Here is a 53323-nt window from a genome sequence, read left to right as displayed (position 1 = left end):
GGAGCCACGCCCCTCCTCCCCCCCGCCCACAGCTGGTGCGATCTCATTGGCTGGCGCCCGGCCCGGGCTGCTGCTATTGGCTGGTGCCGGTGTCCCCAGGGGGCAGCGGCCCGCCCCGTCCCAGTGACACCCAGTACCGGTCCCAGCGCCCCCCAGTGCCTCCCAGTGCCTCCCAGTGCCTCCCAGTCCCTCCCAGTACCGGTCCCAGCGCCCCCCAGTGCCTCCCAGTGCCTCCCAGTACCAGTCCCAGTGCCCCCCAGTGCCTCCCAGTGCCTCCCAGTCCCTCTCAGTACCGGTCCCAGCGCCCCCCAGTGCCTCCCAGTGCCTCCCAGTGCCTCCCAGTGCCTCCCAGTACCGGTCCCAGCGCCCCCCAGTGCCTCCCAGTGACACCCAGTCCCAGTCCCAGTGCCCCCCGGTGCCCTCCAGTGCCTCCCAGTGCCTCCCAGCGCCCCCCAGTGCCCCCCAGTGACACCCAGTGACACCCAGTACTGGTCCCAGTGCCTCCCAGTGCCACCCTAGGTTGCTTCCAGTGCCTCGCAGTCCCTCCCAGTGCCTCCCAGTGCCACTCTGGGCTGCTTCCAGTGCCTCCCAGTGCCCCCTAGTGCCACACAGTGCCAGCCTGTACTGGTCCCAGTGCCTCCCAGTGCCTCCCAGTGCCAGCCGACACTGGTCCCAGTGCCTCCCAGTCCTGGTGTCACCCCAGTGTCACCCCCATCCTGTCCCAGTGCTGTCCCAGTGCCTCCCAGTGCCGTCCCAGTCCCACCCCAGTCCTGGTCTCAGTGCCGTCCCAGTACACCAGTGCCGTCCCAGTCCCACCCCAGTCCTGTCCCAGTCCTGGTCTCAGTGCCGTCCCAGTACACCAGTGCCGTCCCAGTCCCATCCCAGTCCTGTCCCAGTCCCACCTCAGTCCCATCCCAGTCCCGTCCCAGTCCCACCCCAGTCCTGTCCCAGTACACCAGTCCCATCCCAGTGCCGTCCCAGTCCTGTCCAAGTCCTGTCCCAGTACACCAGTCCCACCCCAGTCCCATCCCAGTCCCACCTCAGTCCCGTCCCAGTCCAACAGTGCTGTCCCAGTCCCGTCCCAGTCCCACCCCAGTCCCGTCCCAGTACAACAGTGCCATCCCAGTACCACCCCAGTCCTGTCCAGGTCCTGTCCCAGCACACCAGTGCTTTCCCAGTCCCATCCCAGTACACCAGTCCCACCCCAGTCCCACCCCAATCCCATCCCAGTACACCAATGCTGTCCTAGTGCTGTCCCAGTCCCACTCCAGTCCGTCCCAGTACACCAGTGCCATCCCAGTGCTGTCCCAGTCCCACCCCAGTCCCATCCCAGTACACCAATGCCATCCCAGTCCCATCCCAGTCCCGTCCCAGTGCCACCCCAGTCCTGTCCCAGTCCTGTCCCAGTCCCGTTCCCAGTCCTGTCCCAGTACACCAGTGCCGTCCCAGTCCCACCCCAGTCCCATCCCAGTACACCAGTCCTGTCCCAGTGCCATCCCAGTACACCAGTCCCATCCCAGTCCCACCCCAGTCCCATCCCAGTACACCAGTCCTGTCCCAGTCCCATCCCAGTCCCATCCCAGTCCCGTCCCAGTACACCAGTGCCACCCCAGTGCGACCCCAGTTCCACCCCAGTCCTGTCCCAGTCCCATCCCAGTACACCAGTCCTGTCCCAGTCCCATCCCAGTCCCGTCCCAGTACACCAGTGCTGTCCCAGTGCTGTCCCAGTCCCATCCCAGTCCCGTCCCAGTACACCAGTCCCACCCCAGTCCCACCCCAGTCCCATCCCAGTACACCAGTGCCGTCCCAGTGCGACCCCAGTTCCACCCCAGTCCTGTCCCAGTCCCATCCCAGTCCCGTCCCAGTCCCATCCCAGTCCCGTCCCAGTACACCAGTGCTGTCCCAGTCCCGTCCCAGTCCCGTCCCAGTCCCGTCCCAGTCCCTCCTGTCCCCGCTGTGGGCGGACCCCTCTCACGGAGGGGGGCGTGGCTCACCCTCGAGGGGGGCGTGGCTCCATGAGAGCGTGACTCCACCCACGGGGCGTAGCTCCCATCCACCGCGGGGCGTGGCTCCACCCACCGCGGGGCGTGTCCCCCCGCCGCTCCCCCCCCCACACCCCGCTCCGCCCCGCCCTCCGGCGCGCGGAGGGGGGGGCGGAGCCGCGGGTGGGCGGTGCCGGTGGGCGTGGCCCGGGGCGGGCGGGGCGCGCGGCGCTGGGTCCTTTGTTTGAGCGGAGGCCGGAGCCAGCGGAGCCGCCAGCGCCGGGGCCGGGGCCGGGCCGGGACCCGCCGCCCCCCCGGGACCCGCCGTGCCCCCGCAGGTACCGGGGAATGGGGCGGGGGGCGAGGAGGCGAGGGCTGGGGGCGGAGGGGGGGGAAGCGGGGAGGGGGGCGGCTGTGGTGAAATTGGGGGGGGGGGGGGAATGGCGGGGGGAGCTGAGGTGAAATGGGGGGGGGGTGAGTCCGCTGAGGTGAATTGGGGGGGGGGGGGGAATGGCGGGGGGGGAAACCTGAGGTAAAGTGGGGGGGGGAAGCCTGGGGAGGGGGGAACTGAGGTGAATTGGGGGGGGAATGGCCGGGGGGGAAACCTGAGGTAAAGTGGGGGGGGAATGGCCGGGGGGGGGAAACCTGAGGTAAAGTGGGGGGGGAATGGCCGGGGGGGAAACCTGAGGTAAAGTGGGGGGGGGAAGCCTGGGGAGGGGGGAACTGAGGTGAATTGGGGGGGGAATGGCGGGGGGGGGGAAACCTGAGGTAAAGTGGGGGGGGGAATGGCCGGGGGGGGAAACCTGAGGTAAAGTGGGGGGGGAAGCCTGGGGAGGGGGGAACTGAGGTGAATTGGGGGGGGAATGGCGGGGGGGAAACCTGAGGTAAAGTGGGGGGGCTGAGCCCCCTGAGGGGATTTGGGGGGGGGGGGAATGGCCGGGGGGGGGGAACTGAGGTAAAAGGGGGGTCCTGAGCCCCCTGAGGTGTTTTTTTTGGGGGGGGGGGTGAGGGGAATTAAGGGGGGGCCCTGGCCCTGTTGGGGTAAATGGGGGCCCTGGGCTGGGGTGAATTGGGGGGGCTTGGGTTGAGGTAAAGGGGGGGGGGGCTGAGGTAAAAGGGGGGTCCTGACCCCCCCGAGGGGATTTGGGGGGGGGGGCTGAGGTAAAATGGGGGGGCTGAGCCCCCTGAGGGGATTTGGGGGGGGCAAAGCTGAGGTAAATGGGGGGGGGGGGGTCTTGGGCTGAGGGGTTTTGGGGGGCCCTGGGCTGAGGTAAATGGGGGGCTCTGGCCCCCCCCCAAGGTGAATTGGGGGGGCCCTGGGCTGGGGGTGATGGGGGGGGCAAAGCTGAGGCAAAAGAGGGGGCCCTGCCCCCCCCCGAGGGGATTTGGGGGGGGGTGTCCTGGTTTGGGGTGATTTGGGGGTCAAAACTGAGGTAAATGGGGGGCCCTGCCCCCCTGTGGGGATTTGGGGGGCCTGGCTGGGGGTCGGGGGGTGCAGACAGGGCTCCCCCCCCTCTGGGGGGGGTTCATGGGGGGGGTGTCGCACATTTGGGGTTTTAAGCCCCCCCCTCCCCATTTTCCACCCCAAATTAGGGGGGCTCTTAAAGGGCCAGGCACCTGCTGTGACACCCCCCCCCGTGCCTCGGTTTCCCCTCGTGGGGAGGTGACCCCCCCATTTTTTTGGGGGGGGGGGCAGCCAATCAGGATCCCCTGTGGAGGCCCCCCCCCCCCCGCCCCCCCCCCCTTTCCATGGGGGGGGCACAGACAGGGTTTGGGGGGGCTGCGGGGTGCGGGGGGGGGGGATTGGGGGGGGTCAGGAGGTCAAAGTTGGGGGGGTTGGGTATGGGGGGGCTGGGGGGAATTGGGGGGGCTGGGGGGTTTAGGGGTGTCGGGGGGGCCTGGGGGTGTTGGGGGGATTTGGGGGTGTCAGGGGGTGTCTGAGGAGGATTTGGGGTTGTCGGGGGGCCTGGGGGTGTTGCAGTGTCAGGGGGGAGGATTTGGGGGTGTCGGGGGATTTGGGGGTGTCAAGGGGGAGGATTTGGGGGTGTGAGGGGGTATTTGGGGGTGTCGGGGGTGTGAGGGGGGATTTGGGGGTGTCTGGGGGGAGGATTTGGGGGTGTTGGGGTGTCAGAGGGGACGATTTGGGGGTGTCAGAGGGTGTCTGAGGAGGATTTGGGGGTGTCGGGGGGCCTGGGGGTGTGAGGGGGTATTTGGGGGTGACTGGGGGGAGGATTTGGGGGTGTTGGGGTGTCAGAGGGGAGGATTTGGGGGTGTCAGGGGGGATTTGGAGGTGTGAGGGGGTATTTGGGGGTGTCAGAGGTGTGAGGGGGTATTTGGGGGTGTCTGGGGGGGGATTTGGGGGTGTCGGTGGGGGCTGTGATTTCGGGGTACATCAGGGTCCGGTTTGGGGGGTTCCCTCCCGAGTGGGTGACACTGGGAAAGGGGGGCTCTGGCCCCGCACCCCCCACCCCCGGGTGCAGCGAGTTTGCAAGGGCTCAGCCCCCCTTTACCCCCCCCCCCCCCCGGGGCTGTTTCATCACCGGTTCTTGCGTCAGCGCCGGGGTCCCCCCACCCCCAGCCCCATCCCCCCCCCCGCCAGGGCCGACCCGGGTGCCCTGGGCTGGGCTGGGTGCGGCGCCCTGATAAGGCGGGTGCGGGAGCACTGGGAGGGCAGGGACTGGCCATACTGGGAGTACTGGGGGTTGGGAGAGGCGGGTGAAGGCTTCCCTGGGAGCCCAGAGGGCCGTCTAAGAGGTATACTGGGAGCTGGGGGTGGTAGGTAAGGGCTATACTGGGAGTACTGGGAGCTGGGGGTGGTAGGTAAGGGCTATACTGGGAGTACTGGGAGCTGGGGGTGCCAGGTAAGGGCTGTACTGGGAGCTGGGGGTGCCAGGTAAGGGCAATACTGGGAATACTGGGAGCTGGGGGTGGTAGGTAAGGGCTATACTGGGAGTACTGGGAGCTGGGGGTGCCATGTGAGAGCTGTACTGGGAGCTGGGGATGGTAGGTAAGGGCTATACTGGGAGTACTGGGAGCTGGAGGTGCCAGGTAAGGGCTATACTGGGAATACTGGGAGCTGGGGGTGGTAGGTAAGGGCTATACTGGGAGTACTGGGAGCTGGGGGTGGTAGGTAAGGGCTATACTGGGAGTACTGGGAGCTGGGGGTGGTAGGTAAGGGCTATACTGGGAGTACTGGGAGCTGGGGGTGCCATGTGAGAGCTGTACTGGGAGCTGGGGATGGTAGGTAAGGGCTATACTGGGAGTACTGGGAGCTGGGGGTGCCATGTGAGAGCTGTACTGGGAATACTGGGAGCTGGGGGTGGTAGGTAAGGGCTATACTGGGAGTACTGGGAGCTGGGGGTGGTAGGTAAGGGCTATACTGGGAGCTGGGGGTGCCATGTGAGAGCTGTACTGGGAGCTGGGGGTGGTAGGTAAGGGCTATACTGGGAGTACTGGGAGCTGGGGGTGCCATGTGAGAGCTGTACCGGGAATACTGGGAGCTGGGGGTGGTAGGTAAGGGCTATACTGGGAGTACTGGGAGCTGGGGGTGGTAGGTAAGGGCTATACTGGGAGTACTGGGAGCTGGGGGTGCCATGTGAGAGCTGTACTGGGAATACTGGGAACTGGGGGTGCCAGGTAAGGGCTATACTGGGAATACACTGCACTCCTGCCTCCCAGTAAGAGCTGTACTGGGAGCCAGGAATGTTATCTAAGAGGTATACTGGGAGTACTGGGAGCTGGGGGTGCCGTGTAAGGGCCGTACTGGGAAAACTGGGAACTGGGGGTGCCAGGTAAGAGCTGTACTGGGAGTACTGGGAGCCCAGAGTGCCATCGTAGAGGTATACTGGGAGTACTGGGAGCCAGGGGTGCCACGTAAGGGCTATACTGGGAGCCAGGAGTGCAGTGTAAGGGCTATACTGGGAGTACTGGGAGCTGGGGGTGCAGTATGAGAGCCGTACTGGGAGTGCCGTGTAAGAGGTGTACTGGGAGCTGGGGGTGCCAGATGAGACCTATACTGGGAGTAGGGAAGGCAGTGTAAGAGCCATATTGGGAGTACTGGGAGCTGGCAATGCTACGTAAGGACTATACTGGGAGCCATGGGTGCCATCTATGAGAGCTATACTGGGAGTACTGGGGCCTGGCATTGCCATGTAAGGGCTATACTGGGCGGCAGAAGTGCAGTGTAAGGGCTATACTGGGAGTACTGGGAGCTGGGGGTGCCATGTAGGAGCTGTACTGGGAGTGCTGGGAGCACAGAGTGCTGTCTAAGAGGTATACTGGGAGTACTGGTAGCGGGCATCACCCTGTAAAGGCTGTACTGGGAGCCAGGAGTGCCATCTAAGAGCTATACTGGGAGTACTGGGAGCCAGGAGTGCCATCTAAGAGCTGTACTGGGAGTACTGGGAGCTGGGGGTGCCATCTAAGAGCTGTACTGGGAGTACTGGGAGCTGGGGGTGCCACATAAGGGCTATACTGGGAGGCGGGAGTGCTGTGTAGCAGGTGTACTGGGAGTACTGGGAGCCCAGGGTGCCGTGTAGGAGCTATACTGGGAGTTAGAAGTCGTAACTAATGGTCTTACTGGGAACTGGGAGTGACCGCTGTGGGGGATACTGGGAGCACTGGGAGTAGGAGCAGAAGGTATCGCGTATACTGGGAGCGCTGTGTAAAGGCTATACTGGTCGTACTGGGAATGCCGGGTCTTACTGGGAGCCAGGAATGACAGTTACTGGTGTTACTGGGAGCTGGAAATGACAGCTGCTGGGTATGCTGGGAGTTGGGAGTGTCGTGTACTGGGCATACTGGGAACTGGGAGTGCTGTCTAAGGGCTATACTGGGAGTACTGGGAGCAGGGAACCGGCGGGTAATGGTGTTACTGGAGCTATGCATGACAGATACTGGGTAGACTGGGAGTGACAGGTGTTGGTATACTGGGAACACTGGGGCCTAGAAATGATGGGTAACGGTCTTACTGGGAGCTACTGGGTATACTGGGAAATGGGAGCCAGAGTGGAGAGGGAGTACTGGGAGCAGAGAGGGACAGGTATTGGGAGAACTGGGTGTACTGGGAGCGAGGGGTCATGAGTATACTGGGAGGACTGGGAGGGACAGCTGTTGGCTGCACTGGGAGCTGGGAACAGCAGGTACTGGTCATACTGGGGGTACTGGGAGCGCGTGTGACAGATACTGGGGGTACTGGGAGCAGAAGCGACAGCTCACGGTTATACTGGGAGCTGGGAATGGCAGGTACTGGTCATACTGGGAGTGTGAGTGACAGCTAACGGTTGTACTGGGAGCTAGGGGTGCCGGTACTGGTCATACTGGGGGTACTGGGAGTGTGAGTGACAGGTACTGGGAATGGAAGTGGCACATGATGGCCATACTGGGAGTGCCAGTACTGGTCATACTGGGAGTACTGGGGATGGAAGTGACTGACAATGGCTGTACTGGGAGCTGGGACTGGCAGGTCTTGGTCGTACTGGGAATACTGGGAGTGTGTGTGACAAGTACTGGGAGCACTGGGAATGGAAGTGGCAGGTAATGGCCGTACTGGGAGCTGGGACTGACAGCTACTGGTCATACTGGGAGCACTGGGAATGGAAGTGGCAGGTAATGGCCATACTGGGAGCTGGGAAGGGCAGGCGCTGGTCATACTGGGGATACTGGGAGCATGAGTGACAGCTGTACTGGCCATACTGGGGGCACTGGGAGCAGCACCCTCAGTTCCTACTGGGCTCCTGCTTTACTGGTCCCAGTAGGGGACTGGGAGGGGAGGGAGGGGGTCCCCAGTGCCTCCCAGTGCCTCCCAGTAACCGTGCGTGTGTCCCCCCCCAGATCCAGGCCATGGCTGGCGCGTAGCCCCTCCCCCGCACCGGCGCCGGACCCGCTGACACGTGAGTGCCCCGCCCCCTCGCGCCCCGCCCCCTCGCGCCCCGCCCCCTCCCACGTCCTTGCGCCCGTGCACGCGTGTCGGGGCGCACACGCGTGGAACAACAGGCGCTACAGCGCGCGCGCGCGGGGTCCCTGCGCCCCCGTCCCCATGTCAGGGTGTGCACGCGTGTTACAACGCGCACGGGTGTAGTTGTGCGCACGTGTCAGGGTGTGCACGCGTGTTACAACGCGCACAGGCGTGCCTGTGTGCACGTGTCAGGGTGTACACGTGTGTCATAACACGCACGGGTGTACCTGTGCGCACATGTCAGGGTGTACATGCGTGTAAACAGGCGCTACACCACGCACACGGGGGTACTTGCGCCCGCCTGCCCATGTCAGGGTGCACACGCCTGTAACAACAGGCGTTACACCACGCACGCGGGGGTACTTGCGCCCGTGTACCCATGTCAGGCAGTACACGTGTGTTATAACACGCACGGGTGTACCTGTGCGCACCTGTCAGGGTGTACATGTGTGTAAACAGGCATTACAACACGCACACGGGGGTAGTCGTGCCCGGCTGCACATGTCAGGGTGTACACGCGTGTAAACAGGCATTACAACACACACAAAGGTGTACTTGCGCCCATGCGCACATGTCAGGGTGTACACGTGTGGTACAACATGCACAGGCGCACCTGCACGCACGTGTCGGGGTGTACACGTGTGTAAACAGGCGTTACACCACGCACATGGGTGTAGTTGCGCCCCTGTCCCCATGTCAGGGTGTACGCGTGTGTTACAGCATGCACAGGCGTACCTGCTCGCACGTGTCAGGGTGTACACGTGTGTAAACAGGCGTTACAACACACACGGGGGTACTCGTGCCCATGCGCGCATGTCAGGGTGTACACGTGTGGTACAACACGTACGGGTGTGCCTGCGTGCACATGTCAGGCTGTACATGTGTGTAAACAGGCGCTACACCACGCACACGGGGGTACTCGTGCCCATGCGCACATGTCAGGTTGTACACGCGTGTAAACAGGCGTTACACCGCGCACACGGGGGTACTTGTCCCCATGTCAGGGTGTACACGCGTGTAACAGGCACATGGGTGTACTTGTGCACACATCAGGGTGTACACGCGTGTAAACAGGTGCTACACCACGCGCACGGGGGTACTTGTGCCCGTCTGCACATGTCAGGGTGTACACACGTGTAACAACAGGCACACCGGGGTACTTGTGCCCATGTCCCCGGGTCAGGCTGCACATGTGTGTTACAACATGCACGGGTGTATCTGTGCGCACATGTCAGGGTGTACATGCGTGTAACAACAGGCGTTACAGCACACACACGGGGGTACTCGTGCCCGTGCACACGTGTCAGTGTGTAAACGTGTGTAACAACAGGCGTTACAGCACGCACACGGGGGTACTCGTGCCTGTCTGCACGTGTCAGGGTGTGCACACGTGGAACAACAGGCGTTACACCACAAACACGGGGGTACTTGCACCCGTGTACCCATGTCAGGCTGTACACGTGTGTCATAACACAGATGGGTGTACCTGTGTGCACATGTCCGGCTGTACACATGTGCAAACAGGCGTTAGAACATGTATACGGGTGTACTTGTGCCCATGTGCACATGTCAGGGTGTACGCGTGTGTTACAACCGGCATTACAACACACACACGGGTGTACTTGTATCCACGTTAGGCTGTAGACGTGTGTTACAACAGGCACACGGGGGTGCTTGTGCATGTGTTGGGGTGTACACGCGTGTAAACAGGCATTACACACGTGTGGGTGCCGGTGTTACACACGGATGACAGCGTTACAGACACAGTACACGCACGTTACACACGCAAGAGCATCACACACACGTGTTACACCCATATGACACCATGACACGTGTGTTACGTAGGGCTGTTGCACACGCGTTACACAGGGCGCCGTTCTACACACGGCGTTACACACGTAAGCGTGTTACACACGTGTCACACGCGGGACAGCGTCACACACGTGTTGCAGGCACAGGACAGCGTCACACACGTGTCACACACGCGTTACAGATGGCAGCACACACGTGCGACACGCAGAGGACACACGCGTGTTACACCCGTATGACAGTGTTACACCCGAGTTACACCCGGAGGACATGGTTACACATGGGTTACACGTGTGTTGCACCCATATGACAGTGTTACGCACGTGTTACATGCAGAGGGCCCGGTTACACACGTGTGTTACACCCCTGTGGCAGTGTTGCACACGTGTTACACACGTGTTACACCAGTACGATAGTGTCACGCTCATGTCACAGCCATCTGACAGCGTTACACACGTGTTACACTTGTATAACAGTGTTACACCTGTGTTACACGCAGAGGACATGGTTACAAACATGTTACACCCATGTGATAGCGTTACACCCGTGTCACACGCAGAGGACACCGTTACGCACGCGTGTCACAGCCGTCTGACAGCGTTACACCCATGTCACATGCAGAGGACACGGTCATACACGTGTCACACCCATCTGACAACGTTACACGCATGTCACACACAGGGAACACGGTTACACACGGTCACAGCTGTCTGACAGCGTTACACGTGTGTTACACGCAGAGGACATGGTTACATGCGTGTGTTACACCTGAATGACAACGTGACACCCGCCTTACACGCAGAGGACACCATTCCACGCCTGTCACACCTGACAGTGTTACACCTCTGCGTGTGCAGAGGACACGGTTACACACGTGTCACACCCCAAGGACATGGTCACACGCATGTCACACGCGTGTGACACCCGTCTGACAGCGTTACACCCACGTCACACGCAGAGGACACCGTTACACGCCTGTCACACCCATCTGACAGCATTACACATGTGTCACGCACAGAGGACACAGTCACACGCGTGTCACAGCCATCTGACAGTGTTACACCCGCGTCACACGCAGAGGACAGAGTTACACACGTGTGTTACACCCGTATGACAGTGTTACACCTGCGTCACACGCAGAGGACAGAGTTACACACGTGTGTTACACCCGAATGACAGTGTTACACCTGCGTTACACGCAGAGGACGCGGTTACACGCGTGTCACACCCGTCTGACAGCATTACATGCGTGTCACGCGCAGAGGACGCGGTTACACGCGTGTCACAGCCGTCTGACAGCGTTACACCCGCATCACACACAGAGGACATGGTCACACGCTTGTTACACATGTGTTACACCCGTATGACAGCGTTAGACGTGTGTCACACGCCGAGGACACCGTTACACGTGTGTCACAGCCGTCTGACAGCGTTACATGCGTGTCACACCCGTATGACAGCGTTACACACGTGTCACACGCCGAGGACATGGTCACACGCTTGTTACACATGTGTTACACCCGTATGACAGCGTTACACGCGTGTCACACGCAGAGGACATGGTTACACGCGTGTCACACCGGTCTGACAGCGTGACACGCGTGTCACACGCCGAGGAGCCGGTCACACGCGTGTCCCGGCCGGCCGCCGCGCCGCAGCGTGTTCCACGCGTTCCCCCACGCGGTGCCCGTGCGCCGCCTCCGCGCCTGTGCCCGCCCCCCCCCCCCTCGCCCCGCGTCACCCTGACGGCGTCACCCGCGCCGTCACCCCCCCGCCCGGGGGTGGCTCCTCTGCGTCACCGGAACCAATGAGTCAACGGCCTGGCCCGCCCCACGGCTGCCCCACGGCCGCCCCACGGCTGCCCCACGGCTGCCCCATGGCCTGACCCACGGCTGCCCCACAGCCGCCCCATGGCTGCCCCACGGCCTGACCCACAGCCACCCCACGGCCGCCCCACGGCTGCCCCATGGCCTGACCCACAGCCGCCCCACGGCCTGACCCATGGCTGCCCCACAGCCGCCCCACGGCTGCCCCACGGGTGCCCGGTGAGCAAAGGCACTGCCCCACAGCGGCACCCCCTGCCCCACAGCCGCCCCACGGCAGCACCCACCGCCCCACAGCAGCACCTACTGCCCCACAGCTGCCCCATGGCTGCCCCACAGCCACCCCACGGCAGCACCCACTGCCCCACGGCTGCCCCACAGCAGCACCCACCGCCCCATGGCTGCCCCCATAGCAGCACCCCCTGCCCCACGGCCACCCCACGGCAGCACCCACCGCCCCATGGCCGCCCCACAGCAGCACCCCCTGCCCCACAGCCGCCCCACAGCAGCACCCACCACCCCACGGCTGCCCCACGGCAGCACCCACTGCCCCATAGCAGCACCCCCTGCCCCACAGCCGCCCCACAGCAGCACCCCCTGCCCCACGGCAGCACCCCCCGCCCCACGGCCGCCCCACGGCAGCACCCACTGCCCCATAGCAGCACCCCCTGCCCCACGGCCGCCCCACGGCAGCACCCACTGCCCCATAGCAGCACCCCCTGCCCCACGGCCGCCCCACGGCAGCACCCACTGCCCCATAGCAGCACCCCCCGCCCCACGGCCGCCCCACGCTCCCCGCACCTCAGTTTCCCCCCGTGGGGGCCGATGGGGCGGGGCGGGGGGGGGGGGCGTCACGCGCCCGGGCGTCGCCGTGCGTGAGGTCACGCGGGGTCACACGCGTGTTGGGTCGCCGGTCCCGTGTCGCCCCGGGGGGGGGGTTGTACCTGTCCCCCCCCGCGTCACCCGTCCTCGCGTCACCCTGCGTGTCCCCGCGTCCCTGTGTCCCCCCGTGTCCCCCTGTCACCCCGTGTCACCCCGTGTCCCCCCGTGTCACCCCGTGTCCCCGTGTCCCCCTGTGTCCCCATGTCCCCGTGTCCCCCCGTGTCCCCCCGTCACCCCGTGTCCCCCCGTGTCACCCCGTGTCCCCCTGTGTCCCCATGTCCCCATGTCCCCCCGTGTCACCCCGTGTCCCCGTGTCCCCCCGTGTCCCTGCGTGTCCCCGTGTCCCCCCGTGCCCTCATGTGCCCTCACCGTGTCCCCACGCGTGTCCGTGTCCCCTTGTGTCCCCATGTGTCCCCGTGCCTCCCGTGTGCGTCCATGTCCCTCTGTCCCCGTGTCCCCCCGTGTCCCTGCGTGTCCCCTGTCCCCGTGTCCCCGTGTCACCCCGTGTCCCCGTGTGCGTCCATGTCCCTCTGTCCCCGTGTCCCCCCGTGTCCCCACGTGTCCCCGCGTGTCCCCTGTCCCCGTGTCCCCCTGTGTCCCTCTGTGTCTCCATGTCCCCCCGTGTCCTTGCGTGTCCCTGTGTCCTCCCGTGTCCCCATGTGTCCCCGTGCCTCCCGTGTGTGTCCATGTCCCTCTGTCCCCGCGTCCCTGCGTCCCCCCGTGTCCCCCCGTCCCCATGTCCCCCCTGTGTCCCCGTGTCCCCCCATGTCCCCGTGTGCCCTCCCTCTCTGCTCGTGCCCCCGTGTCCCCGTGTCCCCACGCCTGTCCCATGTCCCCCCGTGTCCCCACGTCCCTGCGTGTCCCCCCGTGACCCCACACGCCCTCCCTGTGTCCCCACGCGTGTCCCCGTGTCCCCCCGTGTTGCCCCCCATCCCCCCCATGTCCCCTGCCCCCCCCCCCCCCCCCCCCCCCCCCGCGTCCCCACCCCGGGATTCCCCCCCGCCCCGCGCCGACACCGCGCGACGTCACGGGCGTCCGGCTGATGTCACCGTCACCTCGCCGGGAAGGAAAGAGGGGACACACACACACACACACACACACACAACCCACGCGGGGCCACCGCGGCGGTGACTCACCCCGTGTCACCCGGCCGCCACGCGGTGACGGGGACACCGGCAGAGCCGGCGCACGCGGCAGCCACGGCGCACGCTGCCCGACGCGGCCGAGGGTAAGGGGCCCCCGTGGCGCCCGCACCGCCGGGCCGGGGGTCACACGTGGGGGGGTCACGCGGGCGGGGGTCACGCGTGAGGGGGTCTCACGGGTGGGGGTCACGCGGGCGGGGCCGTCGTGGGTGGGGGTTGTGGGGCAGGGGGGGTTGCGTGTGTGACGGCGGTGGTGCGTGGCCGTGGGTCACACGTGTGCAGTTGTGGGGCGCGTAGAGCTGTTGTAGGGTCACGTGTGTGCAGTTGTGGGGCACACAATGCGGTTGTAGGTCACGCGTGTGCGGTTGTGGGGCGCGTAGAGCGGTTGTAGGTCACGCGTGTGCGGTTGTGGGGCACACAATGCGGTTGTAGGTCACGCGTGTGCGGTTGTGGGGCGCGTAGAGCGGTTGTAGGTCACGCGTGTGCGGTTGTGGGGCGCGTAGAGCGGTTGTAGGTCACGCGTGTGCAGTTGTGGGGTGCGTAGAGCGGTTGTAGGTCACACATGTGCGGTTGTGGGGCACACAGTGCGGTTGTAGGTCACGCGTGTGCGGTTGTGGGGCACACTGCGCTTGTGGGTCACGCGTGTCCGGTTGTAGGTCACGCGTGTGTTGTTGCGGGTTGCGTAGTGTGGTTGTAGGTCACGCGTGTGCAGTTGTGGGGCACAGTGCAGTTGTGGGTCACGCGTGCGTGGCTGTAGGTCACGCGTGCGCGGTTGTGGGGCACACTGCGCTTGTGGGTCACGCGTGTCCGGTTGTAGGTCACGCGTGTGTTGTTGCGGGTCGCGTAGTGTGGCTGTAGGTCACGCGTGTGCAGTTGTGGGGCACAGTGCAGTTGTGGGTCACGCGTGTGCGGCTGTAGGTCACGCGTGCGCGGTTGTGGGGCACACTGCAGTTGTGGGTCACGCGTGTCCAGTTGTAGGTCACGCGTGTGCGGCTGTAGGTCACGCGTGTGCCACGGCGTCGGGGGCTGCGGCGCCGTGTCAGGGCGGTTCTGCGCGGCCGTGGGTCGCGCCCGTCACCGTCACACGTGTCACCGTCACGCGTGTCGGGGTCGCGACCACGCGCGCTGCGGTGCGCGTGTAACCCTCGCGGGGGCGGGGCCGGGGCGACACGCGTGATGATGTCACGCGAGGGGTTGGTGTGTCGCCATGACCGGGGGGGGCCGCGGCCGGGTGTGATGTCACACGCGCATGGCGCGCGTCACGGTGACGTGGGTCGGGTGTTGTTTCCCTGCAGCGGGGCGGGGGTGTGGGGCGGCCGTGGGGCGGCCATGATGACGCCCCCCCCTTCCCGTCAGCCGGCGCCTTCCCGCTCGCCGTGGGCGCTGGGGGGTTTCCCTCGGCCGCCCCCGCCCCACGGCTGCCCCACGGCCGCCCCACGGCTGCCCCACGGCTGCCCCACGGCCGCCCTTGTCGTCCCCCCCCCCCCCTCCCGTCATGGGGTGGCCCCAAAATTCCCCCGTGGGGGCGGCCGCGACCCACACGCCCCTGCCCCATAGCGGGGCCTCCTGCCCCACAGCTGCCCCCTAAGTGCCCCCCATCTGCCCCCCAAGTGCCCCCCTCAGGGCCTCCTGCCCCACATCTGCCCCCCAGCTGCCCCACACCTGCCCCCCAAGTGCCTCCTGCCCCCCAAGTGATCCCCAGCTGCCCCCCCCAGGGCCTCCTGCCCCACATCTGCCCCCCAACTGCCCCACATCTGCCCCCTGGGGCCTCCTGCCCCCCAACTGTCCCCCATCTGCCCCACATCTGCCCCACACCTGCCCCCTAACTGCCCCACCGGCGCCTCCTGCCCCCCAACTATCCCCCATCTGCCCCCCAAGTGCCTCCTGCCCCCCAACTGATCCCTAGCTGCCCCCCCCAGGGCCTCCTGCCCCACATCTGCCCCCCAGCTGCCCCACACCTGCCCCCCAATTGCCCCTCTGGGGCCTCCTGCCCCCCAAGTGCCCCCCAAGTGCCCCCCTCTGCCCCCCAACTGCTCCCCCGGGGTCTCCTGCCCCACACCTGCCCCACACCTGCCCCCCAAGTGCCCCCCAAGTGCCCCCCAAGTGCCTCCTGCCCCCCAAGTGCCCCCCAAGTGCCCCCTCTGCCCCCCAGCGGTTCCTCCCCCCCCCGCCCCAAAGGGGGCGGGGCCCCGCCTCCCCCCCTCCTCATTGGCCAGCACCGGCCTGAGCCCCTCCTTCCCATTGGTCCCCCGGCAGGCCGAGCTAGAAGACGGATGGGAAAGATGATTGGCTGCCAGGCGAGGGGCGCCCTGTGATTGGCCGGATTCCTGGAGAGCGTCGCCGGATAGGTGAGGGGGCGGGGCCTGGGCGAGGGGGGAGGGGTCTGTGCCCCGCCCCAAGCCCTGCCCACGTGGTGCGCGTCATCCGGATGCCCCGCCCACTTCCGCCCCACGTCGTTCCTGCTTCCCCCTCCCCTCCCCCCACTGCTGCCCCCCCCCCGCCCCATAACCATGCCCTGCCCCATGGCTGCCCCACGGCTGCCCCATAACTGCCCCCCTGTGCCCCATAGCTGCCCCATAACTGCTCCTCTGCCCCATAGCTGCCCCATAACTGCCCCCCTGTGCCCCATAGCTGCCCCATAGCTGCCCCCCTCTGCCCCCTAACTGCCCCTCTGCCCCCTAGCTGCCCCCTGTGCCCCATAGCTGCCCCATAACTGCCCCTCTGCCCCCTAGCTGCCCCATAACTGCTCCTCTGCCCCATAGCTGCCCCCCAGTGCCCCATAGCTGCCCCATAGCTGCCCCCCTGTGCCCCCTAACTCCCCCTCTCCCCCCTAGCTGCCCCCTGTGCCCCATAGCTCCCCCGTACCTGCCCCTCTGCCCCATAGCTGCCCCATAACTGCCCCTCTGCCCCCTAGCTGCCCCTATCTGCCCCATAACTGCCCCCCTGTGCCCCATAGCTGCCCCATAACTGCCCCTCTGCCCCCTAGCTGCCCCCTAGCTGCCCCATAGCTGCCCCCCAGTGCCCCATAACTGCCCTGTGACTGCCCCACTGCCCCATAACTGCCCCCTAGTGCCCCCTAACTGCTCCATAATGGCCCCCCTGTGCCCCACAGCTGCCCCAGTGCCCCGAAACCGCCCCATAGGTGCCCCATAGCTGCCCCGGTGCCCCATAACCGCCCCATAGCTGCCCCACAGCTGCCCCAGTGCCCCCTAGCTGCCCCCTAACCACTCCTCCGTGCCCCACAGCCGCCCCCGCTGCCCCCCAACCGCCCCCCTCCCCCCACTGATGAGCCCTGCCCCTCCCCCAGGTGTATGCGGCAGTGAGGGAGGGGCCGCCCCAGCCCAGCAGCCGCCCCCCCCCCCCCCCCCGGGGGCTGCCCCTCCCCCGCCCCCCGCGGGGGGGCCCGGGGGGACCCAGGCCTCGGGCGCCCCAGGAGGGGTGAGTGGGGGAGGGGCGAGGGGGGAGGGGCGGGGGGGCTGGGGGGCATCTATGGGGCAGGTGGGGGGTATCTATGGGGCGGGGGGTTATCTATGGGGCAGGGGGTATCTATGGGGCAGGGGGGTATCTATGGGGTAGGGGTTATCTATGGGGCAGGCAGGGGGTATCTATGGGGCGGGGGGGTATGTATGGGGCAGGGGTTATCTATGGGGCAGGTGGGGGGTATCTATGGGGCGGGGGGTATCTATGGGGCAGGCAGGGGGTATCTATGGGGCGGGGGGTATCTATGGGGCAGGGGGTATCTATGGGGTGGGCAGGGGGTATCTATGGGGCGGGGGGTATGTATGGGGCAGGGGGTATCTATGGGGCAGGTGGGGGGTATCTATGGGGCAGGGGTTATCTATGGGGCAGGCGGGGGGTATCTATGGGGCGGGGGGTATCTATGGGGCAGAGGGTATCTATGGGGCGGGGGGTATCTATGGGGTGGGGAGTATCTATGGGGCAGGGGGTGTCCGTGGGGCGGGGGTGTCTATGGGGCAGGGGTTATCTATGGGGGAGGCGGGGGGGGATCTATGGGGCGGGCGGTGTCCGTGGGGCAGGGGTGTCTATGGGGCAGGGGTTATCTATGGGGCAGGCGGGGGGGTATCTATGGGGCGGGGGGTGTCCGTGGGGCGGGGCCGTGGGGCTGACGTGCCGTGGGGCAGGCTGGATGCATCGCGCCGTGGAGCCGCTGGGGGGCCGGGCCGGACGGGACCCCTTCGCCGTGGGGAGCCTGGGCTGCGGCGGGGCCTGGGCCGCCTGCCCCCCCCGCCCCTGGCTGCCCGCCACCAGGTACCCGCACCCACCCTGCCCCACACCCTGCCCCACACCCTGCCCCACACCGCCCCACGGGAGCCACCCTGCCCCACACCACTCCATGGGACCCACACTGCCCCACACCCTGCCCCACACTGCCCCACACCCTGCCCCACACCGCCCCACGGGAGCCACCCTGCCCCACACCGCCCCACGGGAGCCACCCGGCCCCACACCACTCCATGGGACCCACACTGCCGCACACCCTGCCCCACACCGCCCCATGGGACCCACACCGCCCCACACCCTGCCCCACACCCTGCCCCACACCGCCCCACGGGACCCACCCGGCCCCACACCACCCCATGGGACCCACACCGCCCCACACCCTGCCCCACACCGCCCCACGGGACCCACACTGCCGCACACCCTGCCCCACACCGCCCCATGGGACCCACACTGCCCCACACCCTGCCCGACACAGCCCCATGGGACCCACACCGCCCCACACCCTGCCCCACACCGCCCCACGGGACCCACACCGCCCCACGGGACCCACACTGCCCCACACCCTGCCCCACACAGCCCCATGGGACCCACACCGCCCCACACCCTGCCCCACACCCTGCCCCACGGGGACCCACAGGGACCCATGGCCCCCCCTCCCCCATGGGGTCCCCCCCGCCCCCCCCCGCCCCATGCCCCGCCCTCCCCCCCCCGGGGGCTCCCCCCACCCCCCGGGGGGGTCCCCCCACCCCCCATCCCCCCACCTCGCCCCTCCCCCCAGGTGCTCCTCCAGCCTCGGGCAGGCGCCGCTGCCCCCCACCTCGTGCCCCCCCCCCGGCGGCAATGGCGCCCCCCCCCACAAGGCCTACTGCCCCCCGGGGTAAGCCCTGCCCCCCGTCCATCCGTCTGTCCCCTGTCCGTCTGTCCCCACGTCCCCCCTGTCCCCATGTCCCCCCCATGTCCCCCCCCCCCCCAGCAGCCAGAGCCCATCCGGGGGGGGGGGGGGGCACCCATGGGGCTGGGCCCCCCTCCCCCCTCCCCCCCTCCCCCCCATCCCCATCCCCCATCCCCACCCCCCGATGTCCCCATGTCCCCCCCGTCCCCCATCCCCCCTGCCCCCCCATCCCCCCCATCCCCCCATGTCCCCCACCCCCCATCCCCCCCTGTCCCCCACCCCCCAATGTCCCCGATGTCCCCAGGGTGCCCCCCGCCCCCCCCCGCTGGAGCCCCTGCCGGGCTGGGGGGAGGGGCACCCATGGGGCTGGGCCCCCCCGTCCCCCCTCCCCCCCTCCCCCCACCCCTCCCCGTCCCCCACCCCCCCGATGTCCCCGATGTCCCCAGGGTGCCCCCCCGCCCCCCCCGCTGGAGCCCCTGCCGGGCTGGGGGGAGGGGCACCCATGGGGCTGGGCCCCCCCCCGTCCCCCTCCCCCCACCCCCCACCCCCCGATGTCCCCAATGTCCCCGATGTCCCCAGGGTGCCCCCCCGCCCCCCCCCGCTGGAGCCCCTGCCGGGCTGCGTGCGGGCGCTGCCGCCGCCGGGCTGGGAGGGGCCGGGGCCGATGGCCGAAGCCCCCCCGGAGCCGCAGGAGCCCCCCAGCTGCTACCACAGCCCCGCCCGCGGCCACCGCGGCCACCGAGGGGACGGCGGCGGCCACCGAGGGGACGGCGGCCACCGAGGGGACGTGGCCGCCCGCATCGGGCGCCTGCAGCAGGTGGGGACGCGGCGGGGGGACGCGGGGACGGGGGTGGCCCTGGGGTTGTGTGGTGGCACCCACGGGGACGGCGGTGCTGGCACCGGGTGACGGCACCGGGTGACAGCGGGGACGTCAGGGTGACACAGGGTGACACAGGGGACAGGGCCGGGGGTGGCCCTGGGGTGATGCCGCCATGGCGGTGGCACCTCCGGGGACGATGGTGCTGGCACTGGGTGACAGCGGGGACGTCAGGGTGACACAGGGTGACACAGGGGACAGGGCCGGGGGTGGCCCTGGGGTGATGCCGCCATGGCGGTGGCACCTCCGGGGACGATGGTGCTGGCACCGGGTGACAGCAGCGGGTGACAGCGGGGACGTCAGGGTGACACAGGGTGACACAGGGGACAGGGCCGGGGGTGGCCCTGGGGTGATGCCGCCATGGCGGTGGCACCTCCGGGGACGATGGTGCTGGCACTGGGTGACAGCAGCGGTTGGGGACAGTGGGGACAGCGGGGACAGGGGTGGCCCTGGGGTTGTTGGTGGCACCTCCGGGGACGGCGGTGCTGGCACGGGGTGACAGCAGTGGTTGGGGACAGTGGGGATGTCGGGGTGACACAGGGACACGGGGACGGAGGGGGACGCGTTGGTGCCAGCGCTGTCCCCTGCGTGGGTGACGTCCCCGGGGTGGCACTGTCCGCTCCACGGTGACGTCCCGCGGTGGGTGACACCCGGTGGTGGCACTGTCCCCATGGTGGGGGACACGGGGCAGTGGCACTGTCCCCATGGCGGGTGACGTCCCCGCAGCGGGTGACACCGGGGGTGGCACTGTCCCTGTGGCGGGTGACACTGTGGGTGACACTGTGGGTGGCTCTGTCCCCACAGTGGGTGACACTGGGGTGACACGGGGGTGACCTGGGGGTGACACCACCGCTGTGTCCCCATGGACCTGGGGGTGACATGGGGGTGACTGGGGGTGACAGGCACCACCACTGTGTCCCCACAGTGGGTGACCTGGGGGTGACAGGGGGTGACATGGGGGTGACCGGGGGTGACAGGGGTGACGCGGGGTGACTGGAGGTGACTGGGACGTGACAGGGGTGACGCGGGGGTGACGTGGGGGTGATGCGGGTGACAGAGGCCACCGCTGTGTCCCCACGGCGGGTGACCTGGGGGTGACTGGGGGGTGACCGGGGGTGACCAGGGGTGATGTGAGGGTGACGGGGTGACGTGGGGGTGACGCGGGTGACAGAGGCCACCGCGGTGTCCCCATGGCGGGTGACCTGGGGGTGACTGGGGGGTGACTGGGGGGTGATGGGGGTGGCGCGGGGGTGACGTGGGTGACAGAGGCCACCGCGGTTTCCCCATGGCGGGTGACCTGGGGGTGACTGGGGTGTGACCGGGGGTGACCAGGGGTGATGTGAGGGTGACGGGGTGACACGGGGGTGACGCAGGTGACAGAGGCCACCGCGGTGTCCCCATGGCGGGTGACCCGGGGGTGACTGGGGGGTGACTGGGGGTGACCAGGGGTGATGTGAGGGTGACGGGGTGACGCGGGGGTGATGCGGGTGACAGAGGCCACCGCGGTGTCCCCACGGCGGGTGACCTGGGGGTGACTGGGGGGTGACGGGGGGGTGATGGGGGTGACGCGGGTGACAGAGGCCACCGCGGTGTCCCCACGGCGGGTGACCTGGGGGTGACGGGGTGGTGACGGGGGTGACGGGGGTGGCGGGGGGTGACGCGGGTGACAGAGGCCACCGCTGTCCCCCCAGCCCCAGCTCTGGAGCTTCCCCCGGGCCCCGCCTCCCCCCCGCGCCCGGGCCCTGCCCCCCTCCAGCCGGTCTGGAGCCTGCTGCACCCCGAGGTGAGGGGGGAGGGGCGGGGGGTGGGGGGGGGGCATGGGGGGACATGGGGGGGATGGGGGACGGGGGGGACATGGGGGGGGGGGGGGATGGGGGGACATGGGGGGGGGGGTGGGGGACGGGGGGGACATGGGGGGATGGGGGGATGGGGGGGATGGGAGGGGCGGGGGATGGGGGGGATGAGGGACATGGGGACACGGGGACGGGGGGACGGGGGGGACATGGGGGCGGGGGCACTGGGGACACTGGGGAGACTGGAATGGGGTACTGGGGAGACTGGGAATGGGGTACTGGGACACTGGGAGCTCTGGGAATGGGGACACTGGGAGCACTGGGAATGGGGTACTGGGAGCACTGGGGCACTGGGGACACTGGGAGCACTGGGAATGGGGTACTGGGAGCACTGGGGCACTGGGGACACTGGGAGCACTGGGAATGGGGTACTGGGAGCACTGGGGCACTGGGGACACTGGGAGCACTGGGAATGGGGATACTGGGGACACTGGGAACGGGGACACTGGGGCACTGGGAATGGGGGCACTGGGGCACTGGGAAGGGGGTACTGGGGACACTGGGAATGGGGGCACTGGGGACACTGGGAATGGGGATACTGGGAGCACTGGGAATGGGGATACTGCGGGCACTGGGGAAACTGGGAATGGGGGTACTGGGGACACTGGGAATGGGGGTACTGGGGGCACTGGGAAAACTGGGAATAGGGATACTGGGAGCACTGGGGAAATTGGAGAAACTGGGAATGGGGATACTGGGGCACTGCAGATGGGGATACTGGAGGTACTGGGAATGGGGATACTGGGTGCACTGGGGAAACCAGGAATAGGGGTCCTGTGGAAACTGGGAGCAGGGATACTGGGGAAACTGGAGAAACTGGGAACGAGAATACTGGGAACACTGGGGAGACTGGGAACGGGGATCCTGGGGGCACTGGGGGGACTGGGAATGGGGATCCTGGGGGCACTGGGAGCACTGGGAATGGGGATACTGGGGGCAATGGAGATGGGGATACTGGAGGTACTGGGCATGGGGATACTGGGGGCACTGGGGAAACTGGGAATGGGGATACTGGGGGCACTGGGGGCACTGGGAATAGGGGTCCTGTGGAAACTGGGAGTAGGGATACTGGGCAAACTGGGAATGGGGATCCTGGGGGCACTGGGAATGGGGGGGCTGTGTGAGGGGGGTCCCCCGTGACCCCCGTGCCCCTCCCCCCAGAAGCGGCCCTTCCCGGCCAAGCGGGGGGCCCAGCTGAAGCGGGGGCCCCTCCCCCGACCCCCGTGGTGCAGCCGGTGCCCCCCGCCCATCCCCCCCCGCCCCCCACCGACCTGCCCAGCCCCCGCAAGCGCCGGAGGAGCTGCAGCCCCGAGCAGGTGGGGGGGGGGCACTGGGAAGCACTGGGGAGCACTGGGGAGGACCCTGAGGGGCACTGGGGGGAACTGGGGGGCACTGGGGGTCACTGGGGAGCACTGGGGGGCCTTGGGGGGCCCTGGGGGGAAGTGAGGGGGCACTGGGGCTCACTGGGGGGAACTGGGGGTCACTGGGGAGCACTGGGGGGGCATTGGGGGTCACTGGGGGGAACTGGGGAGCACTGGGGGGCCTTGGGGGGCCCTGGGGGAAGTGAGGGGGCACTGGGGCTCACTGGGGGGAACTGGGGGTCACTGGGGAGCACTGGGGGGGCATTGGGGGTCACTGGGGGGAACTGGGGAGCACTGGGGGGCCTTGGGGGGCCCTGGGGGAAGTGGGGGGGCACTGGGGGGCACTGGGGCTCACTGGGGGTCACTGGGGAGCACTGGGGGGGCCTTGGGGGACACTGGGGGGAACTGGGGTGCAGTAGGGGAGGCACTGGGGGCACTTGGGGGGTCTGGGGGGCATTGGGGGTCACTGGGGGAACTGGGGGTCCTGGGGGGCACTGGGGGGTCACTGGGAGGCACTGGGAGGCACTGGGGGCCCTGGGGGCAGCCGGTCCTGAGCGTCCCTGTCCCCAGGGGGGTGGCGGGGCCCAGCCCCCCCCCGGGCCCCCCCGTTCCCGCTGCCGCAGGGGCTGTGGCCCCCCCTCCCCGGCGACGCCTGGGGGCCCCCCCCCGCCTGGGGGCCCCCCGGAGAGAGAGGTGGGCACCCCCTCCCCCCCCGCCTCCCCCCGTGTCCCCCCCCCGTGTCCCCAACCCCCCCAATGTCCCTGTCCCCCCCATGTCCCCCCCGTGTCCCTGCCACCCCCCCGTGTCCCTGTGTCCCCCCCGTTCTCCCCCCATGTCCCAGCGCCGCAATGTCCCTGTCCCCCCCCCGTGTCCCCCCCATGTCCCCATCCCCCCAACGTCCCTGTGTCCCCCCATCCCCGCCACGTCCCCCATGTCCCCATCCCCCCACGTCCCCCCAATGTCCCCGTGTCCCCCCCATGTTCCCCCCCGATGTCCCTGTGTCCCACCCCACCCCCCACGTCCTCCCCCCATGTCCCCCCCCAATGTCCCCATGTCCCCATCCCCCCGTGTCCCCCCTTGTCCCCCATCCCCCCACATCCCCCCAATGTCCCCATGTCCCCCCCATGTCCCCACCCCCTGATGTCCCTGTGTCCACCCCCACCCCCCACGTCCTCCCCCCATGTCCCCCCCCATGTCCCCCCGTGTCCCCCCCGTGTCCCCCCATGTGCCCCCCAATGTCCCCATGTCCCCACCCCCATGTCCCCCCCATGTCCCCTCATGTGTCCCCCCCATGTCCCCCCCATGTCCCCTCATGTGTCCCCCCATGTCCCCCCCATGTCCCCCCATGTCCCCTCATGTCCCCCCCATGTCCCCTCATGTGTCCCCCCCCATGTCCCCCCCATGTCCCCTCATGTCCCCCCCGTGTCCCCTCATGTCTCCCCCCATGTCCCCCCCATGTCCCCTCATGTCCCCCCCGTGTCCCCCCATGTCCCCCCCATGTCCCCCCCATGTCCCCCCCATGTCCCCTCATGTCCCCCCGTGTCCCCCCCATGTCCCCCCCCCCATGTCCCCCCGCCCCCCTCCCCCCACTGACACCATCTCCCCCCCCCCGCAGGAGCAGCGGAGCCTGGCGCCCCCCCTTCCCCCCGCCCCCTCCCCCCGCCTTCGGGGCGCCCCCCCTCCCCCGCCCCCCCCCCCCCCGGCGCCCCCCGGCCCCGGCCCCCTCGCAAGTGCCCTTAGGGAGAGCGGGGCCCCCCGCCCCCCACCAGCACCCACCGCCTGCGTGCCTTGCGCCCCCCGGGCGCCCCCCGCCACCAGCACCCCCCCGGGCCGGGGGGGCCGCGGCCCCCGCAGCGTGAGTGGGGGCGGGGGGGGGTGGGGGGGGCACGGGGGGATGGGGGGGGATGGGGGACATGGGGGGGACATGGGGACATGGGGACATGGGGGGATGGGGGGATGGGGGGGATGGGGGGGACATGGGGGGATGGGGGGATGGGGGACATGGGGGGGACATGGGGACATGGGGGGATGGGGGGATGGGGAGGGGGATGGGGGGATGGGGGGATGGGGGGATGGGGGGACATGGGGGGATGGGGGGATGGGGGGGATGGGGGGGATGGGGGACATGGGGGGGACATGGGGGGATGGGGGGACGGGGGGATGGGGGGATGGGGGACATGGGGATGGGGGGAGGGGGGGATGGGGGACATGGGGACAGGGGGGACAGGGGGACACAGGGGGGATGGGGGGGACATGGGGACATTGGGGACAATGGGGGGATGGGGGGATGGGGGACGTGGGGACAGGGGGGAACAGCGGGGATGGGGGGACATGGGGGGACATGGGGACAGGGGGGATGGGGGGGACGGGGGGGACAGGGGGATGGGGGGGACATGGGGACACGGGGGATGGGGGACAGGGGGACATGGGGACAGGGGGGGACATGGGGGGGACAGGGGGACATTGGGGGGGCCGCGGCCCCCGCAGCGTGAGTGGGGAGGGGGGATGTGGGGGGGACATGGGGGGACAGGGGGACACAGGGATGAGGGGGGACACGGGGACGGGGGGGACATGGGGGGATGGGGGACATGGGGGACGTGGGGACGACAGGAACTGGGGGGGGGGGGGGCATAGACGGGGGCTGGGGCCAGGGATGGGGGCGCAGGGGCGGGGGAGGTGACGCACGGCCCCTCCCCCCTCACCCTCCCCCTCCCCCCCCCATTCTCCCCGCAGGCTCCCGACCGCTACCAACCTCCGGTGAGCGGGGGGGTCCCCGCCCCCCCGGGCCCCCCCTCCCCTGCTGCCCCCCCCCCCTGCCCTGGCTGAAGGAGGGGAGGGGGACCCCTGGAGGACCTCCTTTTCGGGGGGCCGCCCAAAGCGGGGGGATCCCCCTTGGGGGGGGGGTCCCCCGCCCCCTTCCCGGACCCCAACACCACCAGCACGGCGGGGGGGCGAACCCCGTTCGAGGGGGGTCCCCCTTCCCCCCAAACCCCCCTTTCCCCTGCCCTTACCCCCCGAGGAGGGGGAGGGGGAGGAGGAGGCGCACCCCTCCCCTCCCCCCCCCACCCTTTGGCTGGGGACCCCCCCCCGCCCCCCGAAACCTCAGGAACCTCCCCTCCCCCCCCAGCCCCCCCTTCCGTCGGGGGGCGCTTATCCAAAGAGCGCCCCCCCCCCAACCCCGAGCCCCCTCCCCTCCTTTCCCCCCCCCCTCCCCCCGCTTCGCCGGGGGGTCCCCGCCGCCTTTTCGATTTCGGGGCGCCCCCCCTGGACGATCAATTCGAGGAACCCCCCGAATTCGCCAAAATTTTACCCGACGGCTTGGCCAACATCATGAAAATGTTGGACGAATCCATCCGGCAAGAGGAGGACGAGGGGGGGGTCGCCATTTTGACCCCCCCTCCCCCTCCTCCCCCTCCCCCTCCCCCTCCTCCTCCTCCTCCTCCTCCTCCTCCTCCCCCTCCCCCTCCCGCTCCCCCCCTCCTCCCCAGCCCCCCCCCTCGCTCGCCCCAAAGCGCCGCCTTTCGGGGGTCCCCCCGGCCAGGACCCCCCGACCCCCCCCGCCTTTACCCCTTCGGCAAACGCGACGAAGCCAAACCCCCCCTTTTACAAAGCGGGGCCAAAAAACGGGGGGGCTCCCCAAAACCTCCCCTTCCCCGCCCCCCGCCCCCCAACTCGCTACCTCATCGCCCGGCTGGCTTCCCCCCTCCCCCCCCCCCCCCTCCTATCGCGATACGGGGGGCCCCCCCCCCTTTAGCCCGCACCGAATCGGAGGCGTTGGAGGAGATCAGCCGGGCCTGCGAGACCTTGGCCGAACAAGCGGGGCGACGCGGCCCCCCGAAACCGTCGACCCCCTAAATTAGGGGCGCGACGCTACCGAAGACCCCCCCCGCCACCGAGACCTTCGCCGGGCCCCCCCGCCGCCGCCATCCCCGAAAAGAGCCCCATCGCCCCGTTTTGGCTACTTTGGATTTACAAAGTTCCGGCGTTCAAGAAAAAGGAGGAAACCCCCGCCACGAACCCAAAGGGGGGACCCCCAAATTCTTCAAACCCCCCAACCCCCCCCGCCGCCGCCCCTCCCCCCCCGCCGCCTTTCGTCAGCTCGGCCGATCTCCTCAAGCTGCGCTCCTTGGGGGAGGGCCCCCCCAAAGAACTGAAGATTCGCCTGATCAAGGTGGAAAATGGCGGCGGCGGCGGCGGCGACTTCGGCCCCTCGGAGGCGGAGGAAGCGCGCGGACCCCCCCTGGCCCAGCTCACCATCCGCCACAGCGCCGCCGAGGTGGTCCGCGCCAGCAAGTCAGTGGGGGGGAGGGGGGGGGGGATTTGGGGGGCCTTTGGGGGGGGGGGTCTGGGGGCTTTGGGGGGGGTCTGGGGGGATTTGGGGGGGTCTGGAGGGGGTTCGGGGCCTTTGGGGGGGTCTGGGGGGATTTGGGGGGAATTTGGGGGGTCTGGGGGGTTTCGGGGCCTTTGGGGGGGTCTGGGGGGGATTTGGGGGGTGGGGGGTTGGGGGAATTTGGGGGGGCCTGGGGGGATTTGGGGGGAATTTGGGGGGTCTGGGGGGTTTCGGGGCCTTTGGGGGGGTCTGGGGGGGATTTGGGGGGGTTGGGGGGTCTGGGGGAATTTGGGGGGTCTTGGGGGGATTTGAGGGGAATTTGGGGGGGGTCTGGGGGGGTTTGGGGGTTAGGACGAGGTTTGGGGGGAATTTGGGGGGCCTGGGGGGATTTGGGGGGTTTGGGGGGCTTTGGGGGCCTTTGGGGGGGGCTGGGGGGTTCAGGCAGATTCGGGGTTTGTACAGGCGGGGGGGGGGGGGCTATAGGGGCGCCTATAGGGACCGGGGGGCTCGCGCGGGGCTTTTACCCTTCCCCTCCCCCTTGTCCCCTCCCCGTCCCCTCTGTCCCCCTGTCCCTCTGTCCCCCTGTCCCCACTGTCTCTGCTGTCCCCTGTCCCCATGTCCCCCATCCCCCCTGTCCCCATGTCCCCCCGCTGTCCCCCCTGTCCCCCTGTCCCCCCGTCCCCCCGTCCCCCATCCCCCCTCTCCCCCGTCACCCCTGTCCCCCTGTCCCTCTGTCCCCCCTGTCCCCCCGTCCCCCCGTCCCCATCCCCCCTCTCCCCTGTCCCCCCTGTCCCCCTGTCCCTCTGTCCCCCCATCCCCCTGTCCCTGATGTCCCCTGTCCCTGTCTGCCATCCCCCTGTCCCTCTGTCCCCCCACTGTCCCCCATCACCCCTGTCCCCCTGTCCCTGATGTCCCTTGTCACCCCCGTCCCCCTGTCCCTGCTGTCCCCCTGTCCCCCCACTGTCCCCCATCACCCATGTCCCCCTGTCCCTGATGTCCCTCGTCACCCCCGTCCCCCTGTCCCTGCTGTCCCCCTGTCCCCCTGTCCCCCCACTGTCCCCCGTCCCCCCGTCCCCCTGTCCCTGCTGTCCTCCCGTCCCCCCATCCCCCCTGTCCCCTTGTCTCCCATCCCCCCTGTCCCCCTGTCCCCCGTCCCCCAGCCCCCCCAGCCCCCCCTCCCCTCCCCCCCCGCCCCGCCCCCGCTGAGGCCGCTCTCCGCAGGCAGGCGCGGCTGAAGGGCCCCTTCCGGGAGTCCTACCTCTCCCCGGCCCAGTCCGTCAAACCCCACATCGACTCCCAGGAGAAGCTGCCCCGCGACAAGCTCAACCCCCCCACCCCCAGCATCTACGTGAGTCCTCATTGGCCGCCGCCTGGCGGGGTCCTCCCCCTGCTGATTGGCCCGTGGGAGGGGTCCCGGGGCGTCCTTCCCCCTGATTGGTCCACCGGCAGGTTCCCTCCCTTCTGATTGGCCCGCTGGCAAGGTCCCCTGCCTGCTGATTGGCCCGCCGGCAGGGGTCCCAGGGCGTCCCCCCTGCTGATTGGCCCGTGGGAGGGGTCCCGGGGCGTCCTTCCCCCTGATTGGTCCACCGGCAGGTTCCCTCCCTTCTGATTGGCCCGCTGACGGGGTCCTCCTCCTGCTGATTGGCCCGCCGGCAGGGGTCCCAGGGCGTCCCCCCTGCTGATTGGCCCGTGGGAGGGGTCCCGGGGCGTCCTTCCCCCTGATTGGTCCACCGGCAGGTTCCCTCCCTTCTGATTGGCCCGCTGGCAAGGTCCCCTGCCTGCTGATTGGCCCGCCGGCAGGGGTCCCAGGGCGTCCCCCCTCCTGATTGGCCTGTGGGAGGGGTCCTGGGGCATCCTTCCCCCTGATTGGTCCACTGGTGGAGTCCCTCCCTGCTGATTGGCCCACTGGCGGGGTCCTCCTCCTTCTGATTGGCCCATTGGCAAGGTCCCCTCCCTGCTGATTGGCCCACCAGCAGGGGTCCCAGAGCGTCCCCCCTCCTGATTGGCCCGTGGGAGGGGTCCCAGGGCATCCTTCCCCCTGATTGGTCCACCGGCAGGTTCCCTCCCTTCTGATTGGCCCGCTGACGGGGTCCTCCTCCTGCTGATTGGCCCGCCGGCAGGGGTCCCAGGGCATCCCCCCTCCTGATTGGCCCGTGGGAGGGGTCCTGGGGCGTCCTTCCCCCTGATTGGTCCACTGGTGGGGTCCCCCGCCAGCTGATTGGCCCACCAGCAGGGGTCACAGCCCGTCCCCCTGCTGATTGGCCGGCAGTTGGGGGGGATTCCCATCCTGATTGGCCTGGGGGTGGTCCCTGCTGCTGATTGGCTGGTGGGCCAGGGAATCCCCATGCTGATTGGCTGGGGGGTGGGTATTCCTCGCTGCTGATTGGCTGGCAGGCAGCGGGGGTTCCCCAGGGGATCCCGGTGCTGATTGGCCGGCGGGTGGGAGGTGTCCGCAGGCCATCCCAGCCCTGATTGGTTGATGGGGTGTCCCCGTGCTGATTGGCTAATGAGCCAGGGCATCCCCGTCCTGATTGGCCGGTGGGCCAGGGTGTCCCAATGCTGATTGGCTGGTGGGCCAGGCCATCCCAGCCCTGATTGGCTGGTGGGTGGGAGGATTCCCCAGGCCATCCCTGTGCTGATTGGTTGATGGGGTGTCCCTGTGCTGATTGGCTAATGAGCCAGGGCATCCCCATCCTGATTGGCCGGTGGGCCAGGGTGTCCCAATGCTGATTGGCCGGTGGGCCAGGCCATCCCCATCCTGATTGGCCGGCGGGTGGGGGGATTCCCCAGGCCATCCCTGTGCTGATTGGTTGATGGGGCGTCCCCGTGCTGATTGGCTCATGAGCCAGGGCATCCCCGTCCTGATTGGCCGGTGGGCCAGGCCATCCCAGCCCTGATTGGCCGGCGGGTGGGGGGAATTCCCCAGACCATCCCCGTCCTGATTGGCCCACAGGAGGAACCCCGGTGCTGATTGGCCAGCGGGCAGATGGGGGGTGGGTGGGGGCGGGGGCAGGTTTTACCCGGCTCCCATTGGCCGCCGCCCTCCGATCGGCCCCGCCAGCGGCCTACCGCTTCCCGATTGGTCGGCGGGCGGGCTGGCGGGTTCCCATTGGCTGCCGGGGCGGGGGAGGCGGGCTCTGATTGGCCGCCCGCTGTGTCCCCGCCCAGCTGGAGAGCAAGCGGGACGCCTTCTCCCCCGTCCTGCTCCAGTTCTGCACCGACCCCAAGAACCCCATCACCGTCATCCGGGGGCTGGCCGGCTCCCTGCGCCTCAGTGAGTGACCCCCCCACCCACGCGGGGACCCCCCCCACCCGTGGGGACCCCCCACCCGTGGGGAGCCCCCCAAAACCCCGTGGGGAGCCCCCCTGCCCCCATCCCTGCCCCCATCCCTGCTCCCATCCCTGCCCCTCCCCCATTGGGACCGCCCCCACTCGTGGGGAGCCCCCCCCCACCCACGGGGGACCCCCCCACCCGTGGGGACCCCCCCACCCGCGGGGACCCCCCCCAAACCCCGTGGGAACCCCCACCCGTGGGGAGCCCCCCAAAACCCCGTGGGGAGCCCCCCTGCCCCCATCCCTGCCCCTCCCCCATGGGACCGCCCCCACTCGTGGGGAGCCCCCCCACCCACGGGGGACCCCCACACCCATGGGGACCCCCCAAACCCCGTGGGAACCCCCCACCCATGGGGAGCCCCTCAAAACCCCGTGGGGAGCCCCCCTGCCCCCATCCCTGCCCCCATCCCTGCTCCCCCCCCTCCCCCTCCCCCTTTGGGCCCCCCCCCCCTCGTGGGGAGCCCCCCCCCCACCCACGGGGGACCCCCCCACCCGCGGGGACCCCCCGAAACCCCGTGGGGAACCCCCACCCGTGGGGAGCCCCCCAAAACCCCGTGGGGAGCCCCCTGCCCCCATCCCTGCCCCTCCCCCATGGGACCGCCCCCACTCGTGGGGAGCCCCCCCACCCACGGGGGACTCCCCCACCCGTGGGGACCCCCCCACCCGCGGGGACCCCCCAAACCCCGTGGGGACCCCCACCCGTGGGGAGCCCCCAAAACCCCGTGGGGAGCCCCCTGCTCCCATCCCTGCTCCCATCCCTGCCCCTCCCCCATTGGGACCGCCCCCACTCGTGGGGAGCCCCCCCACCCACGGGGGACCCCCCCCACCCGCGGGGACCCCCCCAAACCCCGTGGGAACCCCCCACCCGTGGGGAGCCCCCCAAAACCCCGTGGGGAGCCCCCCTGCCCCCATCCCTGCCCCCATCCCTGCTCCCATCCCTGCCCCTCCCCCATTGGGACCGCCCCCACTCGTGGGGAGCCCCCCCACCCACGGGGGACCCCCCCACCCGCGGGGACCCCCCAAACCCCGTGGGAACCCCCACCCGTGGGGAGCCCCCCAAAACCCCATGGCGAGCCCCCCTGCCCCCATCCCTGCCCCTCCCCCATGGGACCGCCCCCACTCGTGGGGAGCCCCCCCACCCACGGGGGACCCCCCACACCCATGGGGACCCCCCAAACCCCGGGGGAACCCCCACCCGTGGGGAGCCCCCAAAACCCCGTGGGGAGCCCCCCTGCCCCCATCCCTGCCCCTCCCCCATGGGACCGCCCCCACTCGTGGGGAGCCCCCCCACCCACGGGGGACCCCCCACCCGTGGGGACCCCCCACCCGCGGGGACCCCCCAAACCCCGTGGGGACCCCCACCCGTGGGGAGCCCCCCAAAACCCCGGGGGGGGCCCCCCCGCCCCCCTCCCCGCCCCCATCCCTGCTCCCATCCCTGCCCCTCCCCCATTGGGACCGCCCCCACTCGTGGGGAGCCCCCCCCACCCACGGGGGACCCCCCACACCCATGGGGACCCCCCAAACCCCGTGGGACCCACCCCCACCCGTGGGGACCCCCCAAACCCCGCGGGACCCCCCCACCCGTGGGCAGCCCCCCAAACCCCCGTGGGGCCCCCCCCTGCCCCCCCCCCCGCCCCCCCCCCATGGGCCCGCCCCCACTCGTGGGGAGCCCCCCCCCACCCACGGGGGACCCCCCACACCCATGGGGACCCCCCAAACCCCGGGGGAACCCCCACCCGTGGGGAGCCCCCAAAACCCCGTGGGGAGCCCCCCTGCCCCCATCCCTGCCCCTCCCCCATGGGACCGCCCCCACTCGTGGGGAGCCCCCCCACCCACGGGGGACCCCCCACCCGTGGGGACCCCCCCCCACCCGCGGGGACCCCCCAAACCCCGTGGGGACCCCCACCCGTGGGGAGCCCCCAAAACCCCGTGGGGAGCCCCCCTGCCCCCATCCCTGCCCCCATCCCTGCTCCCATCCCTGCCCCTCCCCCATTGGGACCGCCCCCACTCGTGGGGAGCCCCCCCCACCCACGGGGGACCCCCCACACCCATGGGGACCCCCCAAACCCCGTGGGACCCACCCCCACCCGTGGGGACCCCCCCAAACCCCGGGGGAACCCCCCACCCGTGGGGAGCCCCCCAAAACCCCGTGGGGAGCCCCCCTGCCCCCATCCCTGCCCCCATCCCTGCTCCCATCCCTGCCCCTCCCCCATTGGGACCGCCCCCACTCGTGGGGAGCCCCCCCACCCACGGGGGACCCCCCCACCCGCGGGGACCCCCCAAACCCCGTGGGAACCCCCACCCGTGGGGAGCCCCCCAAAACCCCGTGGCGAGCCCCCCTGCCCCCATCCCTGCCCCTCCCCCATGGGACCGCCCCCACTCGTGGGGAGCCCCCCCACCCACGGGGGACCCCCCACACCCATGGGGACCCCCCAAACCCCGGGGGAACCCCCACCCGTGGGGAGCCCCCCAAAACCCCGTGGGGAGCCCCCCTGCCCCCATCCCTGCCCCTCCCCCATGGGACCGCCCCCACTCGTGGGGAGCCCCCCCACCCACGGGGGACCCCCCACCCGTGGGGACCCCCCACCCGCGGGGACCCCCCCCAAACCCCGTGGGAACCCCCCACCCGTGGGGAGCCCCCCAAAACCCCGTGGGGAGCCCCCCTGCCCCCATCCCTGCCCCTCCCCCATGGGACCGCCCCCACTCGTGGGGAGCCCCCCCCACCCACGGGGGACCCCCCACACCCATGGGGACCCCCAAACCCCGGGGGACCCCCCACCCGTGGGGACCCCCCAAAACCCGTGGGGAGCCCCCCTGCTCCCATCCCTGCCCCTCCCCCATGGGACCGCCCCCACTCGTGGGGAGCCCCCCCACCCACGGGGGACCCCCCACACCCATGGGGACCCCCCCAAACCCCGGGGGAACCCCCACCCGTGGCTGGCTGAGCCCCCAAAACCCCGTGGTGGAGCCCCCCTGCCCCCATCCCTGCCCCTCCCCCATGGGACCGCCCCCACTCGTGGGGAGCCCCCCCCACCCACGGGGGACCCCCCCACCCGTGGGGACCCCCCCCCACCCGCGGGGACCCCCCCAAACCCCGTGGGGACCCCCACCCGTGGGGAGCCCCCCAAAACCCCGTGGGGAGCCCCCCTGCCCCCATCCCTGCCCCCATCCCTGCTCCCATCCCTGCCCCTCCCCCATTGGGACCGCCCCCACTCGTGGGGAGCCCCCCCCCACCCACGGGGGACCCCCCCACACCCATGGGGACCCCCCCAAACCCCGTGGGACCCACCCCCACCCGTGGGGACCCCCCAAACCCCGGGGGAACCCCCACCCGTGGGGAGCCCCCAAAACCCCGTGGGGAGCCCCCCTGCCCCCATCCCTGCCCCCATCCCTGCTCCCATCCCTGCCCCTCCCCCATTGGGACCGCCCCCACTCGTGGGGAGCCCCCCCACCCACGGGGACCCCCCCCACCCGCGGGGACCCCCCAAACCCCGTGGGAACCCCCACCCGTGGGGAGCCCCCCAAAACCCCGTGGCGAGCCCCCCTGCCCCCATCCCTGCCCCTCCCCCATGGGACCGCCCCCACTCGTGGGGAGCCCCCCCCACCCACGGGGGACCCCCCCACACCCATGGGGACCCCCCCAAACCCCGGGGGAACCCCCCACCCGTGGGGAGCCCCCAAAACCCCGTGGGGAGCCCCCTGCCCCCATCCCTGCCCCTCCCCCATGGGACCGCCCCCACTCGTGGGGAGCCCCCCCACCCACGGGGGACCCCCCCCACCCGTGGGGACCCCCCCACCCGCGGGGACCCCCCCAAACCCCGTGGGAACCCCCACCCGTGGGGAGCCCCCCAAAACCCCGTGGGGAGCCCCCCTGCCCCCATCCCTGCCCCTCCCCCATGGGACCGCCCCCACTCGTGGGGAGCCCCCCCCACCCACGGGGGACCCCCCCACACCCATGGGGACCCCCCCAAACCCCGGGGGACCCCCCCCACCCGTGGGGACCCCCCCAAAACCCGTGGGGAGCCCCCCTGCTCCCATCCCCATGCCCCTCCCCCATGGGACCGCCCCCACTCGTGGGGAGCCCCCCCGGCCCCTCCCCCACCCACGCCCCTCCCCCCCGACCTGGGGCTGTTCAGCACCAAGACGCTGGTGGAGGCCCCGTCCCCATCCCCATCCCCACAGGACCCCCCCCCGGGACCCCCCCGCCCCCACGGGACCCCCCTCCCCCCGCCCCTCCCCCCTCCCCCGGCCCCCCCCGGCCTCTCCCCCCCACGCCCCTCCCCCCCAGACCCGGGGCTGTTCAGCACCAAGACGCTGGTGGAGGCCCCGTCCCCATCCCCATCCCCATGGGTGCCCCTGTCCCCATCCCCATCCCCACGGCCCCTCCCCCCCGGCCCCTCCCCCCCCCCCCACGCCCCTCCCCCCCCAGACCTGGGGCTGTTCAGCACCAAGACGCTGGTGGAGGCCCCGTCCCCGTCCCCATCCCCATGGGTGCCCCTGTCCCCATCCCCATCCCGATCCCCATCCCCACGCCCTCCCCCCGGCCCCTCCCCTCCGGCCCCTCCCCCACCCACGCCCCTTCCCCCCCCAGACCTGGGGCTGTTCAGCACCAAGACGCTGGTGGAGGCCCCGTCCCCATGGGTGCCCCTGTCCCCATCCCCATCCCCATCCCCATCCCCATCCCCATCCCCACGGCCTCCCCCCCGGCCCCTCCCCCCGGCCCCTCCCCCACCCACGCCCCTCCCCCCCCCAGACCTGGGGCTGTTCAGCACCAAGACGCTGGTGGAGGCCAGCGGGGAGCACGCGGTGGAGGTGCGCACCCAGGTGCAGCAGCCCTCGGACCAGAACTGGGACCTGTCGGGCACCCGCCAGGTCTGGCCCTGCGCCAGCAGCCGCTCCCACACCACCATCGCCAAGTACGCCCAGTACCAGGCCTCCTCCTTCCAGGAGTCCCTGCAGGTCAGCGGGGGCGGGGGGGATGGGGACATGGGGGGATGGGGACATGGGGGGGATGGGGGGATGGGGACATGGGGGACACGGGGGGATGGGGGGGATGGGGACATGGGGGACACAGGGGACATGGGGGGGATGGGGACATGGGGGGGATGGGGGACATGGGGGGACACAGGGGGGATGGGGGGGATGGGGACATGGGGGACACGGGGGACATGGGGGGGATGGGGGGGATGGGGACATGGGGGACACAGGGGACACGGGGGGGATGGGGACATGGGGGGACATGGGGGGGATGGGGGGATGGGGGGATGGGGGGGATGGGGACATGGGGGACACAGGGGACACGGGGGGGATGGGGGGATGGGGACATGGGGGACACAGGGGACATGGGGGGGATGGGGACATGAGGGGACACAGGGGGGATGGGGGGGATGGGGACATGGGGGACACGGGGGACATGGGGGGGATGGGGACATGGGGGACACAGGGGAGACGGGGGGGATGGGGACATGGGGGGGATGGGGACATGGGGGGACATGGGGGGGATGGGGACATGGGGGACACAGGGGAGACGGGGGGATGGGGACATGGGGGGGATGGGGACATGGGGGGACATGGGGGGGATGGGGGGATGGGGACATGGGGGACACAGGGGACACGGGGGACATGGGGGGGATGGGGGGGATGGTGACATGGGGGGATGGGGGACATGGGGGGACATGGGGGACATGGGGACATGGGGACATGGGGACATGGGGGGGACAGGGGACATGGGGACAGGGGGGAGGGGGTGGTGTCCTGCCCGGGGTGTCCCCTCCTGTCCCTGGGTGTCCCTGGTGTCCCCAGTGTCCTGGGTGTCCCTGGGTGTCCCCTGGGGTCCCCGGTGTCGCCTCCTGTCCCTGGGTGTCCCCTCCTGTCCCTGGGGTGTCCCCGGTGTCCCCTCCTGTCCCTGGGTGTCCCCTGGTGTCCCCGGTGTCCCCGGTGTCCCCTCCTGTCCCCAGTGTCCCCTCCTGTCCCTGGGTGTCCCTGGGTGTCCCCTGGTGTCCCTGGTGTCCCCGGTGTCCCCTCCTGTCCCTGGGTGTCCCCTGGTGTCCCCGGTGTCCCCTCCTGTCCCTGGGTGTCCCCCGGTGTCCCCCGGTGTCCCCGGTGTCCCCTCCTGTCCCTGAGTGTCCCCCGGTGTCCCCGGTGTCCCCGGGGCTCTGAGGTGACGTCCCCGGGCAGGAGGACAAGGACAGCGAGGACGAGGAGGCGGAGGAGCCCGACAGCACCACGGAGCCACCCCCCAGGTAGGGCCACCCCCGCGTCCCCCCGGGGCCACCTCCCCCACCCGGGGGGGGCCCTGTGTCACCGGGGGGGGGTCCCCGTGTCCCCAGGGGGTCCCTGTGTCCCCAAGGTGTCCCCAGGGTGTCACTGTGTCCCCAGGGGTCACCCTGTGTCCCCAGGGGTTCCCTGTGTCACTGGGGGGGGTCCCAGTGTCCCCAAGGTGTCCTCAGGGTGTCACTGTGTCCCCAGGGGGTCCCTGTGTCACTGGGGGGGGGGTCACAGTGTCCCCAAGGTGTCCCCAGGGTGTCACTGTGTCCCCAGGGGGTCCCTGTGTCACTGGGTCCCCCATGTCCCCAGGGGTCCCTGTGTCCCCAAGGTGTCGCCAGGGGTCCTTGTGTCACTGGGGGTCACAGTGTCCCCAGGGGTCCCAAGGGGGTCCCTAGGGTGTCACTGTGCCCCCAGGGGTCCCCTGTGTCACTGGGGGGGGTCCCGGTGTCCCCAGGGGGTCCCTGGGGTGTCCCTGTGTCCTCAGGGAGGTCCCTGTGTCACTGGGGGGGGTCACAGTGTCCCCGGGGGGTCCCCAGAGCCCCGGGGTGCCCCCGGGGGTGCCCCCGTCTCCACGCACTGGGTGGGGGGGGGAGGTGGCCCCCCTTGGGGACGCGCCCGTGTCCCCCGTCCCCCCGTGACCCCGTGTCCCCCCCAGCAACCCCGACCAGAAGGCCCACCAGATCATCAAGTTCGGCACCAACATCGACCTCTCGGACGCCAAGAGGTGAGGGGGCACCCATGGGTGCTGTGCCGGGGGTCGGGGGCACCCCTGGGTGCTGGGCTGGGGGTCCCGTGGGTGATGTGGGGCACTCATGGGTGCTGTGCCGTGGGTCAGGGGCACCCCTGGGTGCTGCGCTGGGGGTCGGGGGCACCTATGGGTGATGTGGGGCACCCATGGGTGCTGTGCCGTGGGTCGGGGGCACCCCTGGGTGCTGCGCTGGGGGTCCCGTGGGTGATGGGGGCACCCATGGGTGCTGTGCCGTGGGTCAGGGGCACCCCTGGGTGCTGCGCTGGGGGTCGGGGGCACCTATGGGTGATGGGGGGCACCCATGGGTGCTGTGCCGTGGGTCGGGGGCACCCCTGGGTGCTGCGCTGGGGGTCCCGTGGGTGATGGGGGCACCCATGGGTGCTGTGCCGTGGGTCAGGGGCACCCCTGGGTGCTGTGATGGGGGTCACAGGCACCATTGGGTGCTGTGCTGTGGGTCGGGGGCACCCGTGGGTGCTGTGCTGGGGTTTGGGGGCACCCCTGGGTGCTGCGCTGGGGGTCCCGTGGGTGATGGGGGCACCCATGGGTGCTGTGCCGTGGGTCAGGGGCACCCCTGGGTGCTGCGCTGGGGGTCGGGGGCACCTATGGGTGATGGGGGGCACCCATGGGTGCTGTGCCATGGGTCGGGGGCACCCCTGGGTGCTGTGCTGGGGGTCCCGTGGGTGATGTGGGGCACTCATGGGTGCTGTGCTGGGGGTCGGGGGCACCCCTGGGTGCTGTGATGGGGGTCACAGGCACCATTGGGTGCTGTGCCGTGGGTCCCGTGGGTGATGTGGGGCACCCATGGGTGCTGTGCCGTGGGTCAGGCGCACCCATGGGTGCTGTGCTGGGGGTCGGGGGCACCCCTGGGTGCTGTGATGGGGGTCACAGGCACCATTGGGTGCTGTGCCGTGGGTCGGGGCACCCCTGGGTGCTGCGCTGGGGGTCCCGTGGGTGATGGGGGCACCCATGGGTGCTGTGATGGGGGTCAGGGGCACCATTGGGTGCTGCGCTGGGGGTCAGGGGCACCCATGGGTGATGGGTGCTGTGCTGTGGGTCCCACGGGTGATGGGGGGCACCCATGGGTGCTGTGCTGGGGGTCAGGGGCAGCCATGGGTGACGGGGCGGGTGGGGGGGTGTCCAGGGGTGCGTCCCACGGGTACCGCGTCCCACGGGTGCCACACCCCACGGGTGCCCCGCCCCCCGATGCCCCGCCCCCTGATGCCCCACCCCCTGATGCCCCGCCCCCCCCCCCCGGCAGGTGGAAGCCGCAGCTGCAGGAGCTGCTGAAGCTGCCGGCCTTCATGCGGGTGTCCTCCACGGGGAACATGCTGAGCCACGTCGGCCACACCATCCTGGGCATGAACACCGTCCAGCTGTACATGAAGGTGCCGGGGAGCCGCACACCCGGTGAGCGGGGACAGCGCGGGTGACACCGGGGGGGGGTGACATCCATGGGGACACTGAGGGTGGCAGCGGGGACACGCCTGTGGCTGGGGGGACACCGCGCTGAGCGCACCCAGCACGGTGTCACCACCCTCCGGGCTTGCGTGGGGTGTTGTACAGCCGGTGGGAAGGGATACGGGGACTCTACGGGTGACACCGGGGGACACTGGGGGTGACACTGGGGTTGACGCTGAGGGTGGCACTGGGGACACGTGTGTGGCTGGGGGGACACCACGCTGAGCACACCCAGCACGGTGTCACCACCCTCCGGGCTCGCATGGGGTGTTGTACACCCGGTGGGAGGGGACGTGGGGCCACTACGGGTGACACCGGGGGGGTGATGGCAGTGGGGACACCACGGGGGACACGTGTGGTTGGCGGGGCACCATGCTGGGCGCACCCATTGGGGTGTCACCACCCTCCAGGCTTGCATGGGGTGTTGGTACAGCCGGTGGGAGGGGACACCACGGGTGACGCCGGGAGGGTGACAACGGTGGGGACACCACGCTGAGCACACCCATCAGGGCGTCATCCATCCAGGCCCGCGTGGGGTGTTGGTACAGCCGGTGGGAGGGGACGGGGTGACGGTGACGGTGACGGTGACCGCCTGTCCCCCCCAGGCCACCAGGAGAACAACAACTTCTGCTCCGTCAACATCAACATCGGCCCCGGGGACTGCGAGTGGTTCGCCGTCCATGAGCACTACTGGGAGACCATCTCCGCCTTCTGTGACAAGTGAGGGCGGGGCCCGGGGAGGGGGCGTGGCCTGGGGAGGGGGCGTGGCCTGTGGAGGGGGCGTGGTCTGGAGCCAAATGGGGCGGGGTTTGGGGCAAAGGGGGCGAGGCTAGTGGGGTGGGGGTGGGGGGAGCGCTGCTGGGGGAGTGGCCTTCTGCTGCCAGAGGGGGTGTGGCCAAGGGGAGGGGCGTGGTCAGGGAGGGGGGTGTGGCCAATGAAAGGGGCGTGGTTAAGGGTGGGGCGGGGCTAAGGGCAGGGCATGGGGAGCAGCCCCGCCTTCTGCTGCTGGAGGGGGTGTGGCCAAAGGAATGGCAGTGGCCAGTGAGAGGGTGTGGTCGTTGTAGGGGCGTGGTCGATGGAAGGGGCGTGGCTGGGGTGGGAGGGGCCAGTCACCCCGCCTTCTGTCGATGGAGGGGGCGTGGCCTAGAACCAGGTGGGCGTGACCAGAGCAGCCAGGGTGGGGCATGGTCTGTTACTGGGGGCGTGGCCATGTGCTGAAGGGGCGTGGCCAAGCGCGCGGCGGGGGGGGGGGGCGTGACCATAACCCTCCATAACCACTACCTACAGCAGCGTGGGGGTGGCCCCGCTTTATGCAGGGGCGGGGCCAGTGGGCGTGGCTAGGTGCTGCGGGCGTGGTTGGGCTAGTGGGCGTGGTTGGGCTAGTGGGCGTGGCTGGGGCAGTGGGCGTGGTCAGAGCAGGCAAGGGCAGCGGGGCCACCGGTGCAAGGGGTGGGGAATACGGGGTCTGGGCGTGGCCCGGGGGGTGGGCGTGGTCTCTCCTGACCCCGCCCTCCCCATCAGGCACGGCGTGGACTACCTGACGGGCTCGTGGTGGCCCATCCTGGAGGACCTGTACCGCTCCAACATCCCGGTGTACCGCTTCGTCCAGCGGCCCGGCGACCTGGTGTGGATCAACGCCGGCACCGTCCACTGGGTGCAGGCCACCGGCTGGTGCAACAACATCGCCTGGAACGTCGGGCCCCTCACCGGTGCGCGGGGGGACACGGGGACATGGGGGGACACGGGGGGGATGGGGACATGGGGGACATGGGGACACAGGGGGACATGGGGGGGATGGGGACATGGGGGACACATGGGGACACAGGGACACAGGGGACATGGGGACACATGGGGACACAGGGACACGGGGGGACATGGGGACACGGGAGACACATGGGGACACGGGGACATGGGGGGACATGGGGACACGGGGGGACATGGGGGACATGGGGGGACACAGGGACACGGGGGGACATGGGGGAGACGGGGACATGGGGGACATGGGGACACATGGGGACACAGGGACACGGGGGACATGGGGGACATGGGGACACGGGGACATGGGGGGACATGGGGACACGGGGGGACATGGGGACACATGGGGACATGGGGGACATGGGGACACGGGGGGACACGGGGGGACATGGGGGGGATGGGGACATGGGGACACGGGGGGACATGGGGACACGGGGACATGCAGGACACGGGGACATGGGGACACGGGGACACGGGGGACACAAGGGGACATGGGGGGACAGGGGAGATGGGGACACGGGGGGGACATGGGAGGACAGGGCAGGGACAGGGTGGGGATATGGCGGGGACATGGGGGGGACACAGCAGGGACACGGGGACACGGCAGGGACATGGCGGGGGGGGACAGGAGGGGACACAGCCCGGACGTGGGGGGAGGACATGGCAGGGACAGGGCAGGGGGACGTGGCACGGACACAGAGGGGAACACAGAGCAGGGGACACGGCGGGGGGACACGGGGAGGGGACACGGGGAGGGGACACGGGGAGGGAACACGGGGAGGGGACACGACACAGCTGTGGCAGGACGCACCGCTGGTGGCACGCCGGTGACCACGGCGGTGGGACACCCGCCGAGCCCTGGGGACACCCAACGGGGCAGGGGTGGCGCGGTGGCCCTGACGTCCCCGTTGTCCCCGTTGTCCCCTCCCCAGCCTACCAGTACCAGCTGGCCCTGGAGCGCTACGAGTGGAACGAGGTGAAGAACGTCAAGTCCATCGTCCCCATGATCCACGTCTCCTGGAACGTCGCCCGCACCGTCAAGATCAGCGACCCCGACCTCTACAAGATGATCAAGTGAGCGCGGGGACGGGGACACGGACAGCGGGGACGGGGGGACAGCGGGGACGGGGACACGTCAGGGACAGGGGGACAGCGGGGACGGGGACAGCGGGGACGGGGACACCAGGGATGGGGGGACATCAGGGACGGGGACAGCAGGGACAGGGACACGTCAGGGACAGGGGGACAGTGGGGACGGGGACAGCAGGGACAGAGACAGCGGGGATGGGGACACTGGGGATGGGGACACCAGGGATGGGGGGACACCAGGGACAGGGACAGCAGGGACAGGGACACGTCAGGGACAGGGGGACAGTGGGGACGGGGAGAGCGGGGACGGGGGGACAGCGGGGATGGGGGGACACCAGGGATGGGGACAGCGGGGACAGGGACACGTCAGGGACAGGGGGACAGCGGGGATGGGGACAGCGGGGACGGGGACAGCGGGGACGGGGACACATCAGGGACAGGGGGACAGCGGGGACGGGGACAGCAGGGACAGAGACAGCGGGGATGGGGGGACATCAGGGATGGGGACAGCGGGGACAGGGACACGTCAGGGACAGGGGGACATCAGGGACGGGGACAGCAGGGATGGGGACATGTCAGGGACGGGGGGACAGTGGGGACAGGGACACCAGGGACGGAGACAGCAGGGACGGGGACAGAGGGGACGGGGACACACTGGGGACGGGGACACGTCAGGGACAGGGGGACACCAGGGACGGGGACAGCGGGGATGGAGACAGCGGGGATGGGGACACATCAGGGACAGGGGGACACCGGGGATGGGGACAGTGGGGACAGAGACACCAGGGACGGGGGGACACCGGGGACGGGGACATGTCAGGGACGGGGACACGTCAGGGACAGGGGGACAGTGGGGATGGGGACACGTCAGGGAGGGGGGGACACCGGGGATGGGGACACCGGGGACGGGGGGACAGCAGGGATGGGGACACCAGGGACGGGGGACACCGGAGACGGGGACAGTGGGGATGGGGACAGCGGGGATGGGGACACGTCAGGGACAGGGGGACAGTGGGGATGGGGACAGCAGGGACAGCGGGGATGGGGACACGTCAGGGACAGGGGGACAGCGGGGACAGGGACACATCAGGGACGGGGGGACAGTGGGGATGGGAACCCTGGGGACAGGGCCACATCAGGATGGGGACCACAGCGGGGACAGGTATGGGACCATGGGGGGGACAGGGGACAGGATCACTCTGGGGACAGGGACAGGGACACGGTGGGGACAAGGACGGGGCCACATCAGGCTTGGGACCACGCCGGGGCCGATGCCACCACAGGCGGGGCTGATGCCACCTCAGGCCGGGGCCGATGCCACCGCGGGCTGGGGCCGGTGTCACCGCAGGCGGGGCCGATGCCACCGCGGGCCAGGGCCGGTGCCACCGCAGCTGGGGCCGATGCCACCTCAGGCCGGGGCCGATGCCACTGCGGGCCGGGGCCGGTGCCACCACAGGCCGGGGCCGATGCCCCCGCAGCCGGGGCCGATGCCACCACAGGCCGGGGCCGATGCCACCTCAGGCCGGGGCCGATGCCACCACAGGCCGGGGCCGGTGCCACCTCAGGCCGGGGCCGATGGCACCACGGGCGGGGCTGGTGTCACCGCAGCTGGGGCCGATGCCACCACGGGGCAGGGCCGGTGCCACCGCGGGCCGGGGCCGATGCCACTGCAGCCGGGGCCGATGCCACTACAGGCTGGGGCCGATGCCACCACGGGCCGGGGCTGGTGCCACCACAGGCCGGGGCCGATGCCACCGCGGGCCGGGGCCGATGCCACCACAGGCCGGGGCCGATGCCACCGCAGCCGGAGCCGATGCCACCGCAGGCCGGGGCCGATGCCACCGCGGGCCGGGGGTGCTGCGGGTCCCTCGGGCGCCCCGGGGGCGCGGCGGCGACGGCGGCTGACGGGCGCGGGGGTTGCAGGTACTGCCTGATGCAGTCCATCAAGCACTGCCAGGTCCAGCGCGAGAGCCTGGTCCGCGCCGGCAAGAAGATCGCCTACCAGGGCCGGGTGAAGGACGAGCCCGCCTACTACTGCAACGAGTGCGACGTGAGTGAGGGCGGGGCCGGGCGGGGCCTGGGCGGGGCCGTGGTCATGGCCTTGGTGTGGTCTTGGCCGTGGTCTTGATGGCTTCTTGGCCATTATCTTGGCGTGGCTTTGGCCATGGCCTTGGTGTGGTCTTGGCCTGGTCTTGGCCATGGTCTTGATGTGGTCTTGGTCGTGGTCTTGGCCATGGTCTTGGCGTGGTCTTGGCCATGGCCTTGGTATGGTCTTGGCACGGTCTTGCCTTTGGCCTTGGCATGGACCTGGTCATGGTCTTGGTCGTGGTCTTGGCCATGGCCTTGGTGTGGCCCTGGCCATGGTCTTGGCATGGTCTTGGCATGGTCTTGGCACGGTCTTGCCTTTGGCCTTGGCATGGACCTGGTCACAGTCTTGGCCACGGTCTTGGCCATGGCCTTGGTGTGGTCTTGGCGTGGACCTGGCCATGGTCTTGATGTGGTCTTGGTCGTGGTCTTGGCCATGGCCTTGGTGTGGCCCTGGCCATGGTCTTGGCCATGGTCTTGGCACGGTCTCGGTCATGGCCTTGGTGTGGTCTCAGCATGGTCATGGCCATGGTCTTGATGTGGTCTTGGTCGTGGTCTTGGCCATGGCCTTGGTGTGGCCATGGTGTGGTCTTGGCCATGGTCTTGCCTTTGGCCTTGGCATGGACCTGGTCATAGTCTTGGCCACGGTCTTGGCATGGTCCTGGCCATGGCCTTGGTGTGGTCTTGGCGTGGACCTGGCCATGGTCTCAGCATGGTCATGGCCATGGTCTTGGCCACGGTCTTGGCATGGCCCTGGGCATGGTCTTGGCCTTGGTGTGGTCTTGGCCATGGTCTTGGCCATGGTCTTGGCCATGGTCTTGATGTGGTCTTGGCGTGGCCTCAGCCATGGCCTTGGCGTGGTCTTGGCACAACCGCAACACGGCGGCGGCGGGCGGGAACCTCGCGGGCCGCCGTTGTCCCTGCGGCGGGGCCGCGGTCGTCGCCACGGGTGCGGGTTCCGCAGGTGGAGGTCTTCAACATCCTCTTCGTGACGAGCGAGACAGGCGGACGCAACACCTACCTGGTGCACTGCGAGGGTTGCGCCCGGCGCCGCAGCGGGGCCCTGCACGGCGTCGTCGTCCTCGAGCAGTACAAGACCGAGGAGCTGATGCAGATCTACGACGGCTTCACCCTGGTGAGGGGACACCCTGGGGTGGGGACACCCGCGAGGGGGACACCCGCGAGGGGACACCCGACGTAGGGGTGTCTGGGTGTGGGTACAGCCGCATGGGGACACCCGCGAGGGGGACACGTGACGTAGGGGTGTCTGGGTGTGGGTACAGCCGCATGGGGACACCCGCGAGGGGGACACGTGACGTAGGGGTGTCTGGGTGTGGGTACAGCCGTATGGGGACACCTGCAAGGGGACACCTGCGAGGGGACACCCGCGAGGGGGACACCCAGCGTAGGGGTGTCTGGGTGTGGGTACAGCCGTATGGGGACACCCACGAGGGGACACCCGTGAGGGGGACACCCGACGTAGGGGTGTCTGGGTGTGGGTACAGCCGTATGGGGACACCTGAGATGCGGACAGCCAGAGGTGGGGATACCCGTGGGTACAGGCACGGGGACACCTTGATGTGGGGACAACCGCAGGGACACCCGACATGGGGACACCCCAACGTGGGGACACCCGCACGGGGACACCTTGACATGGGGACACCCTGACATGGGGACACCCACAGGGACACCCTGACATGGGGGACACCCAACATGGGGACACCCACACAGGGACACCCGACATGGGGACACCCTGACATGGGGACACCTTGACACGGGGACACCCCGACATGGGGACACCCAACATGGGGACACCCACACAGGGACACCCGACATGGGGACACCCTGACATGGGGACACCTTGACACGGGGACACCCCGACATGGGGACACCCAACATGGGGACACCCACACAGGGACATCCGACATGGGGACACCCTGACATGGGGACACCTTGACACGGGGACACCCCGACATGGGGACACCCAACATGGGGACACCCACACAGGGACACCCGACATGGGGACACCCTGACATGGGGACACCTTGACACGGGGACACCCCGACATGGGGACACCCCGACATGGGGACACCCAACATGGGGACACCCACACAGGGACATCCGACATGGGGACACCCTGACATGGGGACACCTTGACACGGGGACACCCCGACATGGGGACACCCGACATGGGGACACCCAACATGGGGACACCCACACAGGGACACCCGACATGGGGACACCTTGACACGGGGACACCCGCATAAGGCCACTCGCCCCAGAGTCACGGTGACACCCCAGTGTCACCCGCGTCCCCTCCCCACAGGTCCCCATGACCCCCCCCCAGGTGTCCCCAAGGTGGGGGGATGGGGGGGGGTGTGCCCTGGGGAGGGGGGAGGTGACACCCTTGGGTGTCACCTGGGTCCCCCCTGACCCTCCCCCTCCCCCCCCCGTTGCAGGTGGCGTCACCCGGCTCCAGATGAGCCCAGCCCGGCCCAGGGGGATCCTGGGCCCCCCCCCGGGGACGCGGGGCCCCCCCCGCCCCTCCCCCCACGAACACTTTTTTTATTTATTCATGGAGGAATCACCCCAAAAAAAACCACCCCTCCCCCCCGCCCCAACCGGTGGGGGTGGGGCGCGGACGGCCAGACGGACACCGGGGGGGGTGGGGTGGGGGGTGGACCCCCCCCCCCGTTTTTTATACAAAAATAACGATTTATAGGAATTTAAAACGCCCCCCCCCCAAATCACAGCCCCTCCCCCCACGGTGGGGGATGGGGGGGGGGCACTTGCTGGCCCCCCCCCCTTTTGTGGGGGATGGGGGGGTCTTTCTACCCCCCTCCCCCCCCAAATTGGGGGGCCCTGGGGGGGCCCGGGTGGGGGGGGGCAAAACTGGGGGGGGGGGCTACAACTGGGGGGAGGGGGTCCCCTCTGCCCCTCCCCCCCCATTTGGGGGGGGTCTTAGTGCCCCCCCCCCAACTCAAGGGGGGAGGGGGGGTCCTGGCTGCCCCTCCCCCCCCAATAACTCAGGGGGGCCCTGGGGGGGTCCCCGCCCCTCCCCCCAGCATTGAGGGGGTGCTGGGGGGGGGAGGGGCACTTGGGGGGAGGGGGGGGGCGCCCCCTTGCCAAGATTCAACCAAAAACTCGCCCATCCCCCCCCACCCCAACCAGCCGCCCCTCCCCCCCCCAATACGGGTCCGGGCTGGGGGGAGGGGCCTGAGGGGGGGAGGGGGGATTTTTGGGGGTGCCCCCCCGCCTCCCGGGGTGGGGGTGGGGCTCAGGTCTAAGGGGGGGGGGGGCCTCCCCCCCCCCCAACCCATGGTGCAAAGGGGGAGGGGGGGCGGCCCTGGGCAACCCCCTCCCCCAAAGGGGGGTGGGGCAGCGGGAGCCCCTCCCCCCCCCGCGCCTCTTGGGGGTTTTTTTGGTTCTTTTTTTTCCTTTTGTAAATGATTTTTTTTGCCTCTTTTTTAATTTATACGCGGGGGGGGAGGGGTCGCTTTATTTATTGGGGGGGGGCGGGGGCGGGCCGGGGGTCCCCGACTCCCGGGGGGGTGAGGGGAGGGGTCGGGGGGTGGGGGTGGGGGGCGGTGACCTCCGGGGGTCACTGTGACCCCGGGTGACCCCACGTCCCCGTCACCCGGTGACCCCTGACCTTTGGGGGGGGGGTTGTGCCCCTCCCCCCCCCGCCATGGTGCTGGGCCCTGCGGCCGCCCCACCCCCCCCGTGGCCCCATCTCCCCTCCCCCCCCCCCAGTCCCTCCCTCCCCTCCCCCCTCCGGGGCCCTGGTGTTTTATTGGGGGTGGGGGAGGGGGGTGGGGGGGGGTCAGGGCTGCCCCTCCCCCCCCGCCCCTCCCCCCCGCGGCCACAGAAGCTATTTTGTACCTGAGATTAAATTAACTGGCACAGCCCGGCCCGCTCCGCCTGGGGGGATGGGGGGGGGCACGGATGGGGGAGGGGCAGGAATTGGGGGAGACACGGGGATGGGGGAGGGGCAGGAATGGGGGGGCACAGGGATGGGGGAGGGGCACAGGGATGGGGGGCCAGGAATGGGGGGGGGCAGAAATGGGGGGAGGGGACAGGGATGGGGGAGGGGCTCCGGAGAGTGGGAAGGGGGGGGGGGGAAGGAACTGGGGGCACTGGGAATTTGGGGGGGGAGGGGCAGGAATTGGGGGGACGCTGTCACATGGGGGGGAAGGGGACGACACCCAGAGACGGGGCACAGCCCTGTCACCCGCTGGGGACACACGGAGCCGTCAGGCGGGGACACCGCCACCTCGGGGCTTTAATGGCGCCGCGGGGACCATCGGAGGGGGGCCGTCAGGCGGTGGGGGGCCCTCACGGTGTTGGGGGTCCATCAGGCGCCGGGGGGGGGTCCGTCACGGTGTTGGGGGGGGCACTGGGGGTTCCTCACGGTGTTGGGGGTCCATCGTGGCACTGGGGGGTGGTTGGGGGGGTCCGTCCCGGTGTTGGGGGTCCATCTGAGGGTCCGTCAGGCCTTGGGGGGGGGGTCCATCACAGTGTTGGGGTGTCCATTGGGGGGGGGGGGTCCATCCCGGTTTTGGGGGTCCATCCAGGGGTCTGTCATGGTGTTGGGGGTCCATCAGTGTTGAGGAGTCCCTCACGGTGTTGGGGGTCCATCCAGGGGTCTGTCAGGCGCTCGGGGGCCCCTCAGGGTGTTGGAGGGGTCCCTCACGGTGTTGGGGGGGGGGGTCCATCCGGGTGTTGGGGGTCCATCAGGCGCAGGAGGGATCCCTCGGGGGGTTGGGGGGGTCCCTCATGGTGTTGGCGGTCCCTCGGGGTGTTGGGGGGGTTCCATCCGGGGGGTTCCGTCAGGCGCTGTGGGGGGTCCCCTCAGGGTGGTGGGGGTCCATCCGGGGGTCCTCAGGTGCTGTGGGGGGTCCCTTCAAGGTGTTAGGGGTCCGTCAGGCGCCATGGGGGGTCCCCTCAGGGTGTTGGGGGGCTGTCAGATGCCGGGGGGTCCCGTTGGGGTGTCGGGGATCCATCTGGGGGTCCATCAGGTGCCGTGGGGGGTCGCCTCGGGGTGTTGGGGGTCCATCAGGTGCCGTGGGGTCCCCTTGGGGTGTCGGGGGGTCCGTCAGGGGGTCCGTCAGGTGCCGTGGGGGTCCCCTCAAGGTGTTGGGGGGTCTGTCAGGCGCCATGGGGGTCCCCTCGGGGTGTCGGGGATCTGTCAGGTGCTGGGGGGGTCCCCTCGGGGTGTCGGGGGTCCATCCGGGGGTCTGTCAGGCGCCGGGGGGGGTCCCCTCGCGGTGTCGGGGGTCCATCCGGCGGTCTGTCAGGCGCCGGGGGGGGTCCCCTCGGGGTGTCGGGGGTCCTCAGGGGTAGGGGGGGCCGGCGGTGCCGTCCCGCTCCACCTCGATGGAGACGATGTGGTGGCCGGGGACCATGGCCAGGCCCAGCACCCGCGGTTCGCTGCCCGGGAACGCGTCTGGGGGGGGGGGGGCACCGCGTCAGGGGACCCCCTGCCCCTCCCCCCAGCACCCCCTTGTCCCCCCATCCCCCCCCTTAACCCCCCTCAATCCCCCCTTAATCCCCCCAGTTCCCCCCTTAACCCCCCCAATTGCCCCCCTGACCCCCCATCCCCCGCTTTGACCCCCCAGCCCCCCTTAACCCCCCCCCCATTCCCCCCCTGACCCCCCCAGCCCCACTTAACCCCCCCATCCCCCCCAGTTCCCCCCTTAACCCCCCATCCCCCCTTCACCCCCCATCCCCCCCTTGATCCCCCCAATTGCCCCCCTGACCCCCCAATCTCCCCCTTGGACCCCCCCAGTCCCCCTTAACCCCCCTGCCCCCCCTTAATCCCCCCTCCCCCCTTTGACCCCCCTCCTTTGAACCCCCCCACCCCCTCTCAGCCCCCCTCCCCCCTTAACCCCCCCATCCCCCCTTTGACCCCCCCGCCCCCCTTAATCCCCCCCCCTTTGAACCCCCCGCCCCCTCTCAGCCCCCCTCCCCCCTTTGACCCCCCCACCCCCCCTCAGCCCCCCCTTTGACCCCCCTCCCCCCTTAATCCCCCCTTTGACCCCCCCGCCCCCTCTCAGCCCCCCTCCCCCCTTTGACCCCCCTCCCCCCTTAACCCCCCCATATCCCCCTTTGACCCCCCCGCCCCCCTTAATTCCCCCCTTTGAACCCCCCCGCCCCCTCTCAGCCCCCCCTCCCCCCTTTGACCCTCCCCTCCCCCCCCTTTAGACCCCCCCCCCCCCCCGTGACCCCCCCGCCCCCACCCGCGGCCTTGAGGAACTCCTGCGCGGAGCCGAGGATGACGTTGGCGTCGCGGTCGGTGCAGAGGAAGGCCCCCACCAGCGTCCGCCCGTCCGACATCCGGATCCGCAGGCTGCGGTTCAGCAGCGCCTCCAGCCGCCGCCGCGCCCGGGGGTGGGCGCCGGGGTCCTGGGGGGGGGAGGGCACCCCTGGGTGCTGACCGCGGGGACCCCCCCCCCGCCCCCGCCCCAGGGGGGGCCTGCGGCACCTATGGGCCCCCCACAGCCCCCATGGCACCCATAGGCCCTACAGCCCCCCCATAGACCCTATAGCCCCCCCATGGCACCCATGGCACCCATAGCTCCCCCTATAGCCCCCATGGCACCCATAGGCCCTACAGCCCCCCTATAGCTCCCCCTATAGCCCCCCCATAGCACCTATAGACCCTATAGCTCCCCCTATAGCCCCCCATGGCACCCATAGGCCCTATAGCTCCCCCTATAGCACCTATAGCTCCCCCTATAGCCCCCCATGGCACCCATAGACCCTATAGCTCCCCCCATAGACCCTATAGCTCCCCCTATAGCACCCATGGCACCCATAGGCCCTATAGCTCCCCCATGGCACCCATAGACCCTATAGCTCCCCCTATAGCACCCATAGACCCTATAGACCCCCCATAGCACTCATGGGCCCCCATAGACCCTATAGACCCCCTATAGCACCCATGGGCCCCCATAGACCCTATAGCTCCCCCTATAGCCCCCCATGGCACCCATAGACCCTATAGCTCCCCCTATAGCTCCCCCATGGGCCCCCACAGACCCTATACCCCCCTATAGCTCCCCCCATAGCACCCATAGGGCCCCACAGATCCTACAGCTCCCCCTATAGCGCCCATGGTCCCCTATAGACCCTATAGCCCCCCTATAGCACACAGGGGCCCCCATAAACCCTATAGCCCTCCTTAGCCCCCCTATAGCCCCCCCGTACCCCCCGAGCACCTCCCATGCCCCCCCCCAGCTCCTATAGCCCCATCTTAGCCCCCCTATATCCCTTATGGCCCCCCCAGCCCCTATAGCACCCCTATAGCACCCTATAGCCACCCCTTATCCCCCCCAGCCCCTATAGCACCCTATAGCCCCCCCAGCCCCTATAGCACCCCTATAGCACCCTATAACCCCCCTGAGCCCCCCCAGCCCCTATAGCACCCCTATAGCCCCCCCATAGTCCCCCCTTAGCGCCCCACAGCCCCTATAGCGCCCTATAGCCCCCCCAGCTCCCTCTCTAACCCTCACGGCCCCCCCCCAGCCCCTATAGCTCCCCCTTAGCCCCCCCAGCCCCTATAGCGCCCTATAACACCCCTATAGCCCCCTATAGCCCCCCAGCCCCTATAGCACCCCTATAGCCCCCTATAGCACCCCTATAGCCTCCCTTAGCCCCCCAGCCCCTATAGCGCCCTATAACACCCCTATAGCTCCCTATAGCCCCCCCAGCCCCTATAGCACCCCTATAACACCCCTATAGCTCCCTATAGCCCCCTCCAGCCCCTATAGCACCCCTATAGCCCCCTATAGCCCCCCCAGCCCCTATAGCAACCTATAACACCCCTATAGCCCCCTATAGGCCCCCCAGCCCCTATAGCACCCCTATAGCACCCTATAGCACCCCTATAGCCCCCCAGCCCTCCCCAGCCCCTATAGAGCCCTATAACACCCCTATAGCCCCCTATAGCCTCCCCCAGCCCCTATAGCACCCCTATAGCACCCCTATAGCCCCCTATAGCCCCCCAGCCCCTATAGCGCCCCTATAGCACCCTATAGCACCCCTATAGCCCCCTATAGCCCCCCAGCCCCTATAGCACCCTATAGCACCCCTATAGCCCCCTATAGCCCCCCCAGCCCCTATAGCACCCCTATAGCACCCTATAGCCCCCCAGCCCCTATAGCCCCCCTATAGCCTCCCCCAGCCCCTATAGCGCCCTATAGCGCCCCTATAGCCCCCCTTAGCCCCCCAGCCCCTATAGCGCCCTATAACACCTCTATAGCCCCCCAGCCCTCCCCAGCCCCTATAGAGCCCTATAACACCCCTATAGCCCCCTATAGCCCCCCCAGCCCCTATAGCACCCCTATAGCACCCCTATAGCCCCCCAGCCCCTATAGCACCCCTATAGCCCCCTATAGGCCCCCCAGCCCCTATAGCACCCCTATAGCACCCTATAGGCCCCCCCAGCCCCTATAGCACCCCTATAGCGCCCCTATAGCGCCCCTATAGCCCCCCCCCAGCCCCTATAGCAGCCCCTATAACACCCCTATAGCCCCCCAGCCCCTATAGCGCCCCTATAGCCCCCCTATAGCCCCCCCCCCAGCCCCCCCAGCTCCCTCTCTATCCCTCACGGCCCCCCCCCAGCCCCTATGGCCCCTATGGCCCCTATAGCCCCCCCCACTCACCGGGCCCCGCCCCCGCCCGCCGCCGCCCGCCTCCCCCGCCGCTTCCGCCATGGCGCCGCCGTCTCCCAGCAGCCCCCGCGCGGCGGCGCCGGAAGTGGGCGGGGCCCCCGTGGGGGAATTACTACGTTTCCCAGCAGCCCCCGCGCGCGGCGGTAGCCGCCGGCGGAAGTGGGCGGGGCCCCGGGGACTACATTTCCCAGCAGGCCCCGCGCGCGCGGGGGCGCTTCCGGCGGCGTCGCCGTGGCGACACGGCGTTGCCATGGAGACGGGCGGCGCGGCGGAGCGGCCATGGCAGCGCCCGGGCCCGGGCCGGGGGGACCCGAAAGGTGCGGGGGGGCTGGGGGGGGGGGGCTATAGGGGCTGGGGGGGCCTAAGGGGGGCTATGGGGGCTGGGGGGGATCTATGGGGCCATAGGGGGGCTATAGGGGCTGGGGGGGCTAAGGGGGGGCCATAGGGGCTGTGGGGCCTAAGGGGGGGGGGGGCATAGGGGCGCCATAGGGGCTGGGGGGTCTATGGGGCCTAAGGGGGGCCATAGGGGCGGGGGGGGGGCTATAGGGGCTGGGGGGAGCTATAGGGGCTCTGGGGCCTAAGGGGGGCCATAGGGGCAGGGGGGCTATAGGGGCTGGGGGGGAATCTATGGGGCCTAAGGGGGCTATAGGGGCTGGGGGGCCTAAGGGGGGCCTAAGGGCGCCATAGGGGCTGGGGGGGGCGACACGGGGGCTGAGGGGGGGCTACAGGGGGGTTATAGGGGCTGGGGGATCTATGGGGCCTAT

The 53323-nt window shown here is 69.9% G+C and overlaps 3 protein-coding genes across 7 annotated transcripts; 2 read left to right on the top strand and 1 right to left on the bottom strand.

The window, feature by feature from the left end:
• The first annotated feature begins 2148 nt into the window (after positions 1-2148).
• On the top strand, positions 2149-25597 carry LOC148052959 (lysine-specific demethylase 6B-like). 4 transcript variants are annotated; one of them, XM_087777877.1, is made up of 9 exons: positions 2149-2320; positions 7815-7873; positions 15851-15942; positions 16902-17032; positions 17737-17863; positions 18615-18713; positions 19308-19545; positions 21297-21388; positions 25553-25597. In XM_087777877.1, exons 5-9 carry the CDS (start codon positions 17742-17744, stop codon positions 25578-25580), a joined length of 579 nt encoding a protein of 192 aa, XP_087634003.1. In that variant the 5' UTR covers positions 2149-2320; positions 7815-7873; positions 15851-15942; positions 16902-17032; positions 17737-17741; the 3' UTR covers positions 25581-25597. The 4 variants fall into 4 exon arrangements, 3 of the variants coding, with proteins under 3 accessions (XP_087634003.1, XP_087634001.1, XP_087634002.1); XM_087777875.1 differs by lacking the exon at positions 25553-25597 and adding an exon at positions 22620-22681; XM_087777876.1 differs by lacking the exon at positions 25553-25597 and adding an exon at positions 22623-22674.
• A 552-nt stretch (positions 25598-26149) lies between these two features.
• Positions 26150-46959, top strand: KDM6B (lysine demethylase 6B). The gene is made up of 14 exons (XM_087777766.1): positions 26150-26197; positions 26574-27112; positions 28371-28497; positions 30318-30423; positions 35236-35441; positions 36660-36724; positions 37405-37473; positions 38756-38904; positions 39561-39675; positions 40477-40664; positions 41643-41784; positions 43723-43849; positions 44849-45019; positions 46344-46959. The coding sequence occupies exons 1-14, from the start codon at positions 26150-26152 to the stop codon at positions 46365-46367; spliced, it is 2076 nt and encodes a 691-aa protein (XP_087633892.1). The 3' UTR covers positions 46368-46959.
• A 1017-nt stretch (positions 46960-47976) lies between these two features.
• Positions 47977-52635, bottom strand: NAA38 (N-alpha-acetyltransferase 38, NatC auxiliary subunit). 2 transcript variants are annotated; one of them, XM_087777884.1, is made up of 4 exons: positions 52551-52635; positions 50124-50289; positions 49176-49330; positions 47977-49110 (listed from the first exon to the last, which is right to left on the bottom strand). In XM_087777884.1, exons 1-3 carry the CDS (start codon positions 52599-52601, stop codon positions 49218-49220), a joined length of 330 nt encoding a protein of 109 aa, XP_087634010.1. In that variant the 5' UTR covers positions 52602-52635; the 3' UTR covers positions 47977-49110; positions 49176-49217. The 2 variants fall into 2 exon arrangements, with proteins under 2 accessions (XP_087634010.1, XP_087634009.1); XM_087777883.1 differs by having other exon boundaries at positions 47981-49330.
• Positions 52636-53323: the final 688 nt, after the last annotated feature.

The sequence above is a fragment of the Nipponia nippon genome, unplaced genomic scaffold (genome assembly GCF_047370975.1).
Source record: "Nipponia nippon isolate SJK-2023a ecotype South Korea unplaced genomic scaffold, ASM4737097v1 scaffold_41, whole genome shotgun sequence".
NCBI classification, from domain to species: domain Eukaryota; kingdom Metazoa; phylum Chordata; class Aves; order Pelecaniformes; family Threskiornithidae; genus Nipponia; species Nipponia nippon.
This window is presented reverse-complemented; position numbering and strand designations above follow the sequence as displayed.

Bases quoted from the DNA above. Each gene is read 5' to 3' on its own strand.
- NAA38 (XM_087777884.1), bottom strand. From the start codon at position 52,601: ATGGCGGAAGCGGCGGGGGAGGCGGGCGGCGGCGGGCGGGGGCGGGGC. The intron at 50,290-52,550 runs GTGAGTGGGGGG...TCCCCCCCCCAG, and splicing joins GCGGGCGGGGGCGGGGCCCG to GACCCCGGCGCCCACCCCCG. The intron at 49,331-50,123 runs GTGGGGGCGGGG...CCCCCCCCCCAG, and splicing joins GGAGTTCCTCAAGGCCGCGG to ACGCGTTCCCGGGCAGCGAA.
- KDM6B (XM_087777766.1), top strand. From the start codon at position 26,150: ATGAAAATGTTGGACGAATCCATCCGGCAAGAGGAGGACGAGGGGGGG. The intron at 30,424-35,235 runs GTGAGTGACCCC...TCCCCCCCCCAG, and splicing joins GGCCGGCTCCCTGCGCCTCA to ACCTGGGGCTGTTCAGCACC. The intron at 36,725-37,404 runs GTAGGGCCACCC...TGTCCCCCCCAG, and splicing joins ACCACGGAGCCACCCCCCAG to CAACCCCGACCAGAAGGCCC.
- LOC148052959 (XM_087777875.1), top strand. From the start codon at position 17,742: ATGCATCGCGCCGTGGAGCCGCTGGGGGGCCGGGCCGGACGGGACCCC. The intron at 17,864-18,614 runs GTACCCGCACCC...CCCTCCCCCCAG, and splicing joins CCCTGGCTGCCCGCCACCAG to GTGCTCCTCCAGCCTCGGGC. The intron at 21,389-22,619 runs GTGAGGGGGGAG...CCCTCCCCCCAG, and splicing joins GGAGCCTGCTGCACCCCGAG to AAGCGGCCCTTCCCGGCCAA.